At 54.6% G+C, this 62,163-nt stretch overlaps 1 protein-coding gene across 11 annotated transcripts; it reads left to right on the top strand.

Moving 5' to 3' along the window:
- Window positions 1–2,389: 2,389 nt before the first annotated feature.
- On the top strand, window positions 2,390–40,281 carry MED12 (mediator complex subunit 12). Of its 11 annotated transcripts, none has more exons than XM_084813505.1 (44): window positions 2,390–3,125; window positions 4,183–4,287; window positions 4,991–5,182; window positions 6,336–6,495; window positions 6,851–7,026; window positions 7,211–7,321; window positions 7,810–8,064; window positions 8,755–8,901; window positions 9,114–9,213; window positions 9,453–9,589; window positions 10,784–10,915; window positions 12,256–12,382; window positions 12,551–12,777; window positions 12,890–12,973; window positions 13,554–13,727; window positions 15,138–15,282; window positions 16,929–17,047; window positions 17,960–18,103; window positions 19,184–19,347; window positions 19,593–19,724; window positions 20,325–20,552; window positions 21,507–21,651; window positions 22,467–22,587; window positions 22,755–22,856; window positions 23,638–23,751; window positions 23,889–24,043; window positions 25,014–25,193; window positions 25,611–25,682; window positions 25,899–26,050; window positions 26,141–26,302; window positions 26,402–26,513; window positions 26,893–26,982; window positions 27,284–27,393; window positions 27,844–27,979; window positions 28,780–28,941; window positions 29,233–29,610; window positions 29,884–30,034; window positions 32,994–33,199; window positions 33,631–33,711; window positions 34,668–34,882; window positions 35,213–35,378; window positions 37,760–37,918; window positions 38,014–38,095; window positions 39,352–40,281. In XM_084813505.1, the coding sequence occupies exons 1-44, from the start codon at window positions 3,027–3,029 to the stop codon at window positions 39,393–39,395; spliced, it is 6,453 nt and encodes a 2,150-aa protein (XP_084669631.1). In that variant the 5' UTR covers window positions 2,390–3,026; the 3' UTR covers window positions 39,396–40,281. The 11 variants fall into 11 exon arrangements, with proteins under 11 accessions (XP_084669631.1, XP_084669629.1, XP_084669626.1 ...); XM_084813503.1 differs by having other exon boundaries at window positions 25,896–26,050; XM_084813500.1 differs by having other exon boundaries at window positions 25,896–26,050; window positions 28,780–29,610.
- The last annotated feature ends 21,882 nt before the right edge of the window (window positions 40,282–62,163 follow it).

Genomic DNA, 62,163 nt, shown 5'->3' with positions numbered 1-62,163 from the left:
CTTCTTGATCGTCCCAGAGTGCAGGACACAGAATAATGGGCTCAAGTTACAGGAAGCCAGATTCCAGCTGAACATCAGGAAAAACTTCCTGACTGTAAGAGCAATACGACATTGGAACCAATTACCTGGGGAGGTGGTGGGCTCTCCCACACCGGAGGCCTTCAAGACGAGGCTGGACAGCCATTTGTCAGGGATGCTCTGACTTGGATTCCTGCACTGAGCAGGGGGTTGGACTCGATGGCCTTGTAGGCCCCTTCCAACCCTACTATTCTATGAATCTATAAAAGGAAGGACTTCTTCACACAGTGCAGAGTTAGATTATGGAATTTGCTACCACAAGATGTATTGACAGCCACCAATTTGGATGGCTTTAAAGGGGATTGGAAAAATTTGTGAAGGATAAGGTTATCAAAGGTTATATGTAACCTCTAGTACAGGGGCAGGCAACTTTGGCCCTCCAGATGTTTTGCCCTATAATTCCCATCAGCTGTAACCCGCATAGCCAATGGAGATGAATGATGGGAGTTGCAGGCTAAAACATCTGGAGGCCCACAAGTTGCCCACCTCTGCTGTAGTTTCAGCCTGCATGCCTCCAAATGCCAGTTGCTGGAGAACCTGAGCAGGAAGATGCTCTTGTGCTCATGACCTGCGTGTGGACTTCCCTCACCTCAGTGGCCACTGTGGGAACATAATGCTGGGCTGGAGAAGCCTCTGGTCTGATCCAACTTCAGAGCTGTTTTACGTTTTTAAATGAAACTCCATGAATGAGCATTTTACTTATTTTTTAAATTTATTTTATATCTTGCCTTTCTTCAGTTGTGGAGCTCAAAGCTGCCTACATGGCATTGCCAAGTAACCTCCTATCCAGGTACTAACTGGGCTTGTGCTTAATTTCAGCATGTGGGAGACATATGTCAGAGGTGATGGGGGGGTGGGACACACGACATTAGCTCCAGATGACTTGGGGTTCTAGTGAAATGGTAACTGGAATTGATACTACGGCCGTTGTTCCATATTATAGGGACGCTTCTGCTTTTACACAGGTGCTTACAATGACATATAAGCATGTATCACGTATCTCATGTAAGGAATATAGCATTTAACCCCAAAATAGCACAAAAGTTAGAATTATGTCATTAATCATTTTTAGTAAGAAAAGGAAGTGGAAAAGATCTTTCACAAAGAAAGGAGCAAGTATAAAAGTGAAGAGAGACAAATAAAGAGTTAAGTAAGAACTATTTAACACTATCAGCTCCATTTGTGTTTGTTTAAGTGGAAGCGAGACACTGCTTTCAAAAAGGTCTCCTCGGCCAACTGATTCCAGGATGGTCTTCTGCCTCCACCATCAGTCAAGCTTTGCCCTGGAGTAACCTTCTCCAACCTGGTGTGATGCAGACGAGATCCAGCAGCACAGCTTCCTTGAAAATGAGAACTCCGGAAACTCTCTTTTCCTTATTTTATATCAAACTTACGCAAAACAAACAGAGGATATATTTCTGCTGATAGAACTGACTGGGAGAGAAGACCTATCTACTACTAACCAAAGGCATCACATGATGTTCAGTTTCACATTCCTAAGAAAAACATCAACCCTTTAGAGTTTCAACACGGTGCCCTCCAAATGTGTTGGACAACAAGTCCCAGAATCCCCCAACATATCAGAAGGGCACTAGGTTCAAGAAGTCTGCCCTGGACTGACTGGAAATGGTCTAGATCTTGCTTACCCCTGAAGACCAGAGGGCCTAGCCACCCCAACTTATTGAAGATGTCAGGAAGGTGCAATGAGCCATCATAATTACTTCGTTGTGTCTGCAGCCTTGTGAGAAAAGTTATTGTATTTATAGTGATGGTATTGTTGAATAAAGTTTAGATGTACCCTTTCTGCTTTTTGTGATTTGGACTTCTGTTCCTGAGCACGTGGCCTGTTTTACCCTTACACCAGCCTGTCCCAACCTGGCGTCTCCCAGATGTGTTGGACTACAGTTCCCATACCCCCCTGCAGGCATGTTGGCTGGGGATGATAGGAGTTGCGCCCCAACACATCTGGAAGTGGGAAGGTTCTATTAGGGCTCAGCGGGAGTGTTTATGGCCGTCTTCTCCTGGGCCATGACAGCGGATGACCCATCAGGAGGGTTCCAGGGCCTCCTCTCCCGACAAAGGGGGCAGACGATGTTCCAGGCAGATACAGGGGCTGGTGGGCAGGGAAGATCCCAGCCCACCAGAAGCAGCACCAGTCTTCTTGCACTGGGCTTTAAAACGGTATTCCGCACATGGTTTTACTCTAAACTCCCCCCCCCCCCGGGGTGTCTTGATATTTCTGGTATCAATTTCTTTCAAAATTCTTATACCCCTATTTCCTATTTATTTATTATTATTCCTTATTTCCTTCCTCCAAAAGACTGACAGAATTATATTTCAGAATTACAATTTTTGATCCCCCCCCCCAAAAAAAAAAAGTTAAACTGAATTCATATGTTTTGAAGTGGAAGTCGCAATCCCTGGTCTGGGGCCGGCCAGAAATAAAGTATTATTATTATTATTATTATTATTACTTCTTATCCCCTGTGCTCAGCCTATTGCGCCCCCCCTTGGGCGCCTCTCGGCCACCTCCGCCCCCACTCGGCAATTTCCGGTCGCTCCTGAGGAGGAGGAGGGCGGGCGAGGCAGGCAGGCGCCGCCGAGCGCCTCTTACTTCGCTCCCTTTCGGCGTTTTCCGGCCACCGCTTCCGAGCGCCGCCGCGGTGCTCTCCTTTTCCCGCTCCGCTCGACGCCCGCTGCCGCGAGCGCTTGGTTCCGGCTCTCCGGCGGTCCCAGCCGCTCGCCGGTTTCCGCCATCCGCCCGAGCGCGCTCCTCGGGAGGCTTCGGCGCCGGCCCCCTCCGTCCCGTCCCGGCTCGGCCGTTTCCGGCAGCCGTCGGGACAGGCTCGGCTGGTTCCGCCGGCCCTTGTTGTGGCTGGGCCTGCGTCTCCCCTCGGCGGCCAGGCGCGGGCCCGGCTGGGCCTCGCCCCCTCCCCGTCGCCCTCACCATGGCGGCCTTCGGGATCCTCAGCTACGAGCACCGGCCTCTCAAGCGGCCGCGCCTGGGGCCGCCGGACGTGTACCCGCAGGACCCCAAGCAGAAGGAGGTGAGGGGCGGGGGGAGGGGAAAGGAGGGGACACCCCCCTGGAATGGGGGAGGGGACGGAGAGAGGGAAGGAAGGAGGGCGCCCCCTGGGGGAAGGGCAGTGGGCTGGCACAGCGCCCCCTGTGGCCCGGAGGAGGAAGCGCGCCCCTGTGGCCGGAGGGGGGCACCCTAGCGCCCTCCAGGCCCTTGGCCGTGGTGCTGTAACCGGCAGGGGTGTGTGGCTCTGTTAGACCACGCCCCCCGTGAGCAGTCAAGCCCCCACCCCCAGCAGCTGGCAAAGGGACCCCTCCCTGGTGTCTTCCTCCCCCCTCCCCCCCAGACCCACAGGAAGGCCACACTTGCCTGTCTGGAGGGCGATTTGGCCCAGTAGCACTCTCTCCGGCCACTGCCAGCCAGATCCTTCCTCCTTCCCAACTGCCTACCCCCAGAAAACTCACAAGCAGGGCGTACAACAGCTTCCCAAACCATCTGTTCCCCCCCACACACCTGTTAGTTGAAGATAAGCTGCTCTTGGGCTTGGAGGTTCTGTTCTTGATCGCAGCAAATAGGTTCACATGGAGCCATGCCTTCTCCAAGCTGGCACCCTCCAGATGTGTTGGACTGCGTCTCCTGTAATCTCCCCAGCCAGCTCTCCTGGGTGGTGGTCCAACTCATCTGGAGGGCGCCAGACTGGAGAAGCCAGTCTTCACGTCCAGTCAGTATAGTGAGGCTTGTGATTTCATGGGCCAGAGGCCACATTCTCAAATGCATGATTTGTTAGGCTTGAAGATGCTGCAGAACCCTTTTTGTTCTTACCATGGCTATCTTTCTGGAATAGATAGACCTGTCCTCTGCAAATTAGTTGAATAATTTCTTTAAAGGTCCTCTATAAGATCATAAGAATTGCTTTACTTTTGTTCAGTCAAGCAACTTAGTTCAGCATCGTTTCCAATAGCTCCCACCCAAGTTTCTCCCACCCAGGAAGTTCACAAGCAGGAGGTGCATGGCAGGAAGAACTGTCCGCTCTTGATTTTGCCACAGCTTCTGGTCTTGGGTGCCTCTCCCCCTTATTTCTGCAGGATGAGCTCACAGCTCTCAATGTGAAGCAGGGTTTCAACAACCAACCAGCCGTCTCTGGGGATGAGCATGGCAGTGCCAAAAACGTCAATTTCAATCCTGCGAAGGTAATAGTCTGAACCATGATGCACTGAATTCAGCCTCAGCAATGATGATTGATGGCTGAGTCCAGACAACGAGAATGTGTGTCGTTGGTTCTGGGTTCTGTACACTAATCCTCTAAGTACCCATAGAAAACCAGATAACTAGTGTTTGGAGATATGGCTTTGCACTCTTTTGCTTCAGTGATATCCACTAGCTACCTAGAGCTTCCTGGAGATGTACTGGATCCGAGTTCCTGTTAGCTGAAAGCTACCTAGTTACCTTGGCAAATGTTTAGTTGATAGCAGCTGGGGGAGGGGTGTTATTTGGAGGAGAAAAAAAGGGGGTGGATGGATAGTCCTTGAGGCTGGGGGTGGAGTGAGAGTTGTGTGCAGGCTGCAAAGGCTAGCAGCCTTCACGAGTCTGGCTGTGCGTTCAGGTTTTGACATCTGCAAGTTCAGCTTGGCCTGGATTGTGTAACCTCCCTGTTCCTTCGAAAAGTGGGAGGTGGCTCTGGTCTTGGAATAGGGCTTTGCCCGTAGGGAGGGGGGCGTCCATTCTTGGATTCTCTTTAATAATGGAGATAAGCATGTGGAAAGACAAAGCATGTGGAATTGTTGAGATAAAGACGGCATGCACTGGATGCTTATGTGGGAAGGGAAAGCTGGGTGTTCCATCAGCATGCTGATAGCTGAGGGATGGATCTAAGCTCCTTGTTCTCTTTTCCAGATCAGTTCAAATTTCAGCAGCATCATAGCTGAGAAGCTGCGTTGCAACACATTGCCTGACACGGGCCGCCGGAAACCGCAGGTGAACCAGAAGGATAACTTCTGGCTAGTGACGGCGCGTTCCCAGAGTGCTATTAACAACTGGTTCAATGATCTGGCTGGGACCAAGCCCCTCACTCACCTGGCTAAAAAGGTACAGGACAGCTAAGGCTGCCAGGAAGAGGAGGGAAGTTGTAATGCAGGGTTGGCTGAACCATGATGTGGAAGCCCAGTGTGCCCCTTGAACCATTCAGGTGTAGCTATTGGACATTTGGGAAAGAAGTGCATCCAAAAAAGATTTGGACAAGGGCAGGGCTTCTCTAAGAATCATGGGCTGGGAAAGAAAGCAAGAGCAGACTGTGTGAAATTAGATGGGACAAGGGTAAACAGGAAGTATTTGGGGCCGCTTGGAGAAGCAGGAACAATCCAGAAGCAGCAGTATAGGATGGGATTTGGGGAAATAGTGAACTTGTGAGGGAAGGCTTGTGGCTGTGTCCTGCTATGGCTGAATCAGACCCGGCGTTAGAGCACATTATGGGGCAGTCCAAAAGGTAAGGCAACAAAGTAGGCGAGTGGTCATGCCCACAAGTTCCTGTCCAGTATGGGATCAGGCAAAGGCAGGAGTGGTCGAGATACAAGCCAAGGTCAAAGCGCAGTGAAGCAGTAAGTTACCATAAACAGTCGAGAAGCAGAGTCAACCAGGAGTCCAAGGGTCAGTAGGTCAATCACAAGGCTAGGTCCAGAAAGCAAGGCACAGGGGCTGATGAACAATGTTGTTCCAGCACCAGCTAGGCTAAAACTGAAGGCTTATATAGCCAGAGCTTTCTGAGACCCACCTAGGGTTCAGCTGCAGTGCATTACTGGCCCTCTGGCAAAAGGTCTATTTGGGAGGAAGGCCTTGCTCCCGAGGAGTCCTCCTTTGTAAGCGGCAACATTCTTGGTCGCCTAGCCTCTGCCTCAGAAGTGGGACTCCCCTCCTCCTGTGGGGATGGACTAGTGGTGATCTTCTCTGGGGGCCCAGGTTCCTCAGATCTCCTGCTGTGGGTGGCTGCTTGTCATTGTCTGTCTTTGGGAGCTCCAGCTCCTCCTCAGAGGAGGATTCCTCCAGCAGGGGCACGACTAGCTGTGGCTCCAGGCCACAAGATGCCTTATTCAAATGTGGCTGCTTGGCTACCTCTCTCTCAAAACAAAACCGGAGTTCTGCACTCCTTGGTTTGCATATTCTGCCCACGGCCTCTCTCCAAGTACAGTGTCTGGTGTGAGACAGCCCCCCTTTGATTCCACCTCTCGTTCTCCACCCCCGGCAGGTGCCCATCTTCAGCAAGAAGGAGGAGGTCTTTGGTTACCTTGCAAAGTACACTGTGCCCGTTATGAGAGCAGCCTGGCTGATCAAGATGACCTGCGCCTACTATGCAGCCATTACAGAAACCAAGGTGAAGAAACGGCATGTCGTCGACCCGTTCAGCGGTGAGAGTTGCATCTGGTCTTGCAAAAGCCTCCAGGATCAGGGCAGCGTTTGGGACTGGGCTCATGGGCGTCTCTTGGAGTTTTCTTCGTATATCTTCCACACCTCATTATTCTTCAGAATCTCTGGCATTTGTTGCCATTTCTTCCCCCTGTTGCCGGGACAGGGCCAGCTTGTGCCACTAAAGTTGCAGCTCAGTTTCTGGGTCCGCAGTACGAGCTGGCTGCTTTCCATTCGCCTTTCTTGCTCTCCTCCGTGGCACAAGAGTTAACAAGCTTGATTGCCCGCTAGCCAGATCCAGCCCTGTCCCCTCCTGCCTTCCCTTCCTACTGTGCCAACAGCTGCTCTTTCTTCCAGAGTGGACGCAGATCATCACCAAGTTCCTGTGGGAGCAGCTGCAGAAGATTGCCGACTTCCACCGGCAGCTGCTAGCACAAACCTGTGGGTCGCCCTCTAGCCTCATGCCCCAGGAGGTCGAGCACTCTGTGAAGCAGTGGGACTACAATGAGAAGCTAGCCATGTTCATGTTCCAGGTGAGATGGGGCGGGGGGAGGGGGAAGGGGAAGGGGCAGCTCTTTGCTTTGGCTGTGCCAGGCCTGTTCCTCTTGTGTGGGGCTGGATGCTTAGGTCCCCCTCTCAGGTGGCAGAGGGGCCAGTGAAAGGCCTGCACTCGTTGCCTGAGACCGCCTGTCTGCTCAACTGCCCCTTTCCTTCCAGGATGGGATGCTGGACCGGCATGAGTTCCTGACCTGGGTGCTCGAGTGCTTCGAGAAGATCCGGCCAGGCGAGGACGAGCTCCTGAAGCTGCTCTTGCCCCTACTGCTGCAGGTCATCTTGCCCTTTACAGAAGATCAGTAATAAACAAGACGGTCCCTGCTCTCCCTCCCTCGGGCTTACAATCTAAAAAATACCGCACAGCAGGAGAGGGGGAGGGAAGGGGGAAAGCAAGCAAACTTGGGCGCCACTTCTTAAACTTACAGAGTCCTTATAAGGACCAGCTGGAGGGGAAACACTGGAGGAAGGAGAGGAGCCAAACGGTAGCTGGCCTGTCAGCTGAGCTGGTGGAGGAGCCCTCTGCTGTAACTTGATACAGTGGCTGCTGTTTGGTGGCAGTCGAGAGGGCGCGGGGCCTTCTCTGCCACTCAGTAACAGGATCCGTCCATGGCACTTCTGTTGTGAAAGAGGATTTTTGCCCCTAGTTCCTTGTGCACCAAGTTGCTTTTCATCCAGGGGGAGAGGGTGTTCTACCCTGGCAATGAATGGGTTTTCCTTTCTCTCTCTCTCTCTCTCTCTCTCTCTCTCTCCCCCTCCAACAGTATTCCGGCGAGTTCGTGCAGTCTGCGTACTTGTCCAGACGCCTGGCCTACTTCTGCACCCGCAGGCTCGCCATCCTGCTGGACAGCACTGGTGGGCACCCTGCCCATCACCTCGCGGCACAGACTGCCCCTGCGCTCCCTTCCACGCCCACCCCTCAGCCGGCTGCAGGGAACTCCCCTCCCAGTCCCTTCAGCGACCTGCTGCTGTGTCCCCAGCACCGCCCGGTGGTGTTTGGGCTGAGCTGCATCCTCCAGGCAAGTCAGGGTAGTGTGATCCCCACTAGCTCTATGCAGTTGTCTGGCAGGGAGGGGTGTGTGTGCGTGCGTGTCTAAGTCGGGGGGGGGGGGCATGTTTGCTATCCTGGAGAGTTTAGGCACCAGAAGAAAGGGGGTATTAATAGGACACTGCCATCACAAGGGGCTTAGGGGAAATCCCACAAAAATCTGTTCTCTTACTGGCTTGTTCATTTTAGCAGGATGGCAAGTGGAAATAGGGAGTGCCACAGATTTCCCTCAGGGTGAGAGGGAATCTTGGGTAAAATGGGAATAGTTAATCTAGACATGTTTTTTATTATTATTGCACCGTGTGTGTAGTGCTTTGCAGATGACAGATCCCTGCTCTGAGAGGCTTACAGTGTATAATTTAACACGAAGAGATTACAGAGGAAGGGGACAGAGATGGAAACCTCTGGGCTAAACAGGAAGAACAGGCAATTATTGTAGTTGCGCATACACTGGCTTAGTTACAGCTTTGTGGGATGCTTTTAACATTTTCATGCCTGTGTGCGCATCACAGAGCATCAGGGGAAGACTGGGGAAGGCTCCAGGGCCCTTATAGCACACATAGAGCAACGGAGGGAGGGAGGAAAAGGGAAGACACTCTTGCTGGCGTTCCAGGAAACTCAGTGCTTCTGCATTGTCTCTTTCTCTCTCGTCCATCTTTAGAGTATTGTCCTGTGCTGCCCCAGCGCCCTCGTCTGGCATTACTCCCTCACCGACAGCAGAATAAAGACTGGCTCTCCACTCGACCACCTGCCCATCGCCCCCTCAAACCTGCCCATGCCTGGGGTCAATGCAGGCTTCATGCAGCAGGTGAGCCTCCGGGCCCAAAGCCCCGTCTCGACCCATTTCCAGTCCTGTGGCCAGCTGCGGAAGCTGAGCCACGAGAAAATGATGGCCCCCCTGCCCCCATCCCTCCCCTCTTGAACATTTCTGCCAGTACTGATGAGGCAGCATGACCCCTTCCATGCTTCTACCCCCCCCCCCCAATCACACCATCTTTTCTGATGTTCCTTCCTTGTCAGGTCCGAGCGAAGCTCCGGGAGATTGAGCAGCAGATCAAAGAGCGGGGCCAGGCAGTGGAGGTGCGCTGGTCCTTTGACAAATGCCAAGAAGCCACTGCAGGTAGCCCACATCATGACTCCTCCACACTTCTTCCATATCCCTCAAAGGAGCCGGTTTGCTCTCCTGTTATTCCTGCTTCCTCTCTCTCTATTTGCTTGGCCGTCTCTCCTCTTCCTTTGACCTTGTGGCAGAGATGAGTATTTCCTTGCGCTGTTCAGGTCCCCTGGCTCTTTTCCTTCTAGCTGGGGAGCCCTCTGGCTTGGTGTCTGAATCCCTTTTGTTTTCCTGTTCCATTCCAGGATTCACAATCGGCCGGGTACTGCATACTCTGGAGGTCCTAGATAGCCACAGTTTTGAGCGATCAGACTTCAGCAACTCTTTGGACTCCTTGTACAACAGGATATTTGGGGCAGGACCAAGCAAAGACAGTCACGAGGTAGGCACTCTTAAGCGGGGGCAATGGTGGTGGGGTGGCTGTTGGGTCAAAGCGGCATGAGCTGTTTTCTGTCTGTGACCAACACTGTTGGAGGCAAATGCCAGAGTGTTTAGTAGAGGGTCAGAGAATATGGGTTTGTCGCTTGGACTCCTGCTAAATCCATAGTGTTGCTTTCCTCCTGTTGCAGGATGCAGCATGTGACAGCCTCACAACGAGCGTGCCAAAGCACTTCTTGTAACAGGCTGTGGAGAAGGTGGAGCGAGAGAGAGGCGTTTCTCTCCCTTTCTGTAATGCTAGAGGAGAGGTCTGTCTATCAATGGCTGTTAGCCATTACGGCTAAATGGATCCTCCTGATCGCAGTTGCTGGAGTTGGGGGCAAACAGTGGTGCAGGGCTCAGTTTTGAAGTGCAGCTGCTCATCATGACAGTCCCCCTAGCTACACCCCAAGGAGAGTCTACAGCTGCTGGCAGCTGCATTGATCCATACCAAGACACCAGTTCTAGCAGTTTTCATCTCCACCAGGAGCACCTCTTTTGCCAAATGAATGGGCCTTATTTGGCCATTTAGGACCAAGCCATCCCAAAATATTTCACATGACAATAGGGAACGACATATAGTGGCTGAGGAAATGCATTTCTTCCTAGCTACTGTGAGGACTGCAGCTCAGCTCAGAGGGAGCGGGGAATTGGGGGGGGGGTGCGGCAGGTGGTGTCAGCGTTTCTGCTAATCCAGAAGTGCTGGTGCTGCGCCCCTTGGACCCCTGGCTCCACTCCACCTCCGGGGCTTGCAGTGGGAGAGGGCTGTTGCCATCATGCTGCGCTCTCAGGCTTCCTGGAGGCATCTGGTTGTCCAATGTAGGAAGCAAAAGCTAGATGTTGTGAGCCCAGCACAGTCGATCCAGGAGGCTTCTTCTGGTGCTTGTTAGGTCCGCTTCTCCCACAATATGAGGGATGGGATACAACAGCTGTTGCTGCTTCCCTGAACTTGCATGCTGAGCAGTGAGCTTGCATGATCTCTGGCCCTCTGCACAGACCTTTCTACCCTGAGCATTGGGGGAGGAGAGCACGATGTCCCAAGAGCACGTGGGTGGGAATGATTGAAGCCTGGAAGCCTTGGAGCCCTTCTCAATCTGCAGAAAGGAGTCTGTGACCAGCCCTGGCACATCCATGCTCTACACAGCCCGTTTCTTGACAGATTTCCCCCGATGATGATGCAGTCGTGGCCTTGCTGTGTGAGTGGGCCGTCAGCCACAAGCGGTCTGGGCACCATAGGGCAATGGTTGTGGCCAAGCTGCTGGAGAAGCGGCACTCTGAGATCGAGGCGGAGGTGAGTGCAGGGCGTTGCCAATTTATTTATTTATTTATTTATTTATTGCATTTATACCCCGTCTTTTTTCCTCTTGCAAGTTGCCAAGACAGCTGTAGGGCGAGCTGGGGTGCCGGGGAGGCTCTGTAAGGAGTCCAGCTGTTTGTCTAAGAGCTGTCACTAACCAGGTCTCGGAGGACATAATGATGTTCAAGATCTTAACTAGGGCTTGAGTCCAGAAGTGACATTAAGTCTCACAGTGCATCCTTGACAGATCACAAGATCATCTTCTCATCCCTGGAAACCTTCTGCCCTGCCTGCTATGTACAGAGTCCTTGTGAGGATGACTGGGGCAGTGGCTTTGTTTGCTGGTTTATTTTTAAATTTTGTGACCTGTTTTTCTGCTAAACAACAACAAAGAAGTATCCAGAGCGGTTCAGAAAATCTCAATAGCAAACCTAAAACAATCATAAAAATATAACCTAATACAGTAGAGAGAATTAAACAAGCAAACCCCCAGTAGGTTAGTAATAACTAATAAGTCCTAAGCCTTCTACCCTGAAAGCTCTTCAAAACAAGGCCAGGAGAGTGTGGTGGAGGTGGTGGGAGAGACAGACCTACTAGCTGGGAGAGTTCCAAATCCTGGGTTCAGTAGCCAAAAAGGCCTTATTCTGGCTCACCCACCCACCTAACCTCTGAGTGTGGGGGGACCCAGAGCAGAGTGTCAGCTGATTAGGGAGCAGGAGCAGGCCATCATGACGATATCCTGGTCTGACGTTGTGAAGCTCTAGGCCAGTCCTGGGCGGAAGGCAGATCAGGGTCTACCAGTAGATCTCTGGGTATATCACCAAGGGCTTCTGGATCCCAGTTGTTTAACAGCAGCAGCAACAAAAAGGTGTCTCCTCTGCCTTTCCAAATTACACTGTTGAGACGGAAGACGGAGTGGATGGTTGTGTGACGAGACTGTGAGCTCAGTTCTGGTACTGAGAGCAAATTCTTGCATTCAGCATGTGTTCTGAGATACCCGTGTTCCTTAATACTACGAGTATGTGTTGTTCCCCTGCCCCAAGCCACTATTTTGCATCAGGCTCTGGCCAGTGGATTTGAGTAAAAAAAACAATTTTTTTTTGTTTTGATTGATCAAAAACAATTTGATTGGGGGTTTGAGTAAAAAAAACAAAGTGTATCCCACAAGCCTGGAGCCTGCCCACCCCTTGATTTGGAGCCCAGATGACGGGCTGTTGCTGCATCCAAAGCTCTCCTGGAAGAAGACACATTGTGAGGCAGACCATCCCTGAAAGGTTTTCCTTCGGGGAGGAAAGGAGACCTAACTGAATCCTGCCCTTCCTTTTTCTCCCCAGCGGTGTGGGGACTCGGAAGTGCTGGACGAAAAGGGCTCCATCTCCTCAGGTTCCCTCTCTGCAGTCAGTGCTCCCGTCTTCCAGGACGTCCTCATGCAGTTCCTGGACACTCAGGCTCCTGTGCTAAGTATGGGCTTCGCTGGGGTGTCCCCGGGCCCCAGGCGGCAGGCTGGCTCCCGCCACTCGCTGGGGAGGGTTGCCTTGTCTCCACCCGTCCTCTTTTCACCCGGAGCTGTGCCGGGTGGGCGGGGGAGGCGGCTTCCTTACCCGCTCCCTCTTTGCCTCTCCTCGGCAGCCGACCCCAGCAATGAGAACGAGAAGGTGGAGTTCTTCAACCTGGTGCTGCTGTTCTGCGAGCTGATCCGGCACGACGTTTTCTCGCACAACATGTACCTGTGCACGCTCATCTCCCGCGGTGACCTGGCCATCGACCACGGCCCCCGACCCCCCTCGCCCTTCGACGACCCTGCCGAGGAGCACGACAGGAAGGAGCGGGAGGGCAGCAGCAGTATAAAACTGGAGGTACAGGCCGGGCACCGGCAGGACAGGGGGCGCTCCCTGCAGGGTCCCGTGGGGCTTGCTTGTGGGGCTTGCAGGATCTGAACGGCTGCGCCTTGTTTCCTGTCTCTCCCAGGACACAGGCCTGTCAGAGTGCCAGATGGACATTGACCACAACTCCAGTGTGATTTTTGATGACATGGAGAAGACAGACTTCTCGGTACGACCCCCGCCAGGCCCTTTTGAGCCCTGTTTTTCTCACTTCAGGAGATAAAGCTTTTTCAGTTCCCCCCTCCCCCCAAAAGCATCTGTGTGGGAATGCTGGAGGGACAGTGACGTATGCCACTTGCTTTCCTCTGCCTGGTGTGCTTCAAATGGCAGAGAGAGAGGGCATCCCATAAGAATGTCACTCCACAAACATCCTTTATTTACATCTCCAGAGAGGCTGCTAAAGTCAAGGATGAGGGGTGGAGCGTGGCATGGCCAGAGTATCTCTCGTGGCCTTCCATGGGGGCAAGGGTGGGGATGGTCAGATGGCCCTGGCAGTGTGAACATGGGTGCAGTGGGAGAGACAGAAGCAAGTCGTTGGGATTCTTGGTAGCCAGCTGGCTTTCCTCAGCCTCCCCCTGCTCCCTGGTGCTTGATGAAAGGTGTGCGGTGAGTGGTAGGCCCTGCATCTCTTGGCCAGGTGATTCACAGCCCTGCTTTGGTCTCCTTACTGGCTACTTTTGTGGAGTGATCCTTCCCTGCCAGCCTGCACTGCAATCTCACCTCAACTCATGTGTCTCCTCCCCCACCAGATGTTTTCTCCTCCCATGCACTGTGAGACCAAAGCCAGCCCTTCCCCTGAGAAACTGGACCCCGACAAGGAAAGCAAGCCTCTTCCAAAGGACAGGGTTGCAGATGGGATGCTGGCATCGCTGTATGACCAGCCTCGGCACATCCAGTACTCCACGCATTTCCCCATCCCTCAGGTAGGAGGGGAAACAGCCCAGGACTTGCATTGGAGGCTTTGGGTGTTCTGTGTGTGTGTGGTGCTTTCAATGTGGCTTCAATATTTTAACAGGGGTTATTGCTTTTATGTATTATTGTTTTTACTTGAATTGTTCATGTCTTGGTGACATTTGTGTGAAGATGATATATAAATATTATTAATAGAAATAATGCATACATTAAAAATGCTTCTTATGCCTGAAGCCTGCTGGCTTAGCTGAGCTTTGTGGCTCCAGGCTTTTAGCAGTGGAGAAGTCCATTTGGGGATTAAAAAGATGCATATCTGCTCCTTTTGTGCTGTAGGATTCCCTCCTCACCCCTTCCTTCCATGTGGATGAGGTGCCACTGCTTTTTCCTGTTACTGCCTCCAAACTGTTGAGGTCTGGTTTACAGATGACACTTCTAAATGCTTGTTGAACGTTTCTGGAAATCCAGTCACTTGTTCTGTGCTGCATTGTATTGTCCTTAATTCCTTTCTGAGTCAAGACATGAATGTACACATGCTTGCATCCCCTAAAGACCATAAGTTGGCTGTCCTTTTCTTCCAAGACCTTGGGAACTAGTAGGACTTGGCTGCCGACAAAAGGCAATTTGACATGTGACCCAAGCAGAAGCTTGGAGGCCGTTGCTTGAACTGTGATCTAGTCCATGGTGCAATATGGCCTGAATGCCACTATGCCATAAAATATTTACTCCACTAGCTACCTGATGGTTGATGTGCATTGATTTTGGGAGCAGCTCCATGTTCTAGCGCCTACTTTGCAGGCAGAAGTCCCAGTTTGAGCCCTGGCATCTAGCTAAATGGTCCAGACAGTAGGTGGCACAGAAGACTTCTCATTTCTGGAGACCCTGGAGAGGAGCCAACAGCCAGAGAAGATCATAATGGGCTCATCAGCACCCCCAGCTTGGTGCCATCTAGTTGTGTTGGACCACAACTCCCATCGTTAGGAGAGGGGTTATAGCTCAGACGTAGAGCCCCTGTTCTGCATGCAGAAGGTCCCAGGTTTGATCCCAGGGATGGTTAGGAAAGAATCCTACCTGAAACCTGCTGCTGCCAGTCAGTGTTGACAGTACTGAGCTCGGTGGGCCCAGTGGTCTTATTCAGTATAAGGCAGCTTCTTGTGAGCGTTCATTTATTACATTTCTATACTATCCAATAGCCAAAGCTCTCTGGGAGGTTTGCAAAGATCAAGAGACCTTCTAGCATCCTTACTGAGATATGTGCCTCACTAGCCACTGCTTTACTGAATCCTTGCACACCCTGTGCCCTGGCCCTTGCACTCCTGGGGGGGTTCACAGGAGAGGCACTGGCCCCTTGCATCAGTAACAGGAGATGCTCCCCATGTGGCAGCAGCTGACGCCCATCTCTCTTCCCATGCCTGGCTTCTCAGGAGGAGTCGAGCAGCCACGAGTGTAACCAGCGGCTGGTGGTCCTTTTTGGTGTTGGGAAGCAGCGTGATGAAGCTCGGCATGCCATCAAGAAGATAACCAAAGACATCCTGAAGGTGTTAAACAGGAAGAGCACAGCAGAGACAGGTGTGTGGAACACCTGCAGGACTTGCGCACAAGCCATCACCATGATTTCTACCTTGGGGATTGGGAGCGGGGAGTCTGGTGCACTGGACAAAATAGTAACAATCTCACCATAACACCATCCTGGTAGATTACTATGACGTGCCTTACCTATGAAAATGGGTTAGAAACTACAATTATTTCACATTATGGTGGTGCTTGTAGGACCGGTTCTTGAAAATACGCAAGTGCATTAATGCTCAACACTTTTCAGAAATATATCTCTTAATTTAAAATCAATTATAAAAGCACTCAGTCATCATAGAACAATTTGAAAAATAGTATATATGGCATAACCAGTTTTTAAGAAACCAAGTAGTTTGTTGGTCTCTATATATCCTTTTAAAGTGGGTTTGTATTGTCCGTGTTAAATCTCTTCAGTTAGACAGAAATTATGGGACATTATGGCCTTGTGCTCATGCGGTCTTTCTTTACCCCTCCCCCATCCCCACATGAACATAAGAACATCGTTCTCGTGTCCTACGTGTGGTTTTTCCAGAGGTAGCTGGTTGGTCACTGTGTGAAGAGAATGCTGGACTAAATGGACCTGTGGTCTGATCCAGCAGGGCTCTTATGTTCTTACGACAATGGAAAATAAAATGACTTCTTTTGATGTTGACATAAAAACAATCACATAGCAACAAACAGAACCCAAAAGGATACCAAGATATAAGAAATCACAAATCTTGGCTTCAAAGAAGGAGGAAAGTGGAAACTGCCAAAGTTATGCCAACTTTTCTTGGTTAGATTTCTTGGCTCTAGGTCATTCCTGAGTCACTGAGAATGAAACTAGATAACCTGCCTTTATCAATACTGAAGGACTGAAGGTGTGTGCAGAAGAGATCATTATGTCTAGGAAGAGCGGTTGGCTTTGACCTATAAAGCCCTGAGCAGCTGGGGACCAGGTTATCTTCTCCAGTCTGAATCTGTTAAGGTCATCTTTTGAAGCCTTCCTCCTTCAGAGGTTAGGTGAACCTCGACTGGAGCCTGGGCTTTTTCTTTTGTGGCACCCCATCTATGGAATGCCCTGTTCTGGGATATTCAGGTGCCTTCTGTAATATGTTTTAGGCACCAGGAAAAAGCTATCCTATTTAGAGAGGGTCTTGGGTGTGTACTATTGTGGGTGGGGGCAGGTGGGAGGAATTATAGACTGTTTTTGAATGTTTTCTGCTGTAAACTCTTGCTTTTTGGTCTTGTGATTTGTGATCACTTGATACTTTATTAATTTTGTATTAGTTTCCTACTAATTTGTACTGCTTTTAGTTTTATGTAAGCCACCTTGTACATTAATGTAATTGAAAATGTGCGATATACATTTAAAAACAACTAAATTGGGTGGCGAACCGTTTTTCTGTTGATGGCGGAATTCCCTCAGGAGTAATTTGTCAGGGGCTGCCTGCCAGCTGTGGGCTGGGCCAGGGTCAAAGTGGGCAGGTCCCCTTCCCCCCTTCCCCCCCCACTTCCATCCCGCCCAGCAGAGGCCTGAAATGATTGCTTGCAGAGGGCCTTTGCAGTTAGCTCAAGGGCTGCATGAAATTACTCTGAGGACCACCAGACGCCCACTTCTGAACTAAACAACGGCTATCCTGATTTTGTCTGGGCTTTGACAGGGGGAGAGGAAGGGCAGAAAAGGAAGAGGAACAAGCCGGAGGCCTTCCCAACCGCTGAAGACATCTTTGCTAAGTTCCAACACCTTTCTCATTTTGATCAGCACCTTGTTACCTCTCAGGTATGTGTCTTGTGAGTGAGGACAGCAAGCTCCTTTATTCATGCACCCTTTGGCAGTTCGCCATCAGACAACAGGGAGGGCGCATAGCTCAGTAACAGAGCATATGCTTTGCATGTATGGGCGGGGCGGGGCGGGGGGGGGCAGCCTTTTTTTCCCTGAAGGCTACATGCAGTGCTGGTTGGTGGGTTGGGAGCCACAGACGCTCGCATGGGCGCACACATGTATGTGCACACACACTGTTCCTCCAGCTGCTATTCAGCACACAGGGATGAGGAGGTTTAAATTTCCCCTTCCTGCCTACTGAGATTGGGGGATGGGATTGCTGGGGGGAGTTTAAAGCCGCTGTCCCCCACACTCCCAGCAGTCCTGATCCAGATCACTGTTTCCTTGTTATTAGCAGCAAGGAAGCTGCAATCTCTGCATTGGGATCACTGAGAAGGGGGCGAGGTTGAAGCCTTTCTTCCCCTCCCAGAAACTGTGATCCAGTTCGCTATTTCCTCGTTGCCATTAGCAGCTTGGAAACAGTGACCCTTGCATCATGATCCGGGGGGGGGGGGGTTTCAACCTGGCCCCCCTCCCAGCGATTCTGATCCAGATTGCTGTTTCACCACTGCTGTTACCAGCAGGGAAACAGTGTTCTGTTGTCCGCCCTCTAGCTGATGGCTGATCAGCTGGGCAGTGGGGAATAGTGGCTGGAGTTCTGTGGGCTGTACAGAGAGCAGCCAAGGAGTGTGGGTTGCCCATATGTGATACACAAGACCCCAGGTTCAATCCCCAGCATCTCCAGTTCAAAAGATTCGAGGTGGTAGGTGATGAGAGAGAGCTGTTGCCAGTCAGGCCTGTCCTAGATGGAGCCCTGACCTGACTTCCTATGTTCAGCTGTGACTGTTGGCCCTGCTCCCTCACCCCCAGGTATCTCGCAATGTCTTGGAGCAGATCACCAGCTTTGCCTTAGGGATGTCGTACCACCTGCCTCTGGTGCAGCACGTCCAGTTCATCTTTGACCTAATGGAGTACTCGCTCAACATCAGTGGGCTCATTGACTTTGCCATCCAGGTGCGTGTCTTGGAAGGTGGGGGTGATACCTAGGGAGGTGGTGGGCTCTCCCACACTGGAGGCATTCAAGACGAGGCTGGACAGCCATCTGTCAGGGATGCTTTGACTTGGATTCCTGCATTGAGCAGGGGGTTGGACTCGATGGCCTTGTAGGCCCCTTCCAACCCTACTATTCTATGATTCTATGATTCTATACTGAAAGCCACCTTAGTACCCCTCCATGTTTTGTTTCTTTTGCAAGGAGGTAGAATGCTACTATATATGTTGCCCTTGCCCTTGCACTAACCTCATGACTGGTTAATATTATGTTGGGTGGCCAGTGCTGGAAACAAGATGCTGGACCTAATGGCTCCTGGGCTTGATCCGGAGGGGCTCTTCTTATGTCACCAAAGCCAAAGGCTGTAGGAATGAAAGGCTACAGATACAAGATAGCAACTTGAGTTTATGAACAGATCAAAACTGTACCTACCAAACATGCAAGCAATATGCATAAAATATTTGCACCTTCTAATTCTCCTGCAATAACAATATAAAACTGAGAGTGTTTTCTGATGTGGGTCCATTTTCCCATTTTAGAGATGGATGGTTTGGTGCTGCAGGAAAGAGCCTTGTGTTTGCAAACTCCCTACTCTTCCTTGTTATCACAGTTGAAATAACAAACCCTGAAGCTGACCTGCCTTGTGATAAATCCCGTAGCTTTATTTAGATAAAGCTCAAGTAGGCTTTAGCATTAAAAAAGAATCCATTGTTTGCTGTTATATCTGAACTGGCAAACTGTGGTTTGGGCTTGTCCTCCAAACCAGGACTCCAAGCCATGTTTTGAAGCTGGTTTGCAGTTCTGGTTTGGAGGGCATGGGCAAGCTGTCGTTTGCTGGTTCAGAGGAACAGTAAACTATGGCTTGCACTAACATGGAAGTAAAACCAAATCAGCATGTGGGGTGGGGAGGGGAGAGGATGGACCAAGGCCTTCCTCTCTTGAACTACTCCAAGCTCCTTCCTTCTCAGATTGGGAGCCAGTCTGCTCTGTCACTCTCCTCCTCCCACCCATTTCTCCTGTGTTCTCTCTGACGCTGTGTGTAGTTGCTGAATGAGCTGAGCGTGGTGGAGGCAGAGCTGCTGCTGAAATCCTCCGACCTGGTGGGCAGCTACACCACCAGCCTGTGCCTGTGCATCGTGGCTGTGTTGCGGCACTATCATTCCTGCCTTATCCTCAACCAGGACCAGATGGCCCAAGTCTTTGAAGGGTAAGGCCTGGTGTGTCTCTGCTCTGAAGGGGCAGGGCCTCCCATTACCTTGGGGTCACATTTGTGATGCTGCCCTGGAAGGAGAGAGGCTCCCTAGCCTTACTGCTGGAAACTTCCATGGGGTTGGGGGGTGGGATACAGAGGCTGTGCCACCGGGGGCTGAGTCCACCAGCCATTTTCATCCTGCCGGATGAGGGGGCTGCATCCTGTTTCCTCCCAGTGCAGCATCTCTTCTACTCCTACAGGCTCTGTGGAGTGGTGAAGCATGGCATGAACCGCTCCGATGGTTCTTCTGCAGAGCGCTGCATCTTGGCCTACCTCTACGACCTGTACACATCCTGCAGCCACCTCAAGAGTAAATTTGGAGAACTATTCAGGTGAGCATCGTCCTGGCTGTAGGATTGCAGCCCCGAGGAGAACAGGCAGCCTCTGCCTGGCAACCCAAAAACAGTCGATGAGCAGTGCTGGCTCCAGGTTCTTGGGGGCTCTTGGTCTAGACACCCCCCATGGGCCCCTCCCTCGGGGGGTCTTCCTTCTCACCATCATGGTTGCCAGTTGCTCTTCCTCCTCTTCTCCCTCTTGCCATTGCTCCCACTGGCTTGCTTGGTGGGCAGAGAGCCAGAGAGCCAGGAGGCTGCGGCGTCTCCTGCTCCTCTTTCTCACCACCCCCGTTGTCTGGGCCAGAGCAAGAGGCAGGAGAACGAGCAGGCCCGGGGGAGGAGAGGAGCCAGTCCGGCGGGCTCCTGTCAGCAGGCCCCTGCTGGGCTTTGGGCACTCGGCAGCTGCCCGGCCGCGCCCACCCTGGGTGCTGCCCTGCTAGCGAGCGCCTGACTCCAGCTTCCCAGGCCTGGCCCCACGTGTGAGCTGCGGCGGCCAGGCGTCACGCCGAGGAAAGCACAAGCCAGGGCATCCATGCTGAGGATGGGCTCTGGGCGGGGCCAGGCTGAGCGCCTCACCTGGCTCGGCCCTCCCCCCAGCGACTTCTGCTCCAAGGTGAAGAACACCATCTACTGCAACGTGGAGCCGTCCGACTCGAACCTGCTCTGGGAGCCCTTGTTCATGATCGACACCATCGAGAACCCGTCGGCGCACAACTTCACCTACACCAACCTGGGCAAGAGCCTCACCGACAACCCGGCCAACCGCTACAGCTTTGTGTGCAATGCGCTCATGCATGTGTGCGTGGGGCACCACGACCCCGACCGGTGAGGCAGGGCTGGGCAGGGCAGGGCAGGGCAGGGCAGGGCAGGGCAGGGCGTGCAGGGCAGGGCAGGGTGTGCAGGGCAGGGTGTGCAGGGCAGGGCAAAGCGTGCAAGGCAAGGCGGGCAGGGCAGGGCAAGGCGGGCAGGGCAGGGCAAGGCGGGCAGGGCAGGGCAAGGCGGGCAAGGCAGGGCAGGGCAAGGCGGGCAGGGCAGGGCTGGGCGTGCAGGGCAGGGCAGGGCGTGCAGGGCAGGGCAGGGCAGGGCGTGCAGGGCAGGGCAGGGCAGGGGGTGTCTGGGCTGGGATTGGCTCTCAGCTGTGACCAGCTATGCTGCTGACGCCTCTCCGGAACACAGGAGGCCTGCTGGGACCGGCCACGGCGGGGCCCGGTACTCCGGGGGTGCAGGGTCCTTTTCAGACTGAGGGCCGAATTGCATTTCGGAGATGCTGTCGGGGGCCGCGTTCCAGTGGGGGCCGACATACAGAAGCCCCATCCTATTTTAGTTTAAAGCTCTGACTGCCAGTAACTAAGGACAGGCAATCAACCTTTTAGGATGGAGGGGAAAAAACTACTCAAAAGCCAGGAAACCACCAAATGATGGGTGATGGGGGGAAGGTGGTGTGGCCATCCGGGGTGCCCCAGAGGGTTGGATTTGGGCTCTGCACCCGAGGTTCTGCACCCTGATCTAGTCCAACGTCCTGTGTCCCACAGTGTCCGATAGGTTGCCACCAGGAAGTCCACCATCAAGGCATGAAGGCCATAGGTCTTGCCCACTGTTTCTCCCCCTGCCCCGTCTTCTGGTACTTGGAGATATACTGCCTCTGAACATGGAGGCTCACTATGGCCATCAGAGCTAAATGACCGCCAGCAGGGTTGTCCTCCTTTTGACATGTCTGCTCGCCTTTTAAAGCCACCCAGGCTTTAAAAGGCGGCCATCACCACTCTCTTCCCTGCGCAGGGTCAACGACATTGCCATTCTGTGTGCTGAGCTGACAGGCTACTGCAAGCTACTCAGTGCCGAGTGGCTGGGCGTGCTGAAGGCGTTGTGCTGCTCTTCCAACAATGGCACCTGTGGCTTCAACGACCTCCTCTGCAATGTGGACGTAAGGGCGGGGCCTGGGCCAGGGGGCGCAGAGGGGCATGCAGGGGGGGAGTGTAGAGGCGCAGAGGTTGCTCTGGAGTAGCTTGAGGCGTGAACGTCTTGAGGGTTGGCTCACGGGGACTTGCAGGGTGGCATCTCCCTAGATCAGCGCACTGCGGAAAGCCAGGTTCGCTTGAAGAACATTCCTCTCCCTGGGAGATGTTGGGCTCTATCCCAAGCCCCTTTGGCGTAGTCAGGAACACCAGCCTTCTCTGCCTGGCCTCTCTGGCCTGGCCGCTTGGTCTAAATTCTCGTGGGGTCCACATCTGCTCCCAGGGATGTGAGTCTTCCATAGGCATGAAATCTTCGTCTGCCTGGCAGTGCAAGTCCAGGTGGAGGCCAGCTTCTTACCGTGCTTTCCTTGCCATGGTGATTAATCTGCATGTCAGGAAAGGAACTCCTGGACTCTGAAAATGGCCACAGTCACCTGGGGCTGTCGGGGAAACTCCAGAAAAGCCAAAGCCATCCTGACCACTGAGTGTGGCTTATTTCCTACCCTTGCATTTCCAGTGGCGGGGGGATCAGTTTAGAAAACACTGCAGGGAAGAGTTTTTCCCCAGCTGGTGCTAGTGATGGCTAGAAGCGAACAGAGGTGCGTGGAGGTTTTGCCTGCCTGTTCCTGCTGGACCCTGCTGTGGAGCCCAAGGGTGATGGTTGCTTTGGAAGGGTTGCCCTGCTGGACAGGACGTTGTCTTATGTACGGGCTGCTCTCGAGTAATACCCACGCCAGATGCTGTTTTCTTCCCAACTCTGCTGTGCCCTTCTCGTCTCTTTCAGGTGAGTGACTTGTCTTTCCACGACTCCCTTGCCACCTTTGTGGCCATCCTCATTGCTCGCCAGTGTCTCCTCCTGGAGGACCTGATCCGCTGTGCTGCCATCCCCTCACTGCTCAATGCTGGTGAGTGCCCACCTGCCTGCCTGCCATGCCGGGGGAAAGTGGGGCTGCCCCCTAGGAGGGGACCACTCTATGGCCCTGTGGCTGCCCTGCAACAGAGGTCGGGCCCAGCCCGAAGGTGGAGAGCAGCTCAGGTCAGCTGCTCTCTGAGGTTTGGCGCTTCTGTCTAGCCTGCAGTGAGCAGGACTCGGAGCCTGGAGCCCGCCTCACCTGCCGGATTTTGCTGCATCTCTTCAAGACGCCACAGCTGAACCCCTGCCAGCAGGATAGCAGTAAGTGAGCGTTGCCTTGGGTCGGTCCTCTTCTGCTTGATGGTCAGCCTGTTGCTGCTGGCCAGTCTCCACCTTGCCAAGGCAGAGCCGTCCCTGGGGTCTGATCTTCAAGCTCCGCCCCCGTGCCTGTGTCCCCCCGCTTCCTTCTGCTCCTGGCTCCAGCAGGTGCATCCTTTCTCCCACCCCCAGACACGCTCCTTCCCTTGCCTCCTGCTCACTCTCCTGGCACGGGCAGAGCTCAGGCTGGTGGCACCTCCCCCTCCCCAGCCCTCTGTACCGAGACTGGCCACAGCCTCCTTCCGGGTCACCCCCTGGAGGCAGATCAGGCCGTAGCTCCCTGTAGCCACATAATTCACTACCGCAAGATGTGGTGGTGGCCACTAGGAGAGGTGGCTGTAAAAAAAAAAAAAAGTTTAGACCAATTGATGGAGAAGGAGAGGTCTATCAATGGCTACTAGCCATGATGGCTAAATGGAGCTGCTGTTTTGCCTCTGATGACGAACTGCTGTGGACAAGCATCCTGCCTTTGGGCTTCCCGGAAGCATCTGGCTGGGAGTGGATGAAAAGGACCCACCTTGGTCCAATCCAGCAGCCAGGCTCTTCTGGTGCTATGAGCTGGTTGTGTTTGCCTTTTGGGAGTCTAGGTGCTGTGGCTGGGCCTGGCCCGGCAGAAGGGCTGCTCCATGCCTACCGGGAGCACTCCCCGGGGCCCTCCTGCTGGGCCTTTGCCTCCTGCTTGGTCTGAAGCTCCCGCCTGCCCTCCTTCATGCCCTCTCCGCAGGCAAGCCATCAGTGGGCATCCGCTCCTCCTGCGACCGGCACTTGCTGGCTGCTTCCCAGAATCGGATTGTGGACGGGGCTGTCTTTGCAGTGCTGAAGGCCGTCTTTGTCCTGGGTACGTACCCAGGCAGGCCATGTGTGTGTGTGAGCGTGAAAGGGATGGGCCCAGCCTGGCCTGCTGTGGGGGTGCAGGCCAGTGGGGCATTCCAGTGAGGCTCTCCCTGGGTGACCCTCTCTCCCGGTCGGTCACAGGGGATGCTGAACTGAAGGGCTCTGGCTTTCCCCACTCGGGAGGGGCAGATGACCTCCTGGAAGATGACAAGAGGCCTGCAAGCCGGATGGTCTCTATCGAGACAGCCAGCCTGGACATTTATGCCAAGTACGTCCTGAGGAGCATCTGCCAGCAGGTGAGCACGAGAGGCTTGGCCCCCCCTTGCTGTACCCACAGAGTCCCTGGCAGCTGGAGTCTCTCCGCTGGAGCGCAGGTGTGCTGGGTGGGGGACCCGTCCCCTCTCCCCTGAAATGCTTTGGGGGCGCCAGCAGAGATGGGTGAGTTGGAGGACTGTCCTGCGGCCCCCTCTCTGTTCCCCTCCCGCAGCTGGACCCTTCTGCTCCCAGGGAGATTGCCTTGCTCTGGGGAGCTAGAGCAGGGTTGGGGAGCTGGGGGCCGAGCGCAGCCCGCCCGGGGTCTCAATCCAGCCTTCCAGGTTCTTCAGGCGGCCCTTCCCCCCCAAGCACCTGTCCTTTGGTGGTTCCCTGGCTTTTGTGCTGTTTTTCTCCAACCCAAAAGGTCGAAATGCCTCTTCTAAGTCTTGGCGGCTGGCAGGAAAGGCCTTAGGTGAAAATAGCTGGTCTCTTTTGCATTTTCATATGTTTGGCCGCACCCTGTTTTGCCGTTGGCCCTGCCCACCACTGGGATGCGGCCCCTGGGAGCGTCTCCAGAAGCGCATTCAGCCCCCAGGCTGAAAGAGGCCCGTCGCCCGTCTGCTGGAAAAAGGGTCCAGCTGGGGTGGTTTGGCTCATCGTACCCCCACCCAGCAAGCGCAGGGCGCAGCACCAGGCGGCCACCTGCCTCGTGCCACAGCTCGGCCTATGGAGCGGGCAGGCCGCTGCAGGAGTCGTGAGGGCAGCCAGAGGCCACGGGAGGGGCGGGCACATCCTGGCAGCAGACTCGGGTCGCCCGCCCAGGCAAAGATGCAGCGTGCCCAGCTGCCATCGCCGTGTCGCCGGCTCCACTCGCCGCAGCAGCCAGGACAGACTGTAGGAGGGACGGGGTGGGGCGGGCGGGTTCCAGGCTTCTTGGGGCATGGGCCAAAGGGCAGAGACCCCCCGGCAGAGCTGGGCACCCTCACCCCCGGGTGCGTTCTTGGCCTGCAGGAGTGGGTGGGTGAGCGATGCCTGAAGTCCTTGTGCGAAGACAGCAACGACCTGCAGGATCCCGTCCTGAGCAGCACCCAGGCCCAGCGGCTGATGCAGCTGATCTGCTACCCACACCGGCTGCTCGACAGCGAGGAGGGCGAGAACCCCCAGCGGCAGAGGATCAAGCGCATTTTACAGGTACAAGTAGCGGGTTTTGTCCCGAGGCATCTTCAGACCTGGGCTTTCCAGTGGGTTTGACTGGGAGCTCAAGTTGTGGTGGGTGCGACTGGCGTTGAATGTGTCTGTGGTCCTTAACGTTGTGAGTGTCAGCTTAAGTATGTATGGCAAATGCCAGAAAGGGGACTGAGCAGGATACCTGGTAGCTGGGGGTGGCGCGGGGCCTCAGTTCCCTGGCGTAGTTTTTTGCCTCTCCCGCAAAAGTAGTGGAAGCAGGGGCAGAGTGGCGCACCAGGGAGGGGATGCTTCCAGTTGTGCTGAAGCCACAACACGTGCCAGGGAGCCGGCTTGCCCTGGAAGGGGAGGCGAGGCACGGAGAGGTGATCCGTTGTGCCGGGAAGCGGGCGTCTGACAGTGTTTTGCCTGCTCTCCTTCCAGAACCTGGACCAGTGGACGATGCGGCAGTCATTGCTCGAGCTGCAGCTCATGATCAAGCAAACGGGAAACAATGTAAGCAGCCCGTGCTTTATGTGGGGTGGCCCAGAGAGGGCGGGGGTTCTGAGGGCCACGCTCCCTGCACGCATGAGTGGCAGCTGCTGGTGCTCGGAAGGGGAGGGCAGGGAGGGAGCAGGACCCTCTGCACAGCGCCGCCCGCTCAGCCCTGAGCCCCCCACTGGCAAGTGGCACGTGAGCGCTCAGGGGCCCCATGTCACCCCTCTGCAGCAGGAGATGAACTCCCTGCTGGAGAACATCGCCAAGGCCACCATCGAAGTGTTCCAGCAGTCTGCCGAGACCAGCTCCGCCAGCAATGGCATCGCCAGCCTGGGCAGCTCCACAGGCCTGGTGCCGGCCAGCACCAAAGCCAAGCCCATCCTCAGGTCAGTGCGGGGAGCAGCAGGGCGGGGAGGGGCGCTGGTGGGGCGGAAGGAGGCGCTGGACTCACCCCCTCTCTCGCCTCCCTACCACAGCTCCCTGGAGAGATCCGGCGTGTGGCTGGTGGCCCCGCTCATCGCCAAGCTCCCAACCTCCGTGCAGGGCTACGTGCTGAAGGCTGCTGGGGATGAGCTGGAGAAGGGGCAGCACCTGGGCTCCTCGTCCCGCAAGGAGCGGGACCGCCAGAAGCAGAAGAGGTGAGGGGCCGGAGGAGGGCAGGCCGGGGGCCGGGACGGCGGGGGCCTCTCGCAGCCAGCAGCCAACCCTGTTCTCACCTGGCTCCCTTCTGCTTGTAGCATGTCCCTGCTGAGCCAGCAGCCGTTCCTGTCCCTGGTCTTGACGTGCCTGAAAGGCCAGGATGAGCAGCGCGAAGGCCTCCTCACTTCCTTGTACAGCCAGGTCCAGCAGGTTGGCCCCTCTTTTGTTCAGACCCCACAGAGGCTTGGGAAGACCTCTTTCCCCCTCCCTGCATCTGGGGCAAGAGTTGAGCAGTGGTTGAGTTTCCCCACAATTTACCCCTTCTCCACGTGACGCTTCCTGCCTCGGAGGCCCTTCCTGCTACATCCCGTGGCTGTGTCGAGCAGCTGTGGCTACCCACCGGCACAAGGGAGGCAGTCCAGTCATCCCTGGAGCGGTTCCCTTGTCTCGCCTTGAGCCCCCAATCATCTGCTTCCTGCAGTGTGCAAGGGGTGGGCTGGGGGTGGCATGGCTCTGAGCCTCTGGGAGAGAGTGCTGGATGTCCTTGGGCTGGCCGACAGCCAGGCATCTCTCTTCCTGGTCCACCTAGATTGTGACCAACTGGCGAGAAGACCAGTACCAAGACGACTGCAAAGCCAAGCAGCTGATGCACGAGGCGCTGAAACTGCGGCTCAATCTGGTGAGCAGCGGGGGGATTGGCGGCGGGGAGCGTGTCCTCTGGCTCCCAGGGATCAAGGTGGCTGAACCGTATGGGGACAGGGCCTGCCCTGTTCTCCCGGCAGCAGAGCAGCCTCCTTGTAGCCTCCATGGCTGGCATGGGCCAGGGAGGCCTGTTCTGTTCCAGCCTGGCGAGGAGGCGACCTCCAAGCCGGAGAGGTGCAGACTCCCCTCCTCTCCCCGCCTGGGCTCCCTGTGGGGATGGTGCTCATGGAGCTAGCCCCCAAGCGCTGCCTGGGGCTGACGGCCTCCTCCTGTTCCAGGTCGGGGGCATGTTTGACACGGTGCAGCGCAGCACCCAGCAGACCACCGAGTGGGCCGTGCTGCTCCTGGACATCATCAGCAGCGGCACTGTTGACATGCAGTCCAACAAGTGAGTCTTGTGGGAGGGCAGCTGCCTCCCTGTGGCCCCAAGCAGCCGCCTGCCCTCCTTCGCAGCCGAGAGTGAAGCAGCCGCTGTCTGGGCAGGCTGCCCTTAAGAGGCAGCCTGATCGCTGCCGGTTCCTCATGGGCACTGCCACATAACAGTGGAGGGGCCGAGGGTGGGAACCGTCCTGTGGGTGCAGGGGAGCCTGGGCATGAGGGCTGTGCCAAAGGACCTGTTGAGCTGCTGGGCTCTATCCTGGAGATCCAGTCCTTGGATGCCCCCCCACCCCCAGCCCGGCCTCTTGGCCATATGTCAGGATAGTATTGAAGTCTGGATGAATACTGCAGCTCTTCCTGCCTTTTGGCAATGCAGGGGTGGGCTGGGGCAAAGTTGCTGCTGTGCCCTGCCTGGCGTGACCTTGTCTCCCGCTCCTCCCTTTCATGTTCTGCTCTCCAGCGAGCTCTTCACCACAGTCTTGGACATGCTGAGTGTGCTTATCAACGGCACCCTGGCTGCAGACATGTCCAGCATCTCGCAGGGCAGCATGGAGGAGAATAAGAGGGCCTACATGAACCTGGTGAAGAAGCTCCGGGTAAGCAAGAGCCTGCCTGAGGGAGGGAGCGCAAGCGGACACCGCTGAGGCAAGCCAAGCCCCCCTGCCTCGTGGCGCATAACTTATTCCCATCGTTCTGCTACGAAGTCCCACCCGCTTCCCTCAGAAAGGCAGGTGGGTGGTCCTGCCTTCTTGCAGGGGGTGGGCTGCCTGGTCGTTTGGCCCCCTTGGTTGTGCCCAGTGCAGTGGGACTTGGGGACTTTGATGTGTGGAAGCATGAAAGGGCCCCAGCAGTGTGGACATGAACTGCACGCATGCGTGGGCCGACTGAAGGGCTCCTACCGGCTCTCCGTGGCTCCATAGGGACCCCAGACGCTACCTTAGACTGCGTCAGACCCCGGGTTCGTCCAGCCCGGTGTTGTCAGCCCTGACTGGCAGCAGTGGCGTTCCAGGGTTTCTTTCTTTTTTTTATACATAATTAGTTTTTATTGCTTTTTTTAACAAATAAAATTTAATAAACAATAAGACCACTTGGGAATACATTGACTACCATCTGTCATCAGTATCCTATATTACGGTACAGAGCTTGCCTCATCGACACTCTGTTCATCTATCCTACTCCCTTCATGTCCTGTTATCCCAACACATCTTTCCATAATTGACCTCGAGTCTGTGGTGGCTTGAGTGTTTCCTTGTGCCTCATCCGCTCTCCAAGGCTTCCTGCAGGCAGGAGTTTCTCCTGCCCTATCTGGAGATGCTGCTAGGAATTGAACCCGGGGCCTTCCGCATGCGAAGCGGGGGCTCTGCCACTGAGCCACAGCCGCTTCCTTTCTCCACAGAAGGAGCTGGGCGACCGCCAGTCCGACAGCCTGGAGAAGGTGCGCCAGCTGCTCCCCCTGCCCAAGCAGACCCGGGACGTGATCACCTGTGAGCCGCAGGGCTCCCTCATCGACACCAAAGGCAACAAGATTGCCGGGTTTGACTCCATTTTCAAGAAGGAGGCAAGCAGCTTTCGTGGTGGCCAGCCCCACGCAGTGGCCTCTGCTCCAGGGGCCAGGGGGGTGCTTGCCCCTTGTGCGTCTTGCCCTGCCCATGGCAGAAAGAGGTGCCCGGGGGTCTGGCTGGTGGACATACGCCCTGGCGAGCGTGAGGAGGAGACGGCGATGGCTCTGGGCGCCTCTCCCCTCCTCTGGCCCTGTGGGCAATGGGGTCTCCCCAGAACAGGGAGGACCAGAACCCGGCTGCCTTGGCTGCTTCTGGCGGGCTTCCCACTCTCTCCCTTCTCCCCTCAGGGCTTGCAGGTGTCCACCAAACAGAAGATCTCCCCCTGGGACCTCTTCGAAGGCCTGAAGCACTCTGCCCCGCTCTCCTGGGGCTGGTTCGGGACAGTGCGGGTGGACCGCAAAGTGTCCCGCTTCGAAGAGCAGCAGAGGCTGCTGCTGTATCACACGCACTTGAAGCCCAAGGCCCGGAGCTATTACCTGGAGCCGCTGCCGCTGCCCCCTGAGGAGGAAGAGCCCCCAACGCCTGTGGCCCTGGAGCCAGAGAAGAAGGCGGTCGAGCCGGCCAAGGCAGAGAAAGCCAGCGCCAGCGCTGCCAGCGCCGCTGCAGAGCCCAAGAAGAAGGCCAGCAAGAGCAAGAAGCGGACCCAAGCCGCCAGCAAGAGCGAGGTGAAGGGGCCGGCGGGGCTGTTCCTGGGCCTGATGCCGCAGATGCGTGGCCTTGCCCCGGCAGCATCCGCCCCATGCAGGGGTCGGAGGGCACTTCCGGCCCTTCGCGCAGAGTTTGGCACTTGTGAAGCAACAAGCCCTTGGCTCTCTCCCCCCTGGTCCAGGGCAGAACTCCCAGGGGCACGCATGCTTCCTTGCCCTTTCTTCTCTCGCTTGCGCTGCTTGGTCTGCCCCGCTGTGCATGTTGTTGCTTCACAGCCCTTCTCCCTGCAGGACTACCTGATGAGCACGGGCCGAGGGGTGTCCTACGGAACTGGAATGCCCGCGGACCTCCTGCACCATCAGACTGGGAACTCCATGTCGCGGTTGGCTTATGGGCAGTCACCCGTGGGGCTCTATGCTCAGAACCAGCCTCTGCCAGCAGGTGAGTCAAGAGCCCTGCTCTGTTCACGGGAGTGAGAGGAGGCAGTCCCTCTGAGCCTGACTGCAAAGTCTGTCCTGTGGGCCATCCAGCTTGGTCAAGCCTGGGCCCTCTCTCAGAATCTGGAGGCATCCCGTGGCTGTTCGTAGGTGACGTGGAATGCCACAGGGAGCCTGGGATACTGAGAATGGCTTCAGATGTTGGACCCACGTTGTACACGCCAGTATATTTATGTTCCAAACACTGGTGCTGTAGAGTTGGTGCTACCGGGAACTCGACATGGGTGACGACCCCTTTGCAACGTGTACCGATATAGGAAAGTGTGTGCTTTCCTGACACACCGTGTAAAGTAAGAGTGTGTGTGTCAGCGTCACATCTCAGGGTCATGATCTACAAGAGTGCTGGATTGATCTCTCATTTCCTGCAGAGTTTTCGCTCCCGTTGCCTTCTCTCATATCCATAGTCTTTTCCCCGTTGCTTCTTATTGTTGTGGTTGCATCTCAGCTTCAGGGTTTTCTGAATGAAATGGATTACTTGGATCCATTCTAGTCTGGTTTCATGCCTGGATTTGGAATGGAAACTGGTGGATGACCTGCACCATGAGATGGACTGGGGCAGTGCTGCCCTGCTGATTCTCCTAGATCTCCCAGCACCTTTTGACACCATCAGCCATGTTCACCTTCTGGGCCATCTGGCTGGAATGCGTATAGAATTCAGGGGTGGGTAGAAAGTAGATCTCCAGATGTTTGGGACTTCAACTCCCAGCATTCTTGATCATTGGCCGTGCTGGCAGTGGCTTTTGGGAGTTGAAGTCCAAAGCATCTGGAGATCTACCTTCTCCCTACCCTTGGCATACATGATGCTGCTTTTCAGTGGCTCCATTCCTACCTGGAGGACCAGACCCAGACGGTGGTGCTTGGAGACTGCTGTTCTGCCCCTTGGCCCGTGGGGTGCTTCATGGTTCTATCTTACCCCTCATCCTCTTTCATAGCTACATGAAACTGCTGGGTGAAGTCATCGGGAGGTTTGGGCTGAGATGTTACCGGTGTGCACCAATACCTCTCGTTCATGTTATCCGATCCCAGGGAGGCAGTGGAAGTGATAAATGGGTGTCTGGAATCAGTTAAGGAATGAATGGGGTTAACAAGCTGAAACTTAATCCGGACAAGACGGAGGTACTACCAGTGAAGGCCCCTGGCGATCTGGGTGAGGTAGTGGATGGAGATGTGCTTCCCTTGAAGGAGCAGATCCGTAGCACTGCTTTCTCTGGGTGCTGAAGTGATAGTCATGACTAGCACTGCCTATTATCAGATGTGGCTGATACACTTGTGGCAACCATACCTGGAAAAGGCAGGTTTGGCTTCAGTCATCCATGCTTCAGTTACCTCCAGACTGGATTACTGTAATGCACTCAACGTGGGGCTGCCTTTGAAGACAGTCAGAAACATCAGTTGGTCCAAAATGCAGCAGCCAGACCTCTGTCTCGCACTCACAAGTCAGCATATAAATCCAATCTTATGTCACTCCCATTGGCTTACTATTTTCTTCTGGGCTTGATTAGCCAGTTCTGACCTTTAAAGCAGGGGTGCTGAACCTCAGGCCTGTGGGTCAAATCCAGCCCACCTGGGGTCCTGATCCAGCCCTCCAGAGTTTGCCAGACAGATACACTCCCTTTCCTGAGCCCACCCCCTTTCCCTGGCCTTTCTCCCAACACTGCTGCTCCTCTAGGATAGAGGTTGCGAACCTCAGGCCTGGGGGCCAAAGCCAGCCCTCCTGAGGTCCCATTCCAGCCCTCTCATGTTCCCCAGATGGGCACGCCCCTTTCCCCGACCACTGATTGTTTGGTGGCTTCCTGGCATTCACGGAGGCTTTTCCCCATTTGAAAAGGTTGAAAAGCTGAGTGACTAGCAGGAAGAGCTTTAAGCTAAAATCTGCTGGTATTTTTGGCCCCGCCTCGTTTGCCTTTGGTCCCACCCACCACTGGAATGTGGCCCCCGAGAGCTTTTCCACAGTCGAATTCAACCCTTGGATGGAAAGAGGTTCCACACCAAAGCTTCAGAACCAAGTCACAGCAAGGGCTGCTCCCTCCCATAAAGGCCTGGCCAGGGGTCACGATGAATGCCCGGGCCCTGCTCTCCATATCTTCTTGGGAGATTTGGCAAGCGAGCGCTGGAGATGGGTCCTTCTCTGTGTGTTTTGCCAGAAACTGAAGAGACTTTTAATTTCAACAGGTTTTGAATGCATAACACCTAGTTTTATTGTTGCTAGTTTTAATGTATGACAACTCTCTCTCTCTTGCTGCCACTGGGCTTGTGTTTTGCTTTGTTTTAAGTGTTGGTTTGTTATTGCTTTTAGAAATTGTGTTTGCATTCTTATTGACTATAGTATATGGTTTTATGATGATGTTGTAAGCCACCCTGTGTACTTTTAGTAGAAGACTGGGATATATTATTGTTATTAATTTCAGTAGAACGTTTGGAGCTTTATTTTGTGTTTGTTTTTTGCAATCTTATTTTAACAAGCCTGTAAGGTTGAGAGGGAGGGACTTTCCCAAAGGGACCACCCGGGAAGCTTCATGGCTGAGCAGGAACTGGAACCCGGCTCTCACCTGCAACCCAGCACTCCTTCCCCTGCGGCCCACTGGCCTTCTTCCAAAGGCAGCAAATGCGTCGTCCACCGTCCCGAACTGAACCACGCAGCAACAGGCTTGATTTGAGAGGGTGTTCACAGTTTGTCTGAGAGCAGGATTTGAGTAGCGATTTCCAGAGGCGCAGCAGCCCTCTTTGTATGTTGCTGCAGAACTAACAAAGTGCCCCGTGGCACCTTCCAGACTAACGAGTTAGATCTGTGTGCCTCTATCGTTGTGGGCATGTTGGTGTCGGAAGGGGCCTTATTGTTCCCAACGCTGACCAGGCTGGATGTGTGGGTGGGAAACACTGTCCTTATCTCTCCCTCCTTGCAGGTGGCCCTCGGTTGGATACCTCTTACCGGCCGGTGCGCATGCCAATGGGCAAGCTGGTTCCAAGCCGCCCCCCTTACACCGGGGTCTTGCCAGCAGGCATGGGCGGCATGATGGGAATGGACCCTTCCTACAAGACTGCTGTCTACAGGCAGCAGCCGCCTATCCCGCAAGGGCAGCTCCTTCGCCAGCAGCTGCAGGCCAAGCTGGTAAAGGTCCCACCCTCGGCTCCACCCCTACTGCCTCATCCTTGCAAGAGAGGACTGAGGACTCCGCACCCCGCACTTCCTTTTTCTCTCCCCGCCTCGGCTCGCTTGGCCAGGAAGGCCCAGGGAGCAAGGCCTAAGCATGGATGCTTTAGGGCTTGTACAGTCCAGCTGGGGTGGGGGGACGATTTGCAGCCAGAGAGGAGTGCCAGGTGCAGGTGCTCTCGATCCCAAATGCCACATGACGATGTCTGATCGTCTGGGTGCTGTTGACGGGGTCTTCGCCATCCTCTTAAGTGGTCCTGCTATTCCCAGACTGGGGGCTGGTGTGCAGCCCAGCCCTGCTGCCTCTGGCGGTTGAGGGGGTTTTGGTGTGGTGTGGGAGGGTCTCTGGGAGCACCGACCCCAGCCGTACCTCTCTGCTGCTTTTCTAGCAGGGCCAGGGCATGCTGGGGCAACCACCCGTCCGCCAGATGGCACCTAACCCTGCCTATGGTGCTGTGCAGCCATCACAGGTAAGCTTGGGCAGGCACAGAGCCTGGGGGGCCTGCACCACACTTCCTCCCTCACCCCCCAAACGTCTCCTCCAGAGCCTTTGCTTCTCAGTCCAGAGAGAGACAGTCTTGCCAAGGAAAGTTGGAAGAGAAAAAAGGAAGAGACCGGAGGATCCCCACAGCAGCCCCCCCCCCCATTCCTGCCTTGGCAGAGAAGGATGTGTCACAGAGACTTCAGCTCCTGCTCCCTCCACCTGCCAGGATGAGGCCCTTAGTGTGTTTCCTTGTTCCTGAACAAACCTTGTCCACTTGATGAAGTCTTTCTCTGATGACGCGTTTAGACTGGTTCCCTGTTTAACTGGTCACCATTCCCAGCCAAGGAACCCTGGGTGTTGGCATCTCAGAGAAGGAGCTCTGGCGAAGGATCTTCACAAGACCACAATCCCTTGGGGGGAAGCCATGACAGTTAAACTGGTTTCCAGTCAGAGTGGGCAGGGGCTTCCTGCCCTGATCCTCTCATCTCCCTGGTGTTTGGGACCCTGGAGCCAAGGGGTGTGTGTATTGCTTGTGCCATGAGCTTAAAGCGACTAGAAGTAGTTCTGGTCCAAAGCTACCGCCTTGGCTCACGTCACATGGTGGACTTCCTGGCCACCACCCCACCCCAGCCCCAGAGTCCAGAGCAACCACGGCGTGGGGCAGCGGTGGCCAGTGTGGTGTGAGTGCTGTGGACAGGGGCCTCTTTAGATGTGTGCATCGCCCCAAATTAGCACCCACGGTGGTAGTGCTTCTGGCTTTCTGCTGGTGTAGCAGGGTGTCCACCGTATCCTATAGCCTGCCAGCTGGGGGATCCTGAGTATCAGACCCTCCTCTTAGATTTCATTCTCTCCCTCCCTCTCCCAAATACCCTCCACCAACCACTGCTCCATCTCCATCAGCTAGTCTGTGATGTAATGAAGGGCGCTGCTTTGTTCCTGCAGGGCTACACCCCCTACGTCTCCCATATCGGCCTCCAGCAGCACCCGGCGCAGTCCAGCGCCATGGTCCCCCCCACCTACTCCAGCCAGGCCTATCAGAACACCCACCCCAGCTCCAATCCTGCCTTCGTCGACCCCGTCAGGCCGATGCAGAGACCCAGCGGCTACGTGCACCAGCAAGCCCCTGGTTACGGCCACACGCTGAACACCGCACAGAGGTACTTTGTGAATTGCCCAGAGAGCTTCGGCTATTGGGTGGTATAGAAATGAAATAAAAATAAATAAACGAGTACTTCTTCTTGGGAGGGGGCGCCTGGCTCTGGGTGAGGAGGCAGCTTGGTTGCATTGGCACGGTCCTGCCCAGGTGAGGATCTGGCAGCCCCCGCCCCCGCACGCACGGCGGCGGAACACAGGCACTGCCGGCCTTTAAGCTCATGTGACGAGCTGCTGAAACAGAACCAGCAGCTGCAGGGGAGGTTTCCTCAGTAGCTGGGCTGCTCTCTGACTTGCTGCTCTGGGGACTGCTCCTCCCCTGCCTCTGCCTGTAGGTTTCCTCACCAGTCCATGCCGCAGACGCCCATGATGAGTGGGATAAACCACATGAGCACGCAGGGCGTCCCGTCGGGGATTCGACCCAGCCAGCTCCTCCCAGACCAGCAGCAGCAGCAGCAGCAGCAGTATCTGAGGCAGCAGCAGCAGCAACAGATGCTGAGGGTAAGTGGGGCACGGCCTCCCCCCGCCCACGCTACTTCCTCGTCTTGCCTGGGGGGTTCCATCCTCCCTGCCACGGCCTGCCTTGCTCCCACAGAGATTCTGCTGGCCCTGGTCCTGGGTTCATTTGATGGGTGGATAATCTTAGGATTCCAAACGCTGCCTCTTCTCCAGCTCATCAGCTTTTCACTGGGTGGAGGGAGTTTTGGGGGGTTTTCACAAGTATTTGGAACGTCTAGGAAAATTGTGTCTGAAACATTTGGGAAAATAAAGGGGTCTTTGGTGCTGAAAAGACAATGAGGTCGAACCTCTCTGAGGGGAGAGCATCCCACAATTGGGGTGCCTCCACTGAAAGGGCCCTTCCTCTGGTAGCCACCCACCTCTCCTTAGTAAGTGGGGGCACCCACAAAATACCACTCACTGGAGAGCTTAATGTATAGGTAGGTATATATGGAGACAGACAGTCCTTCAAGTAGTCTGCTCCTAAGCCATGAAGGGCTTTAAAGATCAAAACCAGCACTTTGAATTGGAAATGGACTGGGAGCCAATTATGGATCTAGCAGCCGCCTTACGCACTAACTGCACAGTCTTCAAAGGCAGCCCCACATGTAATGCAATGCAGTAGTCTAACCTGGAGGTTACCAGAGTACAGATAACTGAGGCTTTGATGGTGTTGTGTGGCAGCAACTTTGTGGTTTTAATTTTTGTGAACCCCCCAGAGAGCTTTGGCTGCTGGGCAGTATAGAAAATAAATAAATAAATCAGTCAGTCAGTCAGTCTGCTGTTGCCTTCCCCAGGACCTGAAAGGTGTTGCTTCTCGCCCTTTGCCATGAGCTTCACTCGGGCAGTCTGAACCCCTCATTCAGGGTAAAAGCTGCAAGCTGGCACAGAAAACCCCATTTTCATGCTCTTGGTGCATCTAGGAAGGGCTTGCACAGGTCACATTTGGGAGCAGTGGGTCCTTTTCTGTGTATATTTTTGTGAAAACATCATTTTCCAAAGAAGCCCTTGAGACCTGCATGTCTGTCCGTCTATTGAGAAACTGATTCTTGTTCACTATAATAATGACTTGGAATTTTAAATCTAACTAGTCTTGCCATAAAGAAACAGTCCTCCCCTCCCACACTAGGATCTTTTCCTGTTTATTGAGCATGATGCAATTTGTAGCTGTGTGTTTTCTCTCATTCTCGCTCTCTCGCTCTCTGGTTACTTGCATTTTGATTCCATTTTGTTTTGTGTGAGTTCTTTTGTATTTTCCTATATCTGAAAAAAGTAAAGGCTGGTTTAAAATAAGCACACACACAAAACTCTTTCAAGCACGAGAACTGGGGCAGTAGCCTCCCTTGGTGTGTCGGTCCAGCCGTGGTGCAGCAGTGACCTCTGCACACTCTCTTCACTATATTAAAAACCCAGTGCCTAGCTGGCCTCTTTTTTACCTCCTTGGGAATTAACATGGCCCAGTTGGTGACAGAGGAAAGTTCTATGTAGGAACTGAATGAAAACTTTGAGACAGCTGCTTGAAGTGGAATCTGACATTTTGCACGATACGCTCTGATTGCAGCAGGACCATTAACCCCTAAGCAAGGCTCCTATGTTCCTTCCCACCAGCCTCTCTCCTTGGACCTCTCCAGAGGTTGGGCCACAGAGGATGAGGTGGGAAGAGGAAGGTTGGCCGCAGGGGAGCAACAGGCCTTGAGCAGAATCAGAGAATGGCCTTGCCAGCTCACACCAAGAGACCTTTCGCCCGGTGTTCTGTCCCCACTGCCAGGCAGCCCAGTGACGGTGGAAGCTCAGAAGCAGGCCCAGAACGCGAGCCTCCCTCTGTTGTTAGCCCTTTGCGCCAGGAACACTGCCCCTGCCCATGGAGGCCCCGTGTAGCTCTCATGGCTAATGGCCATAAATAGGCCCAACACCCACATCTTTTCTTCTTCAGGGCCACCTTAGCGAGCGGCCCAGAGAGATCAGTGGAGGCCCCGATGTCAGTGGAGGGGTGAATCCGCTCGGGCTGCAGTCAGAACTCTTGAGGAGCTCTCCTTGAGAGCTCTGGTTGGTTTGGACTGAAACCTGGAGCGGATTCACTGCCCCGCTGACATCGGAGCCATGCCTCTGCTGTGGAAGATGGGCAGCTTTGGCCATGGCTCAGCGGGGCAGCCTCCACTGGCCTCTTCTCCATGCCCATCCGGCCTAGGAGCCCTCAGTCTTCACACACAGAAGGAGCGAAGGATGCCCCCCCTCCCCTGCCTCTGAGTTGCTTCTGCCCTCTTTCACTTTTTCCAGACATGCGGAATTTTCCCCACATGTCCTGATACATGGTTGGCCAGCCTTGTTAGGCTCCCCGTCTGTGTGCCTGTCTGACTTGCCCTCTCTCTCTCTGTCTCTCGCAGCAGCAGCAACAGCAGCAGCAGCCCCCGCCGCCGCCCCAGCAGCAGCCCCCGCCCCAGCAGCCTCAGCAGCAGCCGCAAGGCCCCCCCGCCCCCCCGCCCCAAGCCCAGGGCCAGCCCCCCGGGCTGGGGATGCAGGCGCTCGCTCCGCAGCAGCCGATCGTAAGTGTATGCGGGGCTCCCCTCGTGTACGCAGCCGGTTCTCCCCCCGGCTGCGCAGCCTCTCCCCTTGACGCCGCCTCCTCCTCTCTGTGCAGTTCCAGCGGCAGGGCCTCCAGCAGACGCAGCAGCAGCAGCAGACGGCGGCCTTGGTCCGGCAGCTCCAGCAGCAGCTTTCCAGTAAGGCCAGGGTCCCTTCTCCCCCAGCACCTGGGCACGGCGCTGACGGAGGATTGGGGCGAGGGGAAGGAGCCGTGGGCCCCTCGGGGGTCTCCTCGCAGCCGCGGGAGCTGCTGCATGGCGCTTGGCAGCATTTTTGAGAAGATTTGGGAGAGGCGGGAGGGAGACTGTGTGAGAGCGCAAACCCAGGGCCCCCTGAACAATCTCTTGCCAGGCCTCCCATCCCATTCATGTGCTCTGTAGCCAGCATGATTGGAGCCCTGTCCCTACTCAGCCGTCCTTGCCTTGCTTCTCCTGCCCCAGCAAGTGGTTGCAGGCGTGTATGGCTCCGGGCTCAGGAGAACGAGACAATGCTGAACGTTCAGCAGGGAGCTGAGATGCCCCGGAGTGGCAGGTTTCGGCCTGGAAAGAGGAGTGGGCAGGGTTGCTCTCCTGCTTCGCACTTGGGCCAGCACCCTTCCGGCGGCTGGCTTCGGCTCAGACTCCCTGCAGAAGCTGCTCTAGTTCTCCCATGGAAAGCCTTTCCCTGAGCCCGTGAGGCTTGAGCAAGGGACGCACAGCTGCACAGCTGCGATCTGATCTATGGAGGTTCAGGTGCTTTCTGCCAAAACAGGTTTCTGCAGGATGGTGGCAGAGAGCCACACAGGATTCTACTGGCGGGGGTGGGCGGGGAGGCTGAGTTGCTCAGTATTATGCGCAGACTGTGGAACAGCCCACAGGCTGGACACGAACTACCCTGGCAAAAGCAGGGCCAGATACCAGAGGCAAGGCAGGTCTGACATCCTGGCCACTTTTGTCCTGGGCTAATGGCTTGTTGGCTTTCACTCTGTTGACGTAATCAGCGTCCATCAGAAGGCTCCACTACAGGGCAAAGAGGGGCATTGTGGCCAGCTGCTCCGCTGGCTGCTGACACCCCATTCCCCACTCACAGCTGTGCCTGACATGATAGGGAGGGAGGCGGAACTCCTGGCCTGGATGAAGATGTGGTCAGCCCCACAGCATGTCCCATCTTGAGCAGAGCTTCTTCTGTGACAGATTTTCACGACTGCTTGCTGCAGGCTTGCCACATCCCTTCCCTTGAAGGAGCTGTTCTGCCACATCCTGATGGAGCTGGGAGGAATCCCCAGATCTCCCTCTCATCTGGAAGGCACCAGGTTGGGGGAGGCTGGGCTGAACCCTGGCCGCATCCTTCACTACTCTCGCTCATTGAGCTGCTGCTGGTTCCTAGCTTCTAACTCTGTGTTTGGTCTGAACAGATACACAGCCCCAGCAGAACAGCAACCCCTTTGGACGGTACTGAGGCCCAGCAAGGGAAGAGGCCTTGTGGTGGACTTGAGAGGGCCTCGGCCTGGGGCCAGGGCAGTTCAGCCCCCACGCCCTGGGGCACCTGCTCCACAGCAGCGCCCCGACCTCCAGGTCAAGGGAGGGTTTTATTATGCTGAACGAGTGTTTTTAATCTCCACTTTCTACCAGTGTTTCCAAATCCTGTGTGATTGCTAGAGTCCCCCTTCCCACTTTGATTTCAGGTTTTAATAAGTTTTTAGTATTTTTGTTAAAATAATGACAAAAATTGTAAGATTTTATACTTTATTTATACCGGATGAAACCCTGTATCACAGATGTCCTGAAACAAATACAGAGAGCATACTTTCCAGAAGGGTACGTATGTTGAGTGTTTATAGCTGGAGTAGCGGGGCAGGGAAGGGTGTGGTGTGGTGTGGCGGGGGACACTGAGAGCAGCACCCCACCTTTCCCCACTTTCTGGATAACTGTCTATAAACAGATGGGCAGCAATCGGTGCTGAAGCGGGACAGAAGCTGCAATCTGATCACACACACACGCCCCTTCCTAAATCCTCCTCCAGTGCCCTTATGCTAAGACTGCCTGGCACAGCCGTTAATTATTACAAATGAAGGAAACACCTGCAACTTTGCACAAATTCCAGAATGTTGTTTTTTCTTGGGGCAGAATTAGGAGAAGACACACAGCTGATGACCAAATGAAACGTTTCCCCATCCTTTTGAGGTGGTGGGAGGCTGGTAGCAAGTGTTGTATTTTCTTTGTTTACTTCTATCCTTTTGGTGGAAAATGACCCTGAAGGTGGCTGACCTCAGCAGAATACAAAATAATTGTAATATGACAATAAAAACACAATCACATCCATAAAACTTCAACCACACCAATCCAAATGCTGGTTTAAAAAGCTATGTCTTTAATGCTCCCCAGAAGGCAAATGGAGAAGTGGTTTACAGGCCTCTCTGGGGAGGATATACTGCAACTTGGGTGCCCTCACCAAAACAGCCCTGCCTTGTGCTCCCACCTACTGTGCTTCATTCAGACATGGAAAACATAGCAGGTCTTGAGTTCTTAAACAGGTTTACCCAGAATGAGGAAGCTCCTGAGATATTCTGGTTCAAGGCTGTTTTGCAACTTTTTCTTCCCTTTACATGCCCTAGTTGTCATCTGTGTGTATTAGTTGTGTACTAGCACAACTCCCATAACACTTGGAAGCCAATTTCTGGCCTCTGAGCAAGAAGGAAAGGTATCCATTGATGGCGAGAGGTGTCCTGAAATGGGTAAACTGGAGATGAACTGTGCATTTCTAAGGCAGGTCTGGCAGATTCCTGCTCCGTGCTGCAGCCTTTGATCCCATGTTCTGCTGTTCTGTCTTAGCCAGTAGCTCAAAACACAGAGTAACTTGGTGTAGCTGCCTGCATGGGCCATGCACTCCAAAATCAAACGTGGCATTTTCCTTCATGTCTTGGGCAACTAGTTAATTGAATCAGGGGAATGCGATGAATTTAATTCACTCTCAAGGCTGACCCATTTCCAGGTGCCTCACTCATAAATGTGCTGGGGGGTGGGGCGTGGGATGGAGACCTGAAGGATTGAGTGGGTGCATCACACAGGCAGAGTAACCTTTGAAGGCGCAGAAGATCTGTGTATGCTGCTGGATGCTTGCTACGGCCTGCCGCTTCTGGCTGAAAGGGGAGGGATGAATGCCGCCCTGAGTGTTGCAGTCCACCTTGATCTAATGCAGGGGTCAGCAGCTTGTAGGCCAAAACATCTGGAGGGCCACAACTCCCGTCAGCCCTAGCAGGCAGAGCTAAGCTAGTGGTCAGGAATGCTGGGAGGTGCAAGCCAAACCTGGAGGGCCACAAGTTGCCCATCCCCGATCTAATAGATTTGATGTATTGCTGATGTTGGTGCATGCACTGTGTGTATGTGTGGGTCAGAGGAGGGTGACATCTGGGTGGAAAGAGGGGTCCAGCTGTCCATCTTCCTCCACCTCCAGACCCCAAGGACGCCGCAGCTTCAGGTGGCAGGGCTGGTCTTTGAGTTGCATGTCAGGTGCCTGGGCCCACAAGGTGATGGAGCTGATTCAGACAGCCCCGTCTGCTGATGAGAGGGGATAGCTCTTGGCAGAGCTGCGTCCTAGGCATGTCCCGACCTGTCCTGTTCAATCAGCGTCCAGGGCCAGGAGCAGCCACCTCTGCTGCCTGGGCTCCAGCACACCAGCCGCTTCGGCCGCCTCTGTGACAGCCCTCAGCCCCTTGTGCCATGGGTAGCAGGGCCAGCCTAGGCCAGGAAAGGCATCTCCCTAGATGGAGCAAGAGGCCCTGGGAGCAGAGCCTGGGAGGGCCCAGGCCTCTCTCGGGAGCACTTTTGTCTCTGCTGCCACCACCTCCCAGAAGTCCGCAGGATCCAGTACCAAGCAGCAGAGGAAATGGTGTGTAAACCTTGCAAAATTTGATGCAGGAAAATCTTGTGCTCACTGAGAGCAATCAACTGGGTGTGTGTGTGTGTGTGTGAGTGTGCTTTGACGAAGCGCATATCCTTGGGAGGAAAAACATTGGAGGCTTCATGGTGGTTTGGATATGTTTTTGTGCAAACGGGGTTGAGCGGGCTTTGCAAGGGCACAGAAGGAAGCCTGGGAATAGCCCACGCTGCTCCCAAAGAAACCTCCACTGTTCATACTAGCTTTCTGCCCACTGCATATAAAATGTGCTGTTTAGGTCTCTCTGCCCACAGTGCACTTGTTTCTTCTGAGCAGTCCTGTGGCAGGTGAAGTCTTTGAGTGTGACAGTAGCTTACAAATGCCCAGTTCCACCTGGATCGCTGACTTCCCTGCTTTCCTGCCACACGTGGTGAAGGTAAAGCCAAAGACGATACGATCCATGCACGGTGTCTTGGAGGGGCTATTCCCGACTGGGAAAGCTCAGTCTCTCTGGCCCTGATGGAGCCTCAGGAGGAGCAGCGGATCTCGCAGCCCTGGGCCAAGGCAAGGCCCCACCCACCTCCAACACCCCCCTGTGGTTCTTGCACTACAGTCATTCCGAGCTCTCCACTGAAGGAGTGATCAGAACAGCCCAGGGCCACCTCTCCCTGCCAAGCCAGTCCAGCTGTTGCTGGATGGGAGCCTGGACGGGCTCCCAGTGACCTAGGCTCATCCTCCAAACAGGCCAGGCAGGGGCACGTTCACACCCCAGGGGTACAGACAGAGTCCGTGCCCATCTGAGCGCCACCTTCCCCTGCTGCCCTTGGGCCCCCTTGCCCTTCGGAGTGTTTAAACAAAGCTTAATCGGGGCCACCCACAGGAGCTAATCCAGATTTCAGTAACCCAGATGAACTCATGGGGATGTAACTAACCCACCAGAGCTAATCTAGGCTACCTATCCCATGCTAGCTAGTCCAGGCCAATTAACAGCTGCCTCTTCCGCTGGCCAGCTTCCAGCTGCTGAAGCCTCTCCTCACAGCATGCGGCTTCTCCAGGATTATGTGGCTCAGTTTCAATTGCCTGGTGTGCTGCGGCTTTCAGGAGGGTGGGCTTGTTCCTCTCCCCCAGTGCAGGCTCAGCCTTGCATCATCCCGCCCTCGCAGCCTGGAGCCAAACAACCCCAGGGCCCAGGGACACCCAAGGAGCAACTCGCCCCCCTCGGGCCCTTGCTTTTCAGCACCAGAGTGCAGATACTGGGTCTGAAGGCTGGTGGGAAGCTCCGCTTTCGGTGCTGGGGGGGAGTCTGTCCCTTTAACCCCACCTGTCGGAGGGAACAACTGTGGCTGCACACAGTCCTAATGTACTCTCTTTCAGTATGTGATGGGCCCTGGGGCTTAGAAACGTGTTCTGGAGCTCAGCTTTCTGTGCTTCTAACAAAATCACGATGTGACTCAGGGAAACAGTTCGGATGTGCTTAAGCAAGTAAGCCCAGCCACATAAAAACGGGGGCCTGCATGCCAGACTGCATGTTCCCAGCCCCTGTGAGGACACACGCAGGCAGTGGGTCCCCTGTGCAAAACTGAAGCTAAGGACCAGCTTTTGATCAGGCATCCAGCTGGCGGGGGGGGGGGGCATCTGAGGACTGATGTGATCCCTAGCCCCAGTTCAGGGGGCTAATATTCAGCATGTGCTTTTTAGATCTGTCTACAATGTCGATCGTCTGACATGCCCAAACCCCGGTTCATTTTGTCCCGGCGAACGTATCTAAAGGATGGGCAGCAGTGCTCAGGTCAGTCAGGATCCATGGGTGGGTGGCAGACATCCTGCTGTGCAGTGCCCCACTCTCCCCTGCTCTGAGATGCCGCGCTGTGACGGCCTGCTCACCACAGTCAATGCACCCCTAGCCCTGCGGGGGGTGCGCCGGTTGCTGCAGACTGCGGCATGCAATGCCTGGCGCTCAGATGTCCCGAGGAGCATAAGGCTCTCCTGCTCTCTTGCTGGGCTCTTTGCCTCCAGTGAGTAGGCATTTTCCTTGCCCCAGCTGGTGTGCCTGATGTGCCAAGGCTCTTCTGACCCATGCCCTGGCTGGCACACAAAGGCCAGGCCACTGGCACTGTAGCTGTCGAGGGGGCTGGTCCTGTCTGTGGCACCGCCTGGCTGCTGCATTAAGCCAGACCGACAACTCCCAGCCTCTCTGCTCTTGACTCTTGTCTCCTCCAGGTTGCTGCTAAATGCTGCTTGTGCCAGAGCCAGCAGGGAAGGGAGATCTTCCTGCACACTGGTGCCAGAGCCATCCCCTCGCCCTTCTGGGTTTCTCTTCATCCCGGTCGCTGCTCTCAGTAACAGACAGGCTGGGGCACCAGAGCTGTGCAGGGTGCCAGACGCTGGGTACGGCTGTTGTCATGATCTAGCAAAGCAGCCATATGGGTTGCAGCAGAGAGAGGAAGGCCCGGGAGCTCCCAGCATGGAGCAGGACTGAAGGCAGGGTGCCCCAGGCTGCTATAGGAGAGTGGGCAGGAGGCAGGGACTCCAGGAGCTCTGCTCAGGGGCATCCAAGGACTGATTCACTCCCCATAGTAGGGGTCTCGTGTTCAACATGTATTTATACATCATTTTTAGCCCGCTTCAGTCAAAAAATGCTCCCAGAGTGGCTTTCAAAGATTAATATTAAGACAGTCCCTGTCCTCAGACTTGCAATCTAAAAGACATGACACAAAAGGAAAAGGGATGGGGGGGGGGACTGAGGCCCTAGTTCTTGGCTTCAAAGTTCTTACAGATGTTCTTTCTGGCAGAGAAGGATGAAACAAGCTCCCTTCAGGTGATCCTGCTCTGGCCAATGGATGGGGCCAGGTTGGTCTCCCCCTTGGCATGATGGTCTTCCTGGAAGTCAGGGGGTCCAGCTCCCCAGTGGGCCTTGACATTCTGGCCAGAGTTCAGCTTATCATAATAAAATATTATTTATTAATTTCATTTCTATGCTGCCCAATAGCCGAAGCTCTCTGGGCAGTTCACAAAAACACACACAGGTGTGTTGGGAAGCTTGCCAGTGGTGCCAAGGTAAGCCAGGATCTGGGTGCAATGTGGCGCACTCAGTTGTCTGAGCAGCTGGCATGCATTCAGACTGGGCTGGCAAGGAAAATGGATGTGACCATAATACGAGGAGGGCTTAATCTAAGGCAGCCCCACATTGGGGACTCAGCTCCTGGCCTGTGCTCTTTCGCCATGCATGCCATGCTCACTCCTGGAACATACAACAATAATAAAGAAGATTGCCTCTGAACCTGTGGAGCGGGTTTCCCTCTTCTCTGAGTAACGACAGAATGACTATATCACATTTCTCAGGTGCGAGAGGAGTAGCCACGTTAAGTCTGTTGCAGCAAAAAACCTCAAAGATTCTTGTGGGTCTTTAAAGACTAACCAATTTATTATGACATAAGCCTTCGCAGATGACAGCCCAGCTCATCAGATGCATGGATAATACTTCATGCATCTGACAAAGTGGACTCTAGCCCAGCAGTGCCTATCGGTGGTCCTTAAGATGACAAGACTCTTCATTGTTTTTACCACACATACGGGATCGCTGGCAAGCTCTTCCAGCCCACATGAATGTGGCTCCCACAAAATCTCAAGATCTTGCACCTTTGTTTTTAGCATTTCACAAGTGGATGTCGATTCCCCCTCCCACCTAAAACAACTTTGTAAACTAGGTCTGAAGTGCAGAGCTGTATGTCTGGTGGCACAGCTCCTAAAGGCCACACCTGCCCAGGGCTCAGGCTGCTTTCCTCTGCTTCTGGGTTGGCCAGCCAGCTCCAGGGCCAGAAAGACTGGTCAGAACATAATGCTGCAGTAGGAAGGAACATCTGTTTCTGTTCAATCAGGCTACATGTGCTGAGTAAGGGAAGAACAGCTGTTAGTTTGGGTGGGTCTTCCAGCCCAGCTGTCTGAGGGACAGGAAAAAGATGATATATGGACCCAAAAGAACCAAGGCCACGAAGCTCAGTCTTCCTTATACATCCTCCTCCACTTCCTGTCCTCCCTTGCTCTCCTTTCAACCCATGTGTGCTAGGACAAGCTCCTGTGTGTGTACACATATGAACAGACACTCATGTGTTTATATGCTTGTCAAGTGATGAACTTTAGTCCATGAAAGCTCATGCTATAATAAATATGTTAGGGTGCAGTCCTATACATATTCAGACAGAAAAAAAGTGCTGGGGAATGCTGGGAGTTCTAGGACTTTTCTTTAGACTTTTTTCTTGCCTAAACATGCATAGGATTGCACCCTTAGTCATTAAAATGCCGAAAGACCCTTTCTTGTTCTTGCTGCACTCGTCTAACATAGCTAAGCCTCAGGAATTTTTGTATATATTGCACTTTCTCAAAGCTCTCTTGCTCTCCAGTGGGTCCCAGGGTGAGCCTATTCACACAAACTTTTAAAAACACCGCAGTCAAGATGAATGGATATTTCCAGGGGACTTGCAGTGTTAAACAGGTTTTGGGAATGGTTTGATCCCTGTCCAAGCCTTGGCTCATCTAGTTCAATCTATTTTTGGAAGAATGATTGGGCCTTATTTAAGTCATGAACTGGGCTATTCAAAAACACTATTCAGTTTACACATATCTGTTCAGAAAGTCCATTCCTGTTGCAGATGACTTGTGAAGGCATGATCGTGTGATGTGGCCCATATAAGAAGTGAAATCTCTTTCAAGAAATGGGGACAAATGTGGGATGTCCCCTCATGTCTCATGATACATCTTCCTCTTACCGCTACAGCTGCTGCTGGTGGTGCATACCACCTCCCAATATTTCTCACATGAAATTAAGGGCACAATCCTATGCATGTTTAGACAGAGAAAAGGCCGGCTGGGGAATTCTGGGAGTTGTAGGCCTTTTCTCTGTCTAAACATGCATAGGATTGCACCCTAAGATACTTTATCATGTTGTCAGATGGACAATTATATCTGTGTTATACCTGTATCCCACATTTCTTCTGTGGAACTCAAGGCACCATACATGGGGCTCCCAGACCATCTCCCATTCAGATACTGACCAGACCCAGACTGAGCAGTTGAAGGATATAACTTGTTCAAAAAGAACAGGAGGAACAGAAAGGGAGGTGGGGTTGCACTGTATGTGAAAAATACATATCTCTGCACAGAAATACAGGAGGAGGAGCTTGGTAGCCCCATCGAGAGCATCTGGATCAAAATAAATGGAGCAAAGAATAAAAGGAACCTGGTGGCTGGAGTCTACTACCGGCCACCCAATCAAGGAGAAGACGAGGATGAAACTTTTGAAAAGCAAATAGCCAATGTTTCAAGGAAGCAATGGGGACTTCAATTTCCCTGATATTTGTCGGGAGACAAATTCTGCAAAACATGGCCCCTCCAGGAAATTGTGTGGCGGATAACTTCCTTCTACAGAAAGTAGAGGAAGGAACTAGACGATCTGCTATCCTTGACTTGATCCTAACCAACAGAGATGACTTAGTGGATAAAGTAGCAGTTACAGGAACTCTGGGGGAAAGCGACCATGTTGTACTTGAGTTCTTGGTTCTAAGGAAAGCAAAAGTCGAGTGTAGTCAAACGCGTAGCCTGGATTTTAGGAAAGCTGATTTTAATAAACTCAGAACAATGATCAGTAAGGTCCCATGGCAAGCGACTCTAACGAGAAAAGGAGTCCAAGATGGGTGGGAGCTTTTAAAAAAGGAAATTCTCAAGGCACAATTACAAACAATTCCAACAAGAAGAAAAGGAGGACAGAACAGAAGAAGCCAATGTGGCTTCACAAAAAGCTTAGGGATGACCTGAAAACAAAAAAGGACACATATCTAAAGTGGAAAGGAAGCCAAGCAACAAAGGAAGAGTGCAGGAAGGTAGCACAGAATTGCAAGGATGGCATCAGGAAGGTTAAAGCTGAGAACGAGCTGAGGTTAGCGGGGGATGCTAAAAGCAACAAACAGGCTTTCTTCAGCTACGTGCATCATAAAAGACTGAGGAAAGAAATGGTGGTTCAGCTATTAAGGATGGCAAAATGATAGCAGAAGACAAAGAAAAGGCAGAGGTGCTCAATTCCTACTTTGTCTCAGTCTTCTCCCAAAAGGGGGTCTATGAACCCCCCAGCAAAGGCAAAGTACAGGCTGAAGGGGCAGGATTGCAGCTTGAGATCAACAGGCATATGGTCAAAGAACACCTAATTACTTTGAATGAGTTCAAATCTCCAGGGCCACATGAGCTGCACCCTAGAGTAATAAAGGAACTGGCAGAAGAACTCTCAGAACCACTGTCTATTCTCTTTGAGCAATCGTGGAGGATGGGGGAAGTGCCAGATGACTGGAGGAGGGCTAATGTTGTCCCTATCTTCAAAAAGGGTAAAAAGGAGGAACCTGGGAACTACAGACCAGTCAATCTGACATCCATCCCTGGGAAAATTCTGGAGCAGATGATAAAGCAATCCATCTGCAAGCACCTTGAAAACCATGCAGTGATGACTCGAAGCCAACATGGATTTGTCAAGAACAAATCCTGCCAGATGAATCTGATCTCATTTTTTGATCAGGTCACCTCCCTTGTGGACTGTGGGAATGCTGTGGACATCATATACCTCGACTTCAGCAAAGCTTTTGACAAAGTGCCCCATGATATCCTGATGAGCAAATTAGCTCAAAGTGGGCTAGGTGAAACAACGCTCCGGTGGATCCACAGTTGGCTACAGAATCGGACTCAAAGAGTGCTTATCAATGGGACCTTCTCAAACTGGGGAGAGGTAACAAATGGAGTACTGCAGGGCTCAGTCCTGGGCCCAGTGCTCTTCGACATTTGTATTAATGACTTGGAGGAGGAGGTGCAGGGAATGCTGATCAAATTTGCAGATGACACCAAATTGGGCGGGATAGCTAATACTTTGGAAGACAGAAACAAAATTCAAAGTGATCTGGATAGACTGGAGCGCTGGGCAGGAAACAACAGAATGACATTTAATAGGGATAAATGCCAAGTCCTGCACCTAGGAAAAAGAAACCCAAGGCAGAGTTACAAGATGGGGGATACGTGGCTCAACAACACTACAAGCGAGAAGGATCTTGGAATTGTTGTCGATCACAAGCTGAATATGAGCCAACAATGTGATGTGGCTGCAAATAAGGCAAATGCTATTTTGGGCTGCATTAGCAGCAGCATAGCTTCCAAATCCCAGGAAGTACTAGTTCCCCTCTACTCAGCACTGGTTAGGCCTCACCTGGAGTACTGTGTCCAGTTCTGGGCACCACACTTTAAGAAGAATGCAGACAAACTGGAGAGAGTTCAGAGGAGGGCAACAAAGATGATCAGGGGACTAGAAACAAAGCCCTATGAAGAGAGACTGAAAGAACTGGACATGTTTAGCCTTGAGAAGACTGAGGGGAGATATGATAAGTGCTCTTCAAGTACTTGAAAGGTTGTCACAGAGAGGAAGGCCAGGATCTCTTCTCGATCATCCCAGGGTGCAGGACACAGAATAATGGGCTCAGATTCTGGCTGAACTTCAGGCAAAACTTCCTGACTGTTAGAGCAATACGACAGTGGAACCAATTACCCAGGGAGGTGGTGGGCTGTCCCACGCCAGAGGCATTCAGGACAAGGCTGGACAGCCATCTGTCAGGGATGCTCTGTCTTGGATTCCTGCACTGAGCAGGGTGTTGGACTCGATGGCCTCGAAGGCCCCTTCCAATCCTACTATTGTATGATTCTATGATCCTTAGCTTCAGCAATGTGACTGCATTAGATCCCTGTGGTAATATTCAAAACCTGCTCTTCAGAAGAACTGTGCCATGGGATCTTGTAGCTCCTCTGTGGATTTGGGGGAAATGTAACCAGAGTCTTCCAAAGATTGGGGTAGCCTCTGCAGCCTGGCTTGCTCTTCCCCTTTTGGTGTTGGTGGTCACCCCGGCGTGTTCTGTTTGTGTAGCCATGCATGGATGCTCCTTGCGAGGCTTCATGCGCAGTCTTCCAGTACCAGAGGAGCTCAATCCAGAATGAATTTAGGAAGGCTACCTTATGCCAAGTTATATCCTGGGTCCATCTAGTCCAGTGTTGTCAACACTGACTGGCAGCAACAACTCTCCAGGGTTTCAGACAGGATTTTTTCCAGTCCCATCTGGAGATGCCTAGGATCGAACCTGGGACCTTCTGCATGCAAAGCAGGAGCTCTGCCACTGTGCTTCAGGACTTCCCCTGCAAGGACCACCCTGGTCTTAGCAAGCCTCCATCAATTGTGTTGCCTGCAGCATGCATTCTCCTGCAGCCTGTAGCTTCCCTTGTGCTGTGTAGAAATTCCCCCTCTTGCTTCAGTGAGGGAAGGCCTGGGGACCAGTGATGTGCAGCCGTTTTGAGCACACCGAATAATTATGTAACAATTATCCCTTCAAATAGCAGCAGCTAATTGGGATGAATAGCTCAGGTTCAGCAAGCGTGGTCTCCCAGGGCTCCAACTGGAATGTGATCCCACATGAATGCAGAGAATCCACCCCCCACCCTGGCTCCTCTACTCCAGATTCCCCCCCCCCATTGCAGATCTAAGGTGGCCCTCAGGGCCTCCCTCAATGACCCAAACAGCAGATCTGGTCTAAGACAGGCTTGGCACCCCCTGGGCCCAGCCATAGATATGTGGGAAAGCTGGGTTAGGGGAGGTCTGGAATCCAGGCTCCTTCCCAGCTTAAAGGGCATGAACAATATACCAGGAGCCTTCCTTCCCTCCCCCACTCTCCCCTAAGAGGAGGGTGCCTCTCTGTGTGTGTGTCTGAGGTGGGGCAAAACAGATCTTCTGCCTTGTTGGGGCACTTCAGCATTTTGCTTCTGCCTCTGCTCTTATTTGTGTATTTGTAAATAAAGCACATATTACAAACACAGCCTCTGTCTCCGGCAGTCCCTCATCCAAAGGGAACTGTATCTGGATAGTGCTGCCCTTGGCATGTCTTGCTGCTTGGGGAAATGGGGTGGGGGCACATGACATTACTCAGCTGGCCTTTAAAGAAGCAGCATTAAGAAAACACTACAGTAGCATCCACTCGGTAGCTGGAGACAGACCAAAGGGCTATTTGAAGAGCCCTGTTGCCGCCTGGGCCCGTCAGACTGAAGAGGCCCCCCTCCCCACATCTTTCGAGTTTGCTTCAGAAGACTCTGCTCCCCATTGCCTTTATCAGGATCCCGGCTAGAGGCCTCTGGAACTCCCTGCCAAGGGAAGTTGCCACTATCTTCCTGATCTTCAGCAAACATTGTAAAATGTTCTTATTTCAGCTGGCATTTTTCTAGCTGGTTGAACTTTGGAGTTGTATTTTGCTATATTTACATCTAGTCTTTTGTAATGTGGAAATGTGGGAGACCATATGTGTCCAGCTTCCATTTATTGCCTTCTTTGCTCTGATTGCCTTTGCTTTTGAAAAGCCCCTGGGTTGCTCAGATGCATGCAGCTCTCTTTCCCACCCACAGGTAGAGTTGATCCAGTAGCATTGTACCTCCTTTATGTACTGTAGGCATGTCTCATTTGGGGGGGGGGCAACACAGACCCCCTTTACTCTTTTCTGTTCCCTAACTAAACAGGCCCTATCATGAAGAAAGCAAAACACACTAGCTAGCCACTCAGTTCAATTTTGCATTCATCTGAAGAAACATGCCTAGTGGTTAGAGCATTGCAGTGTGTTGGAGCAAGACTCATTGTAGAAATGTGTTCCCCATCTGAGCCTATGTTGGGATTGAAGGGGGGAAGAGAAGTGGCAAACACAGCATCAGTCGGATGAAACCGAAGCACCTGCTTCTGGGAGCAGCCGAGTATGGAAGCAGCAATTAATAGGAGCTAAATTTACCCAGAGGAGCATCTCCATTTCACTCTCCCTGTCTCAAGAGGCTCAGCATAACACCCCAATACAAAAACAGATGTACTTGAAAGGAGATCCCTTTGAAGTGGGAAGGAATCAGCATCCTCCATCCTGCACTTATGGTCTGACACACTCCTGGGGTTTGTAAGGATCTTGAGGGAAAGAGGAGGGAGAGGAATGCACCAGTACCTTGGACAGCACCCCAGACAGGTGGGGGATTCTAGATCTCTGCTTCAAAAGGTGCAGCCACCAAAAGCCACCCTTGCTGTAAGGAAGTTTCTCCCAGTATTCAGCCAAGTCTACCCCTCCCCCCCATTTGAGCTTCTGTGTGGGTGCAGCTATGGCCACATGGATATTCTGTAGCCTTCCCCAACCTGGTTACCTCCAGATGTGTTGGGCTGCAACTTGCATCATTCCTATCATTCCCAGCCAGCCAATGGACATTCTGGCTGGGAATGATGGGAGTTGCGGTCCAACAGATCTGGGGAGCATCAGACTGGGGGAGGCTGGTCTTCTGCTTCTTTCTCCTTGTAGACATTTTAACAGAGTTGCCATGACCTGCTGCTCCAGATTTCTATTTCACTAAGGTAAATATGGCCAGTTACTCTCTTGCCCTTTGTTTCTCCTTTGCTACCTCCCCCCTGGACACACACTCCAATTTGTCAATATCTCTCCTTAAACGCAGACTCTGACACACACGCCGTATTCCAAAACACCTCTCAGCTATGCTGAGTTGAAGGACACATTGGCAGCCTCCTGCATCTGGGGTATGATCTGTTTGCTAATGCAGCTTTGAAGCAACATCAGCCTGTAGCCCGATGGAAGTGATGGAGCCTGGCATATCTCTTGCTGATGTACCCAGCGCTGGAGGTGCTCTGGCCCAGGCTGTTCCTGGAAGTGCATGCATGCGTAAAACAGAGAGAGCACCAAATGCTGAATTTATGACATGGTTGATCCCTGATCATAGCTAGCTGACCCCAAGAAGGTACTTGCCTCCCATACAGGATCATCCTTTCACCTCAGCAGGCTGGCCTAAGTTTGGAGGAGACATGTTGACAGCTAGGCCTTGCAAGGCATTTGTGGTCCTCTTCAGGGCCTGTGAGTAATGCAGAGTCTATGGCAGAGTGCAAGGAGCTGGGAGCTTGATCTAGGCAGGGCAGTCAGCTGGAGAAAGTAGAACAGTAGAGGCAATTCTGCTGCTATTCAGCACCAGCAGGAACTCAGTAGATTGCACAAATCAGCACAAACCATCAGGCTGGGAGGAAACGGCAAATAGCCACCATCATCCATAGCCAGGCAAGCTGTGGCATAGACAGAAAGAGGGGAGAACAGCTCATTCCTGGCCTTTCCTATTTCACATATAGCAGGAGTGGGCAACTTGTGGCCCTCCAGATGTTTTGGCCTGCAACTTCCACGATCCCTCACTGATGGGGTTGTAGGCCAAAACATCTGGAGGGCTCACAAATTGCCCAACCTTGATTTGGAAAGGGATGGAGACTCTTCTGACAGCTGAGCCCAGGGATGTCATCTTGGCATTGAGAGGAAGATGGCATCAAGTGGAGGCTTTGCAACAGTTCTGGTGGCTTCCAAGTCCTGTAAGCAAAATGCAAGGCACCTGAGCTGCCTGGCACTGGGACTGTAGGGGCTAGGGGGCAGCTTTTGAAGGCAGGGGTGGGCCTGCCACGGGGGCAAAGCTGTCCCCAAGGCACCGCATCTTCTCTGGCCATTTGTTTGCTTACCTCTTGTAAACCAAGACCGCTTGAATCACAGATTTTAGCTCTTTCCATTTCTCTTTAGGGGTTCTGCCATCATTCAGACCTGAGGAGGGATTGAAAGAGGGCAAGAACAGATCTGCTCATCCTTGTGGGGGCGGGGGGCCTTGGGGGAGCTTGAGCAGTATTTTTCATGCCTTAGGAAGGCTCATCAGGAGGCCGAAGACAGATTACCTTTGATCGAGAGAGCAAAGTGCTTCCGCCGCAGCTGCTGGCAGCAACTGGCACATGTCAGCTGAGGGTCACACCAGCTTGGTTTCATGGAAGAGCCAAATAAACCCAATTCACACAGCAGAAAAGGGGCAAGGAAAGGTGAATTCACTGTTACAGAAAATAGTGGCCAGATATACGCTCACTCCCTCCATTGACTTTCCATTCCTGGGTTTGTGTCTCTGATTGCCTTAACACCCTAGATAGCATCTGTGACACTTTGACTCACTGAGTCTTCGCACGTGTTGCTGCCAGGCCAAATCTATTTGTTCTTTGGGGTTTGTGGAGTACAGATCTTCGCTCTGCAGCCTCAGCAGGCTTATCAAACCTCTTCCCAGTTTCCTTCTCCCAGCAGAAGAATGCTCTGTAGATTCTGACAAAGGCACCCTTGTGCAGTGATGCAGCTAGTTAACCTTAGACTTGTGTTACAGGGTGCGGTGGTGCTCTTTAGGCTGTAGCGTGTATTACTTCACTTACTCCAAAACGCTGCCTCTGATGAAGGGTGCACTGCCCATGAAAGTTGATGCCACTCAGTCACATCAGCAGACAAGAATCAGATGTATCTTGGAGTGTTTGTCTTCTCCTCCAGTCACAGACACCAGGAGCACAGGCCAAGTGAAAGGAGCCCTGACCAGGTGGAACAGCTCATTTTACATGCAGGGTGGGGCAGTTTCAAATTCAGGGTACAGCCCCACCCCAGAAAAGGAGGACCTCCCAGATCCAGGCATAGCTGAGCCAATCTGGAGGAGTGATCCGTGAGCCAATGGCCTGGATCCTGCATGAACCAACCAGCCCTTTTGGCCCACCCTCTCCCCAGCAATCCATGTGGCCATCCCTCTCCCCACATGCTCTTTTGCCCTATAGCAGGCCTGGGGAACCTCTGAGCTGCAAGCTGCATGTGGCCTTAGGGGTTCTCCAGCTGGCCTGTCAACTTTTTCCCCAGGCCCAGCGGGGAAACTCTCTTATCTCTGATGAGCAGCTGACTGGAGAAAACAGGTTTTCCCTACTCAGCACTGGAAAAAGCCTCACTTTTGTCCTCCCTCCTTCTGAGTAGGCTTAAAATTGATAGGAATCACATTTGGAGGCATGCCCACTCACACCTTTGTTCCATCCAAAGATGGAATGCAGCCCTGGGGAATTTTCCCAGACTGGAATTCAGCCATCGGACTGGAAAAGGTTCTCCACTAAGTATGGGCCAATGAAGCCTGGGCCCTGAATCTTTTTCTCAGAGTCCTGGAAGTCTAGCCTGGCCAGGGGGCACTACTGGAATTTGTTCCCCTTCCTCCTCTTTCCCTCCTCCCTCACTCCCCACTCTGCCACTTAGGCTAACCTGGATGGGTAGCATCCCAGCAAGACTCCTCACCTGCCCCTTCCTCATCCCTCCCTCTTCCCCCCCCCCCGCCTGACTGCCTCATCTCACTAGCAGCAGCACCCATCCCACAGGTGCACCAGAGAAGCCTGGCCCCTCACTGTCCGGGGAATGTAGCCAAAAGTGGAAGGGCTGATGCCCTGAGCTCCTCCCAATCCCTGCCCACCACCTCAGCGTTCTGCTGGCATACGTGGGGGTGTCATCCTCAGTGGATCTCCCATGGCAGTGGCCTGTCTGCCATTCTGCATCCTCAACCCCATGACATCTCCAGCACCCAGGAGGGCTGGAGGCTCAAGAGCTGTGGCTTCAGTGTCATCTGTCCCCATAGGAGCCTCGGAAGCTGCCTGATACCGAGTCAGACCTGTGGCCTGCCCTGCCCAGTATTGTCACCACTGACCGGCAGCAGCGGCCCTGCAGGGCTTCAGGCAGGATTCTTTCCCAGCCCTGCCTAGAAATGCTGCCGGGGTCAAACCTGGGACCTCCTGCATGCAAAACAAGGGCTCTGCCGCTGAGCTACTGCCCTTCCCTTTATGGAAGCAGCCAGGCACATATGAGGCTGAGTCAGCTGGCAGAGAGGGCAGCCGTGCAGTGCTGCTAGTCCCTGAGCATACAGGGGCCCAGGCACGGGGCAAGGGGGGGGCTGTCCGGGTGTGTGAACTCAGCCGGCCTCAGCCCTTGCTCCAGCCAGCCCTGGGCGCAGAAAGGCCAGCAGAGCAGTCCCGGTGCAGTGGCAGGAGCGTGGCCAGCTGGGAGCCTTGCCCCAGCCCAGCCCAGCCCAAAGTGCTGAGTGGGCCACTTTCAAAGCCATGGGCCACAGGCTTTCCAGAAGGCGGCGGTGCCCGGCAGTCCCTGGGCAGCCGCTTCCTGCTTGCTGGGGTGCCCGGCTTTGGGGGCACAAATTGGAAATGGGAGGGCCGCCCAGACGGAGCCCGTCGGGGAGGAAGGACTCAGCTCCAGGGCATCACGGGCCACAGGTCCAGCGCGCCAGCTGGGATTGCTCCAGACCAGACTTCCCCATGGCTGGCCGGGGGATGCTGGGAGTCGTAGTTCGACTCCTCTGGTGGGCTGCTGGGGTTGGGGAGGCTGTTCCAAGCAAGCTCAGCCCTTGGAAACTTGGGGGTGCGGGGGAGGAGGCGGAGGCCCCACCTGAAGGTTGGGGCGGCTGGGGGAGAGGCGTTGTCTGCCCCCAGAAGGCTCGCCTGCCACGGGCCGGGCCCCCGGAAGAGCTGGGACTGAGGCAGACGGTCGCTCGTGGGTATGGGGGGAGAGCCCGGTTCCGCTCCCCGCGCACAGAAGCCCAGCCCCAAGGCGAGCTGGAGGACGGGCGGTGCCCCTTCTGCGCGGGGCCCCTTCTGCGCGGCTGGGCGGCGGCGGCGAAGGGGTTGCCGACGGAGCAGCAGCCCCCCATCCCCCCGCCCGCCGCGCTCGCTCCCGCGCGCACCGCCTGGGCGCGCTCCCGGGGCCGGCCAGGCGGAGAGGAGAGGACCGGAGCCGGGCGGGATCGCGCGCGCGCGGGGCGGGGACTTCGGCGGCGCTGACGGCGCCCGTGGCACGAGTCCTCCCGCGCCCCCCGCCGCCGCGGGTCGGACTGGACCGGACCGGCATGGCCGCCGCGGGGCCGCCGCCAGCGCCGCAGCAGCGCCGCCGCGTCGGGTGAGTGCGTGAGGAGACGGCGGGCGGGCGGGCGGGCGGCCGGGGGGGGGCGGGCGCGGGGCCCGACGGCAGCAGGAGCCGAGGCGCGTCGCACCGAGCGATAGGCAGACCGCCCCCCCCGGGCGGGTACCGAGGGTGCCCCCCGCCGTGCAGCAGCCTCGAGCCGCCCCCCGACCCCTCCCCGGCGATGTCCGTCTGTCCGCCGCCGGTGTGGGTGGAGGATGGGATCCCGTGCGGGGGCAGCGCAGGGGGGGGCTGCTGGTGCCGCGGCCGGGCTCTGTGGCGTTACTATGGAAACGGTGCGGAGGAGGATGGCAGGGAGAGGAGCCCCCCCCCTTAAAAAAGAGGAAGGCACTGGGTGGGCTGCGAGGGAGGCGGGGGCTTTCCCGCACTGGGGCCGCCTCCCTCCCCCTTCGCCGTCTGTCTGTCGGTCGGCCTAGGCGCGCGCACGCCTCGCCATCAGCGCCCCCTCCCCAATAAGCGGTGCTGGTGTCTGTCGGTGCCGGGGGCGCGTGCCCGGGCGCTCGCGCTCCCCCCCCCCGTCCCATGTAGCCGAGGAGGGAGGCGGCTGCCCGGGCGGGGGGGGGAATCATGGCCCCCGTGGCGTGGCGGGGGAGGGGGGCCTTTGGCGCCTGGCTTTGCTCCCTGCCCCCCGCGATCAGCGGGCCTACCCCCTCCCCCCCTGCGCGTCCCCGCCCCACCCCCCGCGTCTCCTTGGTGAGCCCCGACAGCGGGCATCGCCTGGCCTCGTGCTGCGGGCGCGGCCCGCCGGCGTCGCTTTCCGCCCTTGGTGATGCGCCCCTGCCGCCGGCGCCGTCCAGCGAGAGGAGCCCGGGCCGGGCGGGCAGGCAGAGCTGCGGGCGTGTTGGGGCAGGGAGGGAGAGGAATCCGGGGCCCAGGCCCGGGGATCCGGCGGCCTCGGGCCTGACCGTTTCATGTTGCCCCCCGCCCAAGCCTGGCACTGTGAGTTGGGCAGGCAGCTCCTGGGGGCCCCATTGTAGCTGGCGACCCCATGAGGTGCTGGGTGGGGAGCACAGCCGTGGACTGTGGCCAGAGACCCAGGCCACAGCTGGCCCAGAGCATGCCATGCAGCGGTGCAGGAAGGGGCACCTGGGCATGTGCAGAGTACACCCTTTTTTGCACCCTGAATCCTGATGAGTGCATTCTGGTGGGCACATAGGTTGCCTTTGGAAAGCTGCCACGTCCCACCCAGGATGGTAGTGAGCTGTTGAGAGGAGCTGGGACGGGGTCTTTTTGTGTTCGCTTTGGCGTCCCCAGGCCCCTTCCGTGGCTGCCCACTCGAGGTCTGGCCTCGGTGTAGGGTGGTGCTGGTGCATGAGGTGAGATGGTGGCAGGCGGCAGGAGGGACACCTTCAGGGCCAGGCGTCTGGAATATGTCAGGACCAGATCAAGAAGAGGCGGCAGGTGACACCGGGCACAGCTTTGCGCTTGCTGCCTGCTTGGCCTGGGGGGGGGCCTTCCAACTTCAGGCCTGGTTCCCATGGTTACACAGCTCCTTCCCACAAGGCGAGGAAGGGGGAGCTCTGCAGCCCCTCTGATGGGGCAGGTGCTTGGCTGGGTTCTGGTGTTTGAGCTGGGGAGGCCTGACCTGTGGGGTGGCAGCAGGGGCAGGAGGTGGGGTGGCTTCCATCAGAAACCGAAGGACAGCCAGAGTGGACTAACTAGACCAGTAGCTGTTTGGGTGCTCTGGCCATCCCTGCTTCACATGTGCCAATGGACTGTGCTCAAGACGGACTTCAGCATGCTGTGCAGTTAGGCTGGTCTGTCTCTCCTCCTGAGGGACTAGTAGCTTAAGTTGGCCTCTCCACATGTTTGTGAGGAAAGGGCTGCTGGGGCAGAGCCCTGAGTTAAGACTCCCTAGAAGCAGGGAGGGCTTCCGAAAAGAGCTTCGGCTGTTGGGTGGTATAGAAATTAAATAAATAAATAAAGCAAGAATGCTGTAGAAATGACGCTGTCTTGGAGAGAGGCATCTGTGACTTTTGTGGCTAATGTCTGGGTTGCTCAGCCGTGCAGCGAGCCTGGTCTGGGTCTCCCCCCTTTCCTTGTACCCTGCCGCTGAACCAAGTGAAAGGCAGGCACAGCAACCCGGAAGACTGGGTGGGGGGTGGGTCAGGAAGCACCTGTGTCCACCCCAGCCCTTTGGGACAGCAAGATCTGGGGAAGACGAGGGACTGAGTGCCCCTCCTCAAGAGTGTTCTCATTTGCAGCCTGCCTCCCTCCTCAATATAGGTATGTGGGCCCTTCTGTTTATTTGAGTTATATGGTCAAGGAAGAAAGGACATGGTTATCTCCACACCTCAGATCCTCTCTTCCCAAGGGCTTCTGGGGGGGCATCCTGGGGAGGGGGCTTGTTTTCATCTCAGAGGGTTTTCCTAGGGAACCTGGAGCCCCATAGGAAGCTGCCAGTCCTGCCCTTTGGCTTGGCCTAGCCCTGGTGTGAGCGCTGCTGGTGTTGCCCATGAACCGAAATGACTTGTTGATAACCAGATATGGTGCAAGGTCAGGGGTAGTGCCCTTGAGTGGGCGCAGCAAGAAGCAGCTTGTGCTGAGCCTCGAGCTTTATAGCCCAAGGATCTTTCCACAGAGGCAGGCAGGTAACCCTGGTGGCTGCAGCAAGGGCCAGGAGGCATCTGGCCAGTGCAGGTAGGCCTGGGCTGTTCCAGCTGTTGGCAGTGCAGGCAGAGCTGCCCTGGGGGCAAGACAGATTTCCAGTATTTCCACTGGTGGCCACTCCAGGGCTCTGCAGTCAGACTCACCGGCTAGTCCTGAGTCAGGGGCCAGCCTGAATGTGAGCTGCACTCTGTGGACAAGCTTGTAAATGGTCATCATAGAATCATAGGATAGCAGAGTTGGAAGGTGCCTATAAGGCCATCGAGTCCAACCCCCTGCTCAGTGCAGGAATCCAAGTCAGAGCATCCCTGACAGGTGGCTGTCCAGCCTCGTCTTGAATGACTCCAGTGTGGGAGAGCCCACCACCTCCCTGGGTAACTGGTTCCATTGTCGTATTGCTCTATCAGGAAGTTTTTCCTGATGTTCAGCCGGAATCTGGCTCCCTGTCACTTGAGCCCATTATTCCGTGTCCTGCACTCCTCCGGGATGGTCGAGAAGAGATCCTGGCCTTCCTCTCTGGGACAGCCTTTCAAGTACTTGAAGAGTGCTATCCTATCTCCCCTCTTGCCTCTTCCCTGCCCCCCCCCCCCCGCACTCCAAGTTTGGAAACTGGCAGCAGTTACTTGGAGACTAGGAGTTACCTGTCAAAGGGGCCCCCCTTCTTTCTTATGTGTTGCCTTTCCAGAACTGACAGCAGGTTGCCAGGCCTCAAGTCAAGCCAGAGTCCCTGCCTGGATAGGCATCCTTATGGGTGTTCCTTGCCCATGATAGTCTTGGTCTGCACCTCTCATTTGTAGTTTATTACATGTTTCTCCTGCCCTTCTTTTAAATAACTCAAGTACACATCCCGCTCCCCCCACTATCCTCACAACAGCCCTATGTGGCAGCTTGGGCTGAGAGCGAGGGAGCAGCCCAAGCTCATCCAGCGAGCCTTGTGGCTGATCTGGAGATTTGATCCTGGCTCTGCTTGGGCAAAGTCCAGCGCCCTAGCCGCTCTCCCTCACTGACAGAGATGGCACGGACCCTGGTGCCCCAGAAGTCCCTTGTGCTCTCTGAGATCTCTGAGGCTCGCCGTTGAGGGACGGGGCCCAAGGCTCAGTGGTGGGCACCTGCTTTGCTTGCAGAAGGGTTCAAACCCTGGTATGTCTCCAGTTAAAATGGTCTTGAGCAGCAGGGCTGGAGAAGACCTCTCTCTACCCAAGACCCTGAAATGCTGCTGACAATGAGACCAGGTAATGTTGGGCTGAATGGCCCCTGCTCTGACTCGGCGGAAGGCAGCCTCCTGTGTTCCTTGGCAGCAGAGGGGCTCTGTCAGCCAAGCCCCCTGCCCAGGCTCTGCCTCTTGTCCCCCACCCCCGGCCACCCCGTATGGTTCTCCAGTGGGCCACGGAATGCCAAAGAGCCTCGTCCTTTGGGGGTGTTTCAGTGGGGTTTGAAGTCTCTGCTTCCAAATGTGATGGTGGCTGTGGCACTTCAGGAGAGGGAAGAGGAGTGTTTGGGCCCAGGGACCAAAAAGGGACCAGAGCAGGAGAATATGCATGGAGCCAGCCCCGTGTTCTGTCCTGGCCCCTCTTGGCATCTGCAGCCTGAAGTGGCCCAGCCTAGGAAGGGGACAGTGCCATAAATGCCCCCTTGAATCAGCCCCCGATAAATGAGGAACACTTTACCCATCCCGGGCTCACTCTCTACAGAGACTGCGCACCCTTGTCATAGAGGCCTTCTGGCTGCTGATCGGGGCCATGCCCTGTGTGGCTGAAGAGCCTTCAGCTGATCTCTTTGCCTCAGAGGAGTGAGGCCTGGGTTACGTTTTACCAGCACGATGTGGAAGCCGCTTTAAAAGGCTCCATGCAGTGTCTGTTACCGTCAGCAGAGCCCACACGGGTGGCAGCAAATGCTCCGTCATGGTGAGGTGGTTGAAAGTGAAGGTGTGCTCGGTAGTAGCACCCTGCTGCGCACACCAGTGGTCCCAGGTTCAGTCCCTGGCATCTCCAGTGAAAAGGACCCAGGGACCAGGACTGGGAAAGAGCTTTCCCTGAGATCTTGGAGAGCTATTGCCAGTCGGAATAGGCATGACTGAGCTGGCGGCAACGCACTTGTATTCAAATTGGCAAGTCCATGTGCACTTCGTGGGCTCAAATCAGGGCAAGAACCCCCACAGCAGAACTGGCGTGATGCAGCAGCTGAGAGGAGGCGCTGCCATGTCCCAGTTCAAATCCCCCTTCAGCCAAAGCCCCTTACCTAGGAGGTGGTCTTAGGGAAGGCCTTCTCCTGCTCCTCTTGGCCTCAGCCCTCCCACTGCCAGACAGTGATAGTGATGCTTGCCTGCTCTAGAGGGCTGTTGTAAGCCAGGATTACTGAGGGTGATAACATATGAAGAGAAGCAAAGCGTTGCCGCTCAGTGTCATCTTCCAAAGCGGTCCTCTGGCTGAGGGCTGCAGCTGGTAGATGGGCCCTTTGCTGGGGAGAGATGGAAAATAGGTTTGGTACAGTCAGTGACCTGCTCATGTTCCATATGAGGTTGACTCACTTTGCACTCTTTAAAAAGAAAGACTCCCATACTTATCTGGTGGCTGATGCATTTTGCATAAACTCGCTTCTTTCCTGCTGGATGTTGATTTGAGCTCTGGCAGAATTTGGAGTTCAGTGGCCAAGAGTGGCGTGGTGGCTGGAGGAGGAAGGCCAGTGAGGCATGGCTGTGGAAGCTACTGGGGAGGTAAAGGTGGTCTTTGAATAACAGAAGACCCCACCTCTGTCCTTTGAACATGGGGTACTACTTTGGGCAAGTGCTACCTGCAGTTTTCCAAATGTAAAGCCAGAAACGGGGGGGGGGGGGCTGAGAGATTTAAGCTGGGTTTCCTGAGAAT

This window comes from Heloderma suspectum, chromosome 9 (genome assembly GCF_057233095.1).
Source record: "Heloderma suspectum isolate Gila_16-S chromosome 9, 16-S_ref, whole genome shotgun sequence".
In the NCBI taxonomy this organism is placed as follows: Eukaryota; Metazoa; Chordata; class Lepidosauria; order Squamata; family Helodermatidae; genus Heloderma; species Heloderma suspectum.
This window is presented reverse-complemented; position numbering and strand designations above follow the sequence as displayed.

What these genes read in the sequence shown, in the direction of transcription:
- MED12 (XM_084813494.1), top strand. Translation starts at nt 3,027, where the DNA reads ATGGCGGCCTTCGGGATCCTCAGCTACGAGCACCGGCCTCTCAAGCGG. An exon ending in TAGCCATGTTCATGTTCCAG is followed by an intron (nt 7,027 to 7,210) that starts GTGAGATGGGGC and finishes CTTTCCTTCCAG; the next exon opens with GATGGGATGCTGGACCGGCA. An exon ending in GAAGAGCACAGCAGAGACAG is followed by an intron (nt 15,283 to 16,928) that starts GTGTGTGGAACA and finishes GGGCTTTGACAG; the next exon opens with GGGGAGAGGAAGGGCAGAAA.